Source organism: Chiloscyllium punctatum, chromosome 16, assembly GCF_047496795.1.
Source record: "Chiloscyllium punctatum isolate Juve2018m chromosome 16, sChiPun1.3, whole genome shotgun sequence".
NCBI classification, from domain to species: Eukaryota; Metazoa; Chordata; class Chondrichthyes; order Orectolobiformes; family Hemiscylliidae; genus Chiloscyllium; species Chiloscyllium punctatum.
This window is the reverse complement of record NC_092754.1, coordinates 94,237,582-94,309,670: the sequence shown is the minus strand read 5'-3', so window position 1 is coordinate 94,309,670 and position 72,089 is coordinate 94,237,582.

The following is a 72,089-nucleotide window of genomic DNA, read 5'->3' as shown; positions in this document are numbered from 1 at the left end:
CAGAGCCGTGGTAATGGGGGACTCCATAGTGAGAGGAACTGAACGGGGTTTTTGTGGCAGCAGACGGGCCTTAAGGGTGGTGTGTTGCGTTCCTGGTGCCAGGGTTAAAGACATCACAGACAGAGTGCAGGAAATCCTCAAGGACGAAGGTGAAGAGCCAGAGGTGGTGGTATATGTTGGCACAATTGATGTTGGGAAGAAGAGGAGGAAAATACTACAGCGGGACTTCGGAGAACTAGGAAGAAGGCTGAAAAGCAGGATGTCCAGGCTGGTTATCTCCGGTTTGCTTCCAGTTCCTCGGGCAGCTGAGGCCAGAAACAGGGAGATAATGGACCTGAACGTGTGGCTGGGGAACTGCTGCCGGAAGCAAGGATTTAAATTCTTGGATCACTGGGGTATATTTTGTGGGAAGCATAAATTCTACACGAGAGGCACGGTTTGCACCTTAATAGGTTATGGACCAGCATTCAGGCAGGCAGGTTTTCTACTGCAACACCGCTACATTTAAACTAAGTAGCGGGGGGGTGGGGACAAACTGGATGTTTAAGATGGAAATTGGAGGGAAAGTTAGAACAAGGGAAGTCAAGAAAGACAACTGTATCAATGAGGCAGAAAACTCATAAAGGGATCATGCTGTCAGGTTGAGTGAAATAAGAGTTGATGGGAAGGATGAGGGCAGTAACAAATTTAAAATACTATACATGAATGCACGAAGCATTAGAAATAAGATGGATGAGCTTGAGGCTCTTTTGGAAATTGGCAGATACGATATTGTGGGGATAACTGAGACGTGGCTTCAAGTGGACAGGGCCTGGGAAATGAATATTCAAGGCTACACGTGCTATCGTAAGGACAGACTGATGGGCAGAGCGGGTAGGGTGGCCTTGTTGGTAAGGGACGATATTCAGTCCCTTGCGCGGGGGGACCTAGATTCAGGGGATTTAGAGTCAGCGTGGACAGAGCTGCGAAATACTAAGGGTAAAAAGACCCTCTTGAGAGTTATCGACAGGCTCCCAAACAATAGTCTGGATGTCGGATGTAAGTTAAATTCGGAGCTGAAATTGGCCTGAGGCAAAGACGTTACTACAGTTGTTATGAGGGATTTCAACATGCAGGTAGACTGGGAGAATCAGGATGGTATTGGACCTCAAGAAAGAGACTTTGTGGAGTGCCTCAGAGATGGATTCTTAGAACAGCTGGTGCTGGAGCCGACCAGGAGAATGCAATTCTGGATCTGGTATTGAGCAATAAACCAGAATTGGTCAGGGACCTCAAAGTGAAGGAGCCATTGGGAAGTAGTGACCATAATACAATAAGCTTCAATCTTCAATTTGAGATGGAGAGGGTACAATCGGAAGTGACAATTTTTCAGTTGAGTAAAGGGAACTATGGAGCTATGAGGGAGGAGCTGGCCAAAGTTCAATGGTGCAATACCTTAGCAGGGATGACAGTGGAGGGACAATGGCGGATATTTCTGTATATAATGCAGAAGTTGCCGGATCATTCCAAAAAGAAGAAAGGTCCTAGGAGGAGGCATGGGTGGCCGTGGTTGACGAGGGATGTTAAGCATCATATAAAGTTAAAAGAGAAAAAGTATAACATAGCAAAGATAAGTGGGAAAACGGAGGACTGGGAAGCTTGTAAAGAACAACAGAGGATTACTAAGAAGGAAATACGCAGAGAAAAAATGAGGCAGGAAGGTAAACTGGCCAATAATATAAAGGAGGATAGTAAAAGTTTTTTTAGGTATGTGAAAGGCAAAAAAATGGTTAAGACTAACATTGGGCCCTTAAAGACAGAAACACGGGAATATATTACGGGGAACAAAGAAATGGCAGAAGAATTGAATTGGTACTTCAGATCTGTGTTCACTGGGGAAGACACAAGCAATCTCCCTGTGGTAACAGTGGCTGAAGGACCTGAACTGAAGGGAATTTATATTTGCCAGGAATTGGTGTTGGAGAGACTGTTAGGTCTGAAGGTTGATATGTCCACGGGGCCTGATGGTCTACATCCCAGGGTACAGAAGGAGGTGGCTCGAGAAATCGTGGATGCATTAGTGATTATTTTCCAGTGTTCGATAGATTCGGGATCAGTTTCTGCGGATTCGAGGGTAGCTAATGTTGTACCACATTTTAAGAAAGGTGGGAGAGAGAAAGCAGGAAAATATAGACAAGTTCGTCTGACCTCGTGGTGGGACAGATGCTGGAGTCTATTATAAAGGATGAAATTACGACACATCTGGATAGTAGAAACAGGATAGGTCAGAGTCAGCATGGATTTATGAAGGGGAAATCATGCTTGACTAATCTTCTGGAATTTTTAGAGCATGTAACTATGAAGATAGACGATGGAGATTCAGTAGATGTAGTGTACCTGGACTTTCAGAAAGCTTTTGGTTAAGTCCCACATAGGAGGTTCGTGAGCAAAATTAGGGAGCATGGTATTGGGGGCAAAGTACTAACTTGGATTGAAAGTTGGTTGGCCAATAGGAAGCAAAGTGTAGTGATAACCGGCTCCATTTCGGAATGGCAGGCACCGACCAGTGGAGTACTGCAGGGATCAGTACTGGGACCATAGCTTTTTACAGTATATGTTAATGATATAGAAGATGGTATTAGTAATAACGTCAGCAAATTTGCTGATGACGCTAAGGTGGATGGCAGGGTGAAATATGATGAGGATGTTAGGAGATTACAGGGTGACCTGGACAAGTTAGGTGAGTGGTCAGATGCGTGGCAGATGCAGTTTAATATGGATAAATGCATGGTAATCCACTTTTGTGGCAAGAACAGGAAGGCAGATTACTACCTAAATGGAATCAATTTAGGTAAAGGGGCAGTACAGAGAGTTCTGGGTGTTATTGTACACCAGTCAATGAAGGTAAGCATGCAGCTCCAGCAGGTAGTGAAGAAGTCTAATAGCATGCTGGCCTTCACAACAAGACGGATTGAGTATAGAAGCAAAGAGGTCCTTCTGCAGCTGTACAGGGCCCTGTTCAGACCACACCTGGAGTACTGTGTGCAGTTCTGGTCACCAAATATGAAGAAAGATATTCTGGCTATTGAGGGAGTGCAGCGTAGGTTCACGAGGTCAATTCCTGGAACGGTGGGATTACCTTACACTGAAAGACTGGAGAGACTGGGCGTGTATACCCTTGAGTTTAGAAGACTGAGAGGGGATCTGATTGAGACATATAAGATTATTAAAGGATTGGACAATCTGGAGGAAGGAAACATGTTTCCGCTGTTGGGTGAGTGCCAAACCAGAGGACACAGCTTAAAAATACGGGGTAGACCATTTAGGACAGAGATGAGAAGAAACATCTTCACCCAGAGAGTGGTGGCTGTGTGGAATGCTCTACCCCAGAGGGCAGTGGAGGCCCAGTCTCTGGATTCATTTAAGAAAGAGTTGGGTAGAGCTCTCAAGGATTGTGGAATCAAGGGTTATGGAGATAGGGCAGGAACAGGATACTGATTAAGGATGATTAGCCATGATCATATTGAATGGTGGTGCAGACGTGATGGGCAGAATGGCCTACTCCCGCACCTATTGTCCATTGCCTATTGTCTATTGATGCTAACCCATTAATTTTACCGGACTTGAGCAACAGATCTGATCAAAGCTCCGCAGTCCTGCCACATTAAGTCATAAATGGTGATGGATGATTAAACAAATGACTGGAGGAAAGGGATCCACAAACATCCCCATCCTAGATAATGGAACAGACCTACATAGCAGTGTAAAAGGCAATGATGTAGTATCTGCGCCATCCTCAGCCAGAAGTGTTGAGGCGATGATACACCCCACTCTCACCATGATGCCCACAGAATCAAAGATGCCAGTCTTTAATTAATCTGATTCGCTGCCCGTGACATGAAAAAACAGCTGAACATAGTAGATACGACAAAGACAATGGGACCTGACACCATTCCTTCAATAGGACTGAAGACTTGTGCTGCACAACAAGCCGTGTCCCTGGGGAAGCTGTTTCATTGCAGCTCCTACTCTGACATCTCCCTGGCAATGTGGAAAAATACTCAGCTATGTCCGGTCCCCTAAGAGGGGAATAATTACAATCTGACCAATTACCACTACCTTAGGACAGTCACGATAGTCAAGTTGGCGGGAGTTCTTTTTGACAGAGCTGTCAAGCAGCACAGAAATAACCAGCTCGGTGTTGTCTCTGATAGGTCCCCATGTAGAAATGGTACTGTTGTGGAAATGTTATTGGATTACTAATCCAGACCAGGCTAATGGTCTGGCAGCGGGTGGAAGTTTAGAATAATTAACAAAATATTAAGATGCAAAATCTGGTGTCAGTAATATGACCTTGAAGCCAATATCGATTGTAAACACGAATTTGCTTCCCCAATGGACTTTCAGGAAGTAAATCTCCTGTGCTTTCCTGGTCTGTCTAAAACGTGACTCCAGACACACAGATATATGAGAAACGTTTCAATGGTGTCTGAGTCGGCCAAGCAAGATAATCTATTGTTTCAAACTGCTCCGAGGTCTTAAAGGATAAAACTAGACAGAACACACGGCACCAGCCTCGGTATCGGAAAAGGGAATGGCAAACACAATCCTGTCGACGCTGCAGAGACCTCCTTCCTAACATCTGAGAGTTTGTGACAACTTTCCCACAGATTACACAGAAGCACCGGTAAAGGAGGATTTTGTAAAACACATTGAGCCTCACCCATTCTAGTTCATGTTCAAACATCTCCTCAATGCATTTATCCCATCCTATGAAAATATCCATTAATGTGAGTAACCTTGGAAAGCTATAAAATAGGAAATTCAGTACTCCCTTTGGTCCATCAAGTTTACTACCCAATTCAATATAATGGTGGTTGGCCCATTATTTCCACACTGTACTCCTGTTCTCCCACCATCCCTTTACTGTCCCTAAATCCTTATTTATATGCAGTGTCTTGGCTACCAGATGTGAGCGAATTCCCAGGGTCACCAGGGTCTGAGTGCAGACATTTATTCTCATCTCAATGCAGAGTGTCCTGCCTGTATCTAATACTTTGGCCCCTTGTTTTAGACATACCAGCCTGGGGAATTATCATTCCTGCTTCCAATCTGTCTCGCCCTGTCCGAGTGTTATATATGTTACTGAGATCTCCACTCATTTTCCTAAAGCCCATGGAATACAGGCCCAGTTGCCCCGAACCCTGCTCCCCTACAACAAGCCTGTCATCCCAGATATTCAGTATGGTCAACCACTGCACTCCCGCAATGTCAAGTTTGTCCTTTATTCGGTAAGGAGTCCACAACTGCACACAATACTGCGCAATGTTCAAGATGGGGTCCCAACAAGGCCCTGTACAGCTGTAGTAAGAAACCCTTACTCCTGGACTCAAATCCCCCTGAAATAAAGGACAATGCACCAATTACCTTCCTAACTGCTTTCTGTTCCTGCAATATTGTTTTCAGTGACTGGTGTACAGGGAGATCCAGATCCTTTTCAATGCTACAGCTCCCCCCTTGGAGGGTCTATGTACACTGGTCAGCGTGACAATGCCATTCCCAGTATTGACCTCTGGGTAGAGGAACCACTGCGCTGCAGGGACCTCGGAGGGTTGCTCAGAAGGAAACAACAAAAACGAGCATACATCTCTTTGTAGATCAACATGGTTCAAACATAGGCTGCCAATCTCTTGTTCCCACCAAAGGACACATCGTCACCTCTACCCACCATGCTCTCCATCTGCCACGTATTTGCCCATTCACTCCGCTTGTCTCAGTCACCTTGGAGCTTTTTTACAACCTCCTCACCCCACTCACAATCCCACATCCTTTTGTACTATCAGCAGGATGGGATTTGATTCCTGCAACCAAATGTTTAATGCGTATTGTGAACAGCTGGGGCCCGAGCACCGATCCCTCTGATACCTCAGCAACCTTCCTCTGTTAATTTTATTTTTCTGATTTATTTATTTCGTGAATCTGGGTGTCTCTGGCTGGGCCATCATTTCTTGCCTGTCACTAGTTGCCCTTGAGCAGGTGGTGATGAACTGCCTTGTTAAATTGCAGCAGTCCACCTGTCCCACAATGCCATTAGGAAGGGAATCCCAGGATTCTGACCTGGTGACAGCGAAGGGACGGTGATATTATTCCAAATCAGGATGGTGAATGGCTTGGAGGGGTTCTTGAAGATGGTTGGGTTCCCATCCATCTGCCGCCCTTGTCCTTCTGGATAGACATGATCTTGAGTTGGGAAGATGGTGTCTGAGGATCTTTGGTGAATCATTTCAGTGCAGTTTGTAGATCGTAAAACACTGCTGCTGCTGACCATTGATGGTGGAGTATTGTGGATGAAACAACGCTCAAACTGGCTGCTTTGTCCAGGATGTTATCAAGTTTCTTGAGTGTTGTTGGGTCTGCAATCATCCAGAAAAATGGGGAGTAGTCTATCATTCTTCTGACTTATGCATTGTAGATAATGGACAGTCTTTTGGAAGTCAGGATGTGAGTTACTCGCCGCGGAATTCCTAGCTTCTCACCTGCTCTTGTAGTTACTGTGTTTATGTGGCGAGTCCAGTGAATTTCTGAGCAATGATTATCCCCCAGAATTTTGATACTGGGGGATTCAGTGATGGTAACACCATTGAATGCCAAGGAACAGCGATTAGATTGTATTTTAGTGGTGATGGTCACAGTCTGGCATTTGTGTGGCGTCACTATTACTTGACATGTGTCAGCCTGGATACTGTCCAGAAATTGTCGCCTTTGGATATGAACTGTTTCAGTATCTGAGGAGCCACAAATGCGGCTGAATATTGTACAATCATTGGCAAACAACCTCACTTCTGACATTATAATAGACGGAAGCTCATTGATGAAGCAGCCCTGAAGATATTTGGACCTAGGGATTCCTACAGACTTGTCTTGGAGCTGAATTGGCTGAACTTTATCAACCATAACAATCTTCCTAGGTGTCAGGTATAATTCTAATCAGTTGAGAGTTTGCCCTGGATACCCATTGATTCCAGTTTTGCTAAGGCCCCTTCATGCCATACTTGATCGAAGGCAGTCTTGTTTTAAAGGGCTATCACTCTCACCCCACCTCTGGAAATCAGCTCTTTTGTCCATGTTTGAACCAAGGTAATGAGGTCAGGAGCTAAGAGGTCCTGCTGGAGCCCACACTGGGCGTCATTGACCAGGTTATATCTGAGCATGTGCTGCTTGAAAGCACTGACACCTTCCATCATTTTACTGCTGATCAAGAGTGGACTGATGGGTTGGCAAATGGCCGGATTGGATTTGTTCTACTTTTTATGTACAGGAGATACTTGGGTAATTTTCCATATAATCGGGTAAATGTCATTGTCGTATTGGTAGTGGAACAGCTTTGCTGGGGCAGTGACAAGTTCAAGAGCACAAGTTTACAGTACTATTGCCAGAATGTTGTCAGCATGTGTACCCTTTGGAGTATCCAGTGTCTCCAACTGAATCTGGACATCACGGGGAGTGAATGTAATTGACTGATGACAGGTAACTGAATTGCTGAGGACCACTGGAGGAGGCTGAGATGGATCATCCACTCAGCATTTCTGACTGAAAATTGTCGCGAATGCATCAGCCTTATCTTATATACTGAAGTGCTGGGCTCTTCCATCATGGAGGAAGGGGTTATTTGTGGAATCTCTTCCTCCAGTAAATTGTTTAATTGTCCCCAGCTTTTCTCGACTAGAAGTGGAAGGACTGCAGAACTTAGATCTGATCCGTTGCTTGTGAGATCACTAAGCTCTGTCGATCACTTACTGCTTATGCTGTTTGGTGCACACGTTGTCCTGTTTGGTGGCGTCACCAGGCTGACATCTCATTGTCAAGTGTGCCAAGTGCTGCAATTGCTCTCTTGCACTCTCCATTGAACTAACGTTAACCCTCTGGATTGATGGTAATTCTTGTGAGGGGGAAATGCCACGACATGAGGGTGTGCAGGAGTACAATTCTGCTGCTATTGCTGACCAACAATATATTATGGAAACCCAGACTTGAGCTGCTAGATCTGCTTGAAGTCTGTCTTAATAAGCACATGGACAGTGACACTCAAACTGATGGAGGTTATTCTCAATGTGAAGGTGTGATTTGTCTCCACAATGTCTATGTGGTTGTCACTCTTCCCAATATTGTCATGGGCAGATACTTCTGCAATTGGGAGAATAATAAGGATGTGGTCAGGTATGTATTTTGCACTTGTTGGTTCCTTCACCGCCTGCCACAGACCCAGTCTAGCTGTTATATGCTTTAGGATACGGCCAGCTCGATCAGTAATGCAGCTGCAGAGCCACTTTTGATGGTGGCCATTGAAATCCCCCACCCAGAGTTCATTTTGCGTCCTTACCACCGTCAGTGTTTTCTCCAAGTGTTTGTCAGCATGGAGGTGTACTGATTCATCAGTTGAGAGAGGCTGGTACATGGTAATCAGCAGGACGTTTCCTTTCCCATCCGTAAACTAACGCCATGAGGCTTCATGGGATAGAGAGTCACTATTGAGGATTTCCAGAGCAATTCTCTTCCAGCTGTATCCCACTGTGCCGCCATTTCTGCTGTGTCTGTCCTGCTGGTGAGATAGGAGATATCCGGGGAAGGTGATGGGGTGTCTGGGACATCATCATACTCACAGAATCGTATCTTGCAGACAATGTCAGGTTGTTTCTTGACGAGTCTGTTTATTTCTATTCACTGTTTCCTGACAGCTGTCCATTTCTGGAAACATGTCCATATATTAGCCCTAATCCACTAAGATTTAATTTTGCAAACTAGGCTTGGCGCTTTACCATAGTTTTTTCTGAAAATCCAAATGTATTACCTCCGTTGCTTCTCTTTCATTTGTCCCCCAGTCTGTTTCTCAATCATAATTCCCATTTCATCAATCTACGTTAATATTGTCTATGACCATTATTTTCAGTCCTATTAATTTCCCCTAAACCATTTACTTGCTATGTTTTATGTTCCATGTACTATATCCTTTTTCCACACCAGACTTGCTTTTCCTAGTATTGTTAGAATGTTCTGTGAAGACAGAACTGAAGTAGTGGTTTAATAGTTCTGCCATTTCCCTGCTCTCCATTGCCCATTCTCTGGTTTCAGATTGTAAGGAAGCTGCACTTATTTTGTCATACTTCTCACACTGACAGGATTTAATAAGCTATTAAAGCTCACTCTTATAACCCTTGTGAATATACTCTTCACAAACTGATCAACTTCAGCTGCTCAATAACTGACCTTCCACACCATACACTCATAGGAGTATAGACCCTGTGCCAACAGAAATACAGCACGACCTATATTGGTCCGTGTTTCCAATACCAGGCCCATAGCCTGGAATGCTATGACACTTCAAGTGTTCGTCCAAGCACTTTTTATCGGTTGTGGGGCTACCCATGATAACTCTCCTCTCAGCAAGTGCATTCCAGACGCCAACACCCTCTTGGTGAAAAAAATTAAATCTTCTCTGTACCTCAAACTCTTCCCTTTAAAAGTGTGCTCCTTTGTTCTTGACACTCTAACTAAAATCACCTTATGAAACTCAAGATCACAGGCTGAATTTTCCCATCAGATAATCCTGTCATTGCAGGGATTAATCTGGATAATACCGTTTGCAGTTCATCTGTAGTCATTATATTCCGTTTTGGATTGGGACTCCAAACGGTACACGATACTTTAAGTTTAGTCTCACCAACACTCTATGCAACTGGTGCACGACATCTTCTACATTGCAATTACATTCACATGTATATAAACCTATTTTTAAGTGTCCCATTTGCATATATTCTTCCCAATACCTTGCGCTTTAATTTTTATTATGAGCTTACTGTGTGAGTTTTTTAAAAGGTTGCTCCTGAATATCCAACTTTTCGGTATCCATTGGTTCTTCATTGTCTATGTTGACAAGAATCATCTTCAAACCATTCCAAAAAGTGTTTGCCACTTATGGCTTTCATTTTAATCGATGTGTTATCATACTTCCCAGTTTTTCCATTATCTTCTACATATCTAGCAGCATGTTCTTTGTAACTGAGTCCAACAGACACCCGACTGTGGATGACAAGTTACCGGTCTGCAGTTCACTGCTCTCCACCTTCATCCTTTATAAAACTGTTGGATGATATTTATAACTTTCACCTTATTCAGATTGGCTAAATGCCGTTCAGTAATGTGTAGGGAAACATATTGAAAATCTGTAATGCAAGCATTATGTCTATTGCTGCTTCATCAGATATTCTTGTATGAACTACATCTGGTCTGTCAGATTTATCAATACTCAATCCAGCTGTCTTTTCAAAGATGACCTCATCACTGATAAGAATGATCTTAGACTTTGCTTACAGAAGTCCCATGGTCTCTTTGTATTTCTGGAAGAATTTCTGGATGTTCTTCCTTGAAGATGGACACAATAATAACTGTTTCTTTTCCCTGTGATTTCTCTGTTCTCTATAATAAATGATCCTGTCTGCACACTCACTGTCCCACATTGGACCTTGTTTTTGCTTGTGTTTCATACATTGATCGACGCTTTTTAGCAGGCTTTATGTTTTTGTTTGTATGCTTTACGTTTTTGATTTTCTTCTCAATTTCTTGGTCATCCTTTCCTGGGCCTTACCTTTCTCTGAATCCACTGGCTTACTACAACACTTGGCATTTTTCTAAGCTATCTTCTTTGATCTAATAAGTAGATGAAGGTGAGCTTGATGGGATAGAAGGTGGAAACATAGGAACGTTCAAAAGGGCGGTGCTGAGTTGGATGTTTGGACTGGGATAAGGTGGGGTTTGGGGAAGTGGGGAAACTGGTGAAATCCACATTGACCCCTGTGGTTTGAGGATCCCAAGGCAGAAGATGAGGCTTTCTTCCTCCATGCTACTGGTGGTGAGGGAATGGAGATGGAGCAGGCCCAGAACCCTCATGTCCTGGGCAGAGTGGGAAGAGGATTTAAAGTGTTCAGCAACAAGACGGTGGAGTTGGTCAATGTGGTTGTCCCAGCGATGTTCTTTGAAAGGATCCATAAGTTGGCGTCCTGTCTCGCCAAAGTAGAGAAGACAACATTGGGTGCAAAAGGTGCAGTAGATGAGGCATTCTGTCTCCGTTCATCACCTTTCACTTTCAGCCCCTCTTTCATCTACCTATCACATTGCCAGCTACCTCCCCCCGCCGCACCCCCTTCTCATTTATCTGTCAGCCCCTTTGGACCAAAAGCGTCATTCCTGATAAAGGGCTTATGCTCAAAACATAGATTCTCCTGCTCCTAGTATGCTCCCTGACTATGCTTTCCCAGCACCATGCTCTTTGACTCTGATCTCCCGCATCTGCAGTCCCCACTTCCACCTTACACCTTCATGGCTTGCATGACTCAGATTTATAATGGTTATTTCAGATAAAACAAAAATTGTTGTGTACCCAAACATCATAAATGAAAACAAATGCATTGTGGTCATGGGTCCCAAAAGTTCCTTGCCAGCAAAGTTTTCAATTAGTTCTTCTGATCATTCAACACCAATTCCTAAATAACCTGATCTCGAGCTCGGTGGTCGACATAATGTTAATACAAGCCATCTCACACATGCTCATGAAATCCATTTTCTCATCATTAGCATTCAGTTGGGTTCACACAGCTTAGATATAATTTAAACAGCACATCATTACTGCAGTAGCCACACACGTGCATATCTTATTTTCATGTTTTATAACATAACCAGCATTTGTATTCCAGCTTTCACTTTGATATATAACTCCCATCAATGTTTCCTCCTCCTTGCTGTTTCTGAGCTCCACATTATTAGGTTGTGTAGAATCTGAGCGATGTGGTCTCTGGGTAAATTAATTTTCGCGATCATCTCGCCACATCATTTATGTTCTTCTTGAGATCTTCTGTTATGCCGTGGAGTAGAGAAAGACAACGACCTTTCACAACGTTGTGTATTTCCCCTGAGACTGCTGAAACCTCGTTGGGAAACATACAGCAAGCTGATAAATTGTTATTTCCTGCTATACAGGGTCTTAGTGAGATCACATCTGGAGCAGTGTAAACAGATTTAATCTCTTCACTGAGGAAAGGATATTGTTACATTGGAATAGATCGTTCCCTCAACTGATTCCTGTAATGAAGGTCTTAACCGATAAGGAAAGGTTGAGTTTAGAAGAATGCAAGATGATCATATTTTTACATCGAACACCGGAAGGAATCAGCAACAGAAGCCAATTACTCAATAAATGGAGGAATCCATTCCACTTCTCCAGCTTGATACACAGGAACAGCAGAAGGATATTCACGCCTTTGACCCTTTTACAACAGGACAGGACAAGGTTATACAGCCCTGGAGCTTGATATAAGGTTACAGGAGGAGGCTAATCCGCCCCTCGATTCAAAACACTTGACCCAGAGTAGGCCATGCTGCACCATTATCCTGTTACACAGCAACAGGATCAGTCCATTCAGCCTCCTCAAGTCTGTAACACAGGAACTGGAGATTTGGAAAAGAGGAGGTCATTCAGTCCCGTCGATCCTTTGTAGGGGAATTGGACAAGGATACAAAGTATCTGTGATTTTTTTAAATGAGAAAGTTGGAGGTAATTCAGACACGTGTCTGTTACGTAAGAACAGGAGAAGACCAATCACTCCCTCAGTTCCATCTCAGGAGTGCATGAGGAGACCGTTCAGTATCTCCAGCCTCTTATGGAAGAATATGAGAAGATCCATCATCCCCTCAAAATATTACACAGCAATAGGAAGATTCCTTAACCCCCCAATGCCCTAACACATCAACAGGAGGAGGTCATTCTGGCTTTAGAGATGAGAATATCGGAAAACCAGAAAGACGTCAGCCCATCGAGTTTGTACACCAGCAGGATGATGAATGCATTCAGCCACACATACCGCTTACACAGCAATTGGAGCAGATCTCTTAAAACGTGTGCCAGTTAAACAGGAATTCAAAGAAAACATAAATGTTTTCAAAAGGGAAGAACTTATAATAACTGTATACATTAGGGAGTAAAACGTAACGATAAAACTATTGCAATTTAAGGCAAATTATTAGAATCCGTTGTTGAGGACATTTTCAAAGTTAAACCACAATCCATAACGGTTTTACAAAGGATAAACCGAGTATGAAATGTTTGCTTGAGTTACTTAAGGATGTGACAAACAAGGTGGATAGTGGGATTCCTGGAGATGGAATTTATCTGGTCTTCCTGAAGGCATCGGATATGTCGGTTCTCCAAAAAGAAAGTGGTAAGATCAGAAAACATGGGTTTAGGAATAATTTATTAGCTTGGATGGAGGATTGGTTAACCAAAAAAAATGCAGTCAGATGGAATAAATATGTCATTTTCTTTTGGCAAATGCAACTTGTGGGGTGCCATAGATTTCAGTACTCATATCTCAACTATTTGTGTTCGATATTATTACACGGTTGACAGGATGGAAAATACTATTGGTTCGAAATTACTTCGGAATGAAGATGGAAATGATATAAAAATAAATATGGATAGGTTGGTCGAAAGGGCCATTAGTTGGCAATGGAAATTAAATTGCATACATATGGGTTATTCAAGTTGGCCAGCATAGTAGAAAGGCAAATTATTATCTAAATGGAGAGAAACTTTAAAGTGCTTTGCAGAAGAGGGATACGGGTGTCCGCTTAGACATCACAGAAAACCTGCATGCGGGTACTGCAAGTAATGAGAAATGCAAGCATAATTACAGTGTTTATTTGGAAAATGACAGAGTAGAAAGATAGAATGTGTCACTGTAGCTATGCAAGACATTTGCGAGGCTGCAACTGGAGTATAATTTGGGTGCGCTGACTTGTGGAAGGATGTATTTGCATTGGAGGTAATTCAGAAGAGGTTCATTAGATTGATTCCAGAGATGAAACATTTGTCTAATGAAGACAAATTGAGCAGTCAGCCCTATATTCTCAAGGTTATAAGAATGAAAGGAGATCTCATTGATGTCTGTAAAATGTTAAGGGTAATGGAAGTGCAGAAGTGGAATGGATTTTGTTTTCATGTGGGGCAATCTACAGCAAGAGAGCAGAGTTTTAGGATGGAGAGATGGCAGGAAAGTGGAACAGAGGCCGCAATGACATAAGCCAAGCTTGTATTCAATGGCGGAGCAGAGATGACATCAGTCATGTTTGTATTCAATGGCGGAGCAGAGATGACATCAGCCATGTTTGTTTTCAATGGTGGAGCAGAGATGACATCAGCAATGTTTGTATTCAATGGCGGAGCAGAGATGACATCAGCCATGTTTGTATTCAATGGCGGAGCAGAGATGACATCAGCAATGTTTGTATTCAATGGCGTAGCAAAGATGACATCAGCCATGTTTGTTTTCAGTGGTGGAGCAGAGATGACATCAGTCATGATTGTATTCAATGGTGGAGCAGAGATGACATCAGCCATGTTTGTCTTGAATGGTGGAGCAGAGATGACATCAGGCATGTTTGTATTCAATGGTGGAGCAGAGATGACATCAGCAATGTTTGTATTCAATGGCGGAGCAGAGATGACATCAGCAATGTGTGTATTCAATGGTGTAGCAGAGATGGCATCAGCAATGATTGTATTCAGTGGTGGAGCAGAGATGACATCAGCCATGTTTGTATTCAATGGTGGAGTAGAGATGACATCAGCCATGTTTGTATTCAATGGTGGAGCAGAGATGACATCAGCCATGTTTGTATTCAATGGTGGAGCCGAGATGACATCCGCCATGATTGTATTCAATGGCAGAGAAGATATGACATCATTTATGTCTATATTCAATGCCGGAGCAGAGGTGACATCAGCCATGATTGTATTCAATGGCGGAGCAGACATGACATCAGCCATGATCGTATTCAATGATGGAGCAGAGATGTCATCAGCAATGTTTCTTTCAATCGTGGAATTGAGATGACATCAGCCATGTTTGTTTTCAATGGCGGAGCAGACATGACATCAGCCATGATCATATTCAATGCCAGAGCAGAGATGACTTCAGCCATGATTGTATTCAATGGCGGAGCAGTGATGACTTCAGCCATGTTTGTATTCAATGGCGGAGCTTAGATGACATCAGCCATAATTGTAATCAGTGGTGAAGCAGAGATGACATCAGCCATGTTGTATTCAATGGTGGAGCAGAGATGATATCAGCCATGATTGTATTCAATGGTGGAGCAAAGATGAATTCAGCCAAGTTTGTATTCAATGTTGGAGCAGTGATGACATCAGCCATGATTGTACACAATGGCGGAGAAGAGATGTCATCAGCCATGATTGTATTCAATGGGGGAGCAGAGATTACATCAGCCATTTCTGTATTCAATGGCGGAGCAGAGATGACATCAGCCTTGATTGTTCTCAATGGCGGAGCAGACATGACATCAGCCATGTTTGTATTCAATGGCGGGGCAGAGGTGTCATCAGCCATGTCTGCATTCAATGGCGGAGCAGAGATGACATCCGCCATGATTGTATTCAATGGCGGAGCAGACATGTCATCAGCCATGTTTGTATTCAATGCGTGAGTAGAGGTGACATCAGCCATGTTTGTATTCAATGGTGGAGCAGAGATGACATCAGCCATGTTTGTATTCAATGGTGGAGCAGAAGTGACATCAGCCATATTTGTATTCAATGGTGGAGCAGAGATGACATCAGCCATGATTGTTTTCAATGGCGGAGCAGATATGACATCAGCGATGTTTGTATTCAATGGCGGAGCAGACATGACATCAGCTATGTTTGTATTCAATGGCGGAGCAGAGATGACATCAGCCATGATTGAATTCAATGGCAGAGCAGACATGACATCAGCAATGTGTGTATTCAATGGTGGAGCAGAGATGACATCAGCCATGTTTGTATTCAATGGTGGAGCAGAGGTGACATCAGCCATATTTGTATTCAATAGTGGAGCAGAGATGACATCAGTTATGTTTGCATTCAATGGCGGAGCAGAGTTGCCATCAGCCATGTTTGTATCCAATGGTGAAGCCGGCTTGAGGGGCTGAATGCCGACTGATGCTCCTCGTTCTTATTCAGCCCTTCGAATGTGTTTGACAGGAATGGGAGATGATTGGTTTTCAAACAGGAAGCAGGCACTCCGGATAAATCAGTCTTAATCAGTGGACAAGTCTTAAACTCTTGAGTCATATAGCGACCACCGATGGCTCCTCAACTATTTACAATCTATATCAATGATCCATGGGATGGAACAGATGTATTGATACTGAACTTGGTGATGTCGCTGTGATAAGGAAGAGATTATATTATCAAGAGGGGGTGAGAGTCTGCAAATACAGAGTGGTAATAGCAATGGATAATTGTTTGGCAGGTGGAATATAACATGATATAACCTGTCATTCCACTTCCAGGAATAATGGAAGGCAGTATGTTCCCGAAATGGAGAGGAATTACAGGGATTAATGATACTGTGTACTGGGGGGTTCATATCCGTTCAGACATGGGAGGTTTTGTTCCATCCCCGATTGTCTGCTCTTTGATGCTACATATGACCCCACTGCTCTCAGTACACATGGAATAATTTGTTGTGGTTGGTTGGTGGTGTGATGATGTTTTCAAATGTATATCAAGGGCACGGCCTTTATGCAAGATACATTCATTCCTTTCTACAAGGAGTCCCGAAGACGATCAGAACGGCTGCCTGCTTCTGAATGAAGGAACTGTGGCTGCTGGCAGGACAGGGAAATTAACCAACATGATGTACTGTGCATGGACACACTGTAACATTAATAGAGAGAGAGCTCCTTCAGTTCCTCGACCTCTTCCCATTGGCATGACTACTCCGAAAATGACATGTACACCATCCGGAATCCTGGGAAAATAAGGATTCACCCGATAGCTCCTTGCTGTGGGAGAAACAATGTGTTTACCTAATCCACCATATACATCCTCCGTCACTGAATGGTGACATTGATATTAAGATTCTAGGAGATGATTGATATGTCACCCAGTCCTGCCTGGAAAGTTCTGGATCATAGAAGGTGAATGGAACTGTGACCCCAACAGCCTCTGGCAGCACCGTCCTCCCCCTGGTGTGAAGCTGCAGGTTGTGTTGAAGGAGGTGACACCATACTATGAGCAGCTCGTTGTTCAATCAGGATCCCCTCATACTCTGATCCTAGCTTAAATGGAGCTTATGAAGGTTTTCCTGGAAAACCTGAGGTGGGTACAGCAGATCCCTTTCCCCAGACACACTCACTGCGTAGGTTCAGACCTTCTCCTCTCTGCAGCCTGTGCTTCATTTGTTGTTCATGTTGCAGGCTCACATTCTGTAACTACAGTCCCCATGCTCCATCCAGAGTTGGGTCACGAAATCCTCGGGTCTCCCTGAATGTCTGAGGCAGCTCACAGTACAACCTTCAGCAAACCATCTCCAGCCCCTCCACTAACTTTTCAATTACAGGAGTCAGTCAGAAACCCCTCGGCTACAAGTGTTGTGGACCAGACCAGATCCCCGCAAAATATTTTAAGAAGGCTGCTTAGACCCAAACCTTTCTTTATTTTGAATATAGATGTGAAGTATGCGTTCCAGATATGTTGTGACTGGTCAAACCACTGGACATTAAGCCAAATATAATCTATTCATCTGCTTTAGTTCAAATACAATCAAAGAAAATATTATTTTTGGATAGCTTATATGTTGGAATACTTACACAAACAATAGATACCGTACCTTCTTTGTTGACAACGCTTGGCAAAAAAAAATATATTCAAATACAGATCCTTACAGCAGTATTCCAATCCAAGAGGAAACAAAATCAACAGAGATCTCAGAGAGAAAAGCAGCTGGGGATCATGTATTGAAACTTCCAATCCTTTTGGGATGCCCGGCATCTTATGAATGCTGCAGCTAAAAACAAAACGCGGAAACCTGATCTGAGAGAGCTGGCCACTGCCCTTCTGTTGTTATCACTGTTATCATGAAACCTGAAATCTTTCTCAGTTATTTACTTAAACTGTTTTCAGACAACAATTCTGCACCTCTGCCTTTAAAATCTCTTTTAAAAACCCAAGAGAAAATAACCTTTTTACAGTGATAGTATCCTCACGACTCCACCTTTAATAAAATGATTATCAATATACAAAGGCAGACCTCCTCATTTTTCTCTATTAGTAAACTGCAATGCATACATATTACATTGACTCTGAGCATGCAAATGTTCACAACTAGTTCCGATTTCAGTCATTGTACTCCTGCCACAAAATTCCTTTGACTTTCTACATCCAAGTCTCCACAACGTGTCAAAACTTAGATTTTCTCACCCTGTCATCTGCATAATATAAAATTGAATGGCAGCTATAATAAGCTCAATCGAAACAGACTCGTATTTTTCTCCCTAAACTTCTCCAAAAACTTTAAGGGGCCACAATCAGTGATAAAGATTTGCCTCATGGACGTTATTCGCAATTTAAATGCTGAAATGTTGGAACGGCAACACCAAGCTTAAGGCCTCCTTCCCCATTGTGGAATAAATCTGTTGATGTTTCCACTGGACACTCCAAGCACACCTTACAAAATGGAGCACTTCTCATCTCTCCAATAATCCTTCTGAATGACATAGCTCCTCATGTCTCAGCATAAAAAATTACATACTTCTGCACCTCTTAATGCTATAACCTCTTTAACTGCTACTCCTGGCCTATGCCAGTAAACCTTACCTTCACAGATATATGTTTTAAGAAAATCTCGCACATTCTTCTCAATCTCTCACAGAAACCAAGCTGTAATTTCTGAACCCAATCATCACCATCAGCCATTTCAGCTTCTAATCTTGCCATTGTTACTCTCTGCTCTTCCACACGAGTTCTCACGACTGCAGGAAGTGAAATGTTGAACTTCTCCAAAATAAGAATCTCTCTAAGAGTGTCATAGGTTTGCTCAGTTTTTAATACCCTTACCCACTTTTCAAAATTACTTTGTTTGATTCTTTCAAACTCAATGTGCCTTTAAACCGGGACACTTTTTTAGATCCATGAGATGCCGTCAGTCGGGTTCTGGAACAAGCTCATATGCACTTCAGATGGCGTTCTTCACTTCCTCATACTGGCCAGATACCTCCTGATAGTGATGCAAATACCGACCAGCTTTGGTTGGATCAACTAAATCCACATGGTCACTGGCCACTGCATTGTTTAGCCACTTTCTCAAATGAAATTCAAAAGGCTTCCCCATCATTCTCTTCAAATTTAGACAATGACTGGATGTATTTAAACAGAACCCCATCAGGCTTTTGGTTACTATAAGTTTGATCAACCTTACTAACCTCCTCATCCAGCTTATGGTCTACCTCCATCTCCGCCTTCTATGTCAACGTTCCTCTCTAATTGTTAACTTTTTAAGTTGAAACTCTCTGCTCTTCTTCTCTCACATTTTCTCTTTCTTCTTCACTTCCTTTCCTTTTATTTCTACTTTTCATCATAATTCAAACTGTTTCAATTCCTTCTCATGTTCAAAGTGCCTCATTTGAAATTGAATTCTAGCCATTTCCAAAGAGACTAATGGTGGTTCCACCAAATGTAATTGCCGAGCTAAAGTTGTAATTATCTCTCATTTTCTCACAGACAAACACAACCCCAACTCCAGCTTGTCTGTCAATTCCTACAGCTTTGTCTTCATTACCTTTTGTAAACCCCCCAACTTCACTTTTTCCACACCCAGAGAATTCTTCGTGACTGAAAGAATCTTTATTCACATAACACTGTTTAAACCAACTGAATTCAACATCTGCAACAAAAACTGACAACTGCCATATGCGACCTTTGAACCCAATAGTCTCCCGGTGCATACTCTCCAGTGTCTGCATGAGCTTATTCTGGATTCGCTGGTTTCCTCCCAAAATCCAAAGATGTGTATGTCAGGTGAATTGGCCATGGTAAAGTGTTTGTAGTTTTCAGGGATATGTGGGTTAGGAGCCTTTGTCCGGGTAAATATGCAATAATAGGGGAGAGAGATGGTTCTGGGTAGGTTACTCCTCGGCGGGGCGGTGTAGACATGTTGGGTCCAATGGTCTGTTTGCACACTGTAGGATGCAAACCAGGCAAGAGTCCCCAGTTTGCTATAGACCAACTAAATGCCTCAAACTATTTTAGGAGGGTAGCTTGGATGCCAACCTTTTCTTATTTTATAGGTAGATGTGAAGTGGGTGTTCCAAACGTGATGCTACCATTCAAACCCATCCACCATTAAGTAAAACACAATATATGTAAACACTCTAATAAAAATCTATACAAAATGAAGACAAATTTAGAATAATTTAACTGTTGGAAACCTTAACTGAATAATGGATACAGCACCTTCCACAAATGAACTGTTACAATACACTAACATCACATAAACACACCTTTTGGCATAAAGGAACATTCAAACATACATTCTCGCATACAGTTCTCCAATCCAGGAAGGCACGGCATCAAGTCAGATTTCAGAGAGAGGAGCAGCTATGGATCAGTTACTGGGCCGGTGTTACTACTATTTATCAAAAACCCTAAAAGCGTCGTAAGTTATTTGCTTGAGCTGTTTTCATTAGGCAGTTTGGTCTTTAAGATCTCTTATTTTTTAAAAAAACGGGGAAAATAATCTTTTTTAAAAAGTGACAGCATTGTCACATAATTTAGATGCCTGGTCCTTTACTCTCGGGGCTTTCTCGTGTTACTGATCGCAAGGTCACCTGAGAGGGACAAATACAGGGACAGACCAAGTTACAGGTTGTGTCTCATAACTTCTGAAACACGCCTGTCCATGGACCATCACATTGGACATACTAGGAAGTGAACAACAGTCTGACGCACACCATTTCACTGTTTCTCAGCTTCACAATGCCAGCACTCAATACACTAGGGAGCTAAAACCCAAGGCCAGGGAATGATACAGAGGGACAGAAAGATTCATATTAAAGACAGAAACAGACAGTTGATTAACTAAAAAGATGTTGTGGAAATATGGAGGAAATGACAGGGCATTGCTACTAACTGGAGAAGTGAGATCTTCGAGAGTAAAATTACAAGAATGACAACATTGATTAAAGACATAGTTAGATCAGCTGAAATGGTTTGTTGCATCAAATTCTGCATCTGCTTGACAGAACACCACCAATAAAATAAGATGAAGCCCAGCACTGAGAGCTGTACAGACCATGCTAGTGTATTGCTCAGTAAACTGTGAGAGTATTGCAAACTTTACTATCATATGCTAACTTGTGTGTGTGTGTGTGTGTGTGTTTTCATCATAGACAGAGGTAGAGTGTGTATGTGTGTGCGATTGGCGTGGTTGAATGCGAAACTCATTGTTTGAGAAGGAACGTGCATGAGGAAACAATTTTAATTACCAACAACTGGAAGACTTTTTGTTAATCGACAGAGAGAGAATGAGAGAAGCTTCATGGACAGATGAGACAAACTGTTTGAGAATGTTAAAACAAAGGCATTGCCAGACACAGTAGTGATATAAATCCACGTGCACATGAATGACAGATGAATGGGAGTTCGAATCAGATTTGCTTGGGCAGTTTTGAAGCCGAAAGCGTCAGCAGAAGATTATTGGCTTCATTAAGACTGTATTTCATAACTCAAGGTTCAAACAGCAGATGGAATATACCAGTGAGATGTATTCTGGAATGGTGAGTATTTCAAGTTAGAAATGGTCAGGATATGGTGTCAGGAATCAGCTCATGATCAAAGGGATCTCCCGCAGTTGTGGCTTGTCTGTTTCAGTCGCAGATATTGGCCAGGGATGGGGTGGAAGTGGAGTTTGTAACCAGAACAGTAGAGAGTGACCTCCATGCTCTTAATGTTTAAATAACATAGGCAATGATACAAAAAATTTAGTTCTCTACTGAAACTGAGTAGGTCAACATAGAGACCCATGAGTAACACTGCCAGAGCAGAGACGGAGACAGTAATAGAACACCTCCTGGATGTAGTTAGTAGTGGTCTGTAGAGTGAATATCTGGATTGAGATTTTCAACAGGAAAATAATAGTGACAAGAAGTGTAGACTATATGAAAGAACAGTCATGAAGTCATAACCGGTTTATACAAAAACAAATCTGGACAGTGACACTTACCAGGAACACCAACGATAGCCAGTCGAGGATAATAAAAATATTGAACAATGAGAAGAGCGTAATAGATCCACCACGATAATGACCACCAATAAAATGCAAAAGATACCAAACATCATCAAATAACCTCCTGTCTATTGTTGGAACGTGCCAGTGGGCGGCACGGTGGCACAGTGGTTAGCCCTGCTGCCTCACAGCGGCAGAGACCCGGGTTCAATTCCTGTCTCAGGCGACTGACGGAATGGAGTTTGCACACTGTAAGTAATCTAATCTAATGTTCCCAGATTCGGATAAATTTTTGGAACATTCGAGTTGAATGTTCTCAGATTTTGATCCATTGTTAGAACATTCCAGTCTAATGTTCTCAGATTCTGATCCATTGTTAGAACATTCCAGTCTAATGTTCTCAGAATCTGATCTCTCCTCTGAGCTCAAAACTGCATGAATTCATGTAAAACTTTGTTAACTCACTTTTCAGATTAAAATAAATCGAAACATCATGGCATAGACAGGGAACGCAGGGGGCTAACACCTTCAGAACATTGTCGCCCAACACTCATTGTTACAGCTAACCTGAGATGCAATTTTTTTTTTAAAAAACGGGTTTGTGATTTTCACATGAAAGCAGTGAAGCTATTATAGTATTCAAACAGATTATCAACAGATAATCAAAATAGTTTTCAATGCATAATTTCAGTTACATCACACTGTAAATTTTTGCTGTAAATTCTGTGCCTTCAAAGTGCATCCTCCACTATCACCTGATGAAGGAACGGCGCTCCAAAAGCTAGTGTGCTTCCAATTAAACCTGTTGGACTATAACCTGGTGTTGCGTGATTTTTTTTAACTTTGTACACTCCAGTCCAACACCGGCATCTCCAAGTCGTGACTTAACAAATAGGCTCAGTTGACCAGTTCCACACATAGTTTTTTACATCAGTATAAAAGGGTACATTTACTGTGTTTGGATGGAATGGATGAGAGTTGGTGAGGGAAGGATCATAAATCTTTAAATATTTTTAATATTTTTTAACTTGTAAATGAGAGTATTAACAGCACACTGCAGGGGTCTATATGTGTTCCACTCTGTTTATGAAAGGAGGCAGTTATAAAATAACGGATCGGCTACATAAAAAAAAGTCGAATGGGCAAGTTTCTAGATACCTTAACACAAAGTATGATACTTATTGGGCCGTGTGAGGCTCCTCCTGGTTTTAATTGCCCTGTTATCAAATCCTTTCATAACCTTGACACAGAGCATTGAGACTGCTGCACAGCAAGAAGCCAAAGCAGTTATATCCCTATGGGCCTCATATAGAGGCATAAGAGACGGCCATTCAGCCCATATTAGCCTGTTGCTAATTGAAAAGGTGGAAATCTAGTATATTGCCAACAGAATCATACAAAACAAAGAGATGTGTCGCTGCAGTTGTACGAGGTTGTTACTGAGAGGGCACCTGGAGTACATTGTGTTGTTTGTGTTTCTGTAACTGAGAAGGGATAGACCTACATCAGATGCTGTTTACTGGTTGCTTGTAATCCACGGGTTCCTGTGTCATTTAATGTCTCGGGTCTGTTACACAAGGGCAGGAGGAGGCCATTCAGCCTTTCCAGTGTATCACAGAGGGCCACGAGGAGCCCATTCAGCCTCTAGATCCTGTTACAGAGGGGCAATAAGTGTTTATTTAACTTTCAAGTCTGTTACACATAGATATTAGTTTTAAATTAGTTGTGGAATAGGAAAGACCTGATGTAAACATTAAAGTTCTAACTTTGAACAAGGCCAATTTTAAAAGTGTTAAGCGAGCCCTGTGAAAGGCTGATTGTAATACCCTATTCACAGGTAAAGGGATGGTTGGAAAATGCAAGGCGATCAAAACGTGGTTTCAGAGAGTCCAGAGCCAACGTAAGAGGGGCAAGGCTACTGGGTGTAGGGAGTGCTGGATGGCTAGATATATTGATGCCATGGTCAAGGTAAGGAAGGAGGCATTGGTCAGGTAAACAGAGCTGAGATCAAGTGAATCCTGAGAGGTGTGTAAGGGCAGTAAGTGTATAGTCACGGGGATATCGGGCCAGAAAAATGTGGACATGAGATGGCTTTATAAATAGTCTTAACGAGGCATTGAAGCAACTCTATACATCTTTTAATTGCAAAATATTAACTAGGAAGAGAATAGGACACGTTAAAGATCAGTAAGGCTACCTATGTGTGGAACCATAGTAGATGGAAGGGATACTAAACAAGTATTTCTCCTCAGTATTTAATGTAGAGGAGGTTGCAAGAGCGAGAGAATGAAGAAATATACGGTGATATCTTGAAAAGTATCTATATTATAAGGATATGTTGGACATTTTAAAACGTATAAAGGTGAACAAATCCCTGGGACCTGATCAGTTGTATCCCAGAAGTTTGTGGGAAGCTAGGAAAGAAATTGCTCAGCATTTTGCTGATATATTTGTAACATTGAGTTCCAAAGGTGATGTGTCAAAAGACTGGAGGGCTGCTAACGTGGTATCATTTTTTTAAAAAGTAAGGAAAAACCAGATAACTATAGACCGGTGAGCATGACGTCAATGGCGACTAAATTGTTGGAGGGGATTTGAGGGAAAGGATGTATATGCATTCGGAAAGACAAGGACTGAAGAGGGCTTTAAATGTTGGAGATCACCTCTCACTGACTTGGTGGAAGTTTTTGAGGAAGTGATGAATATGATTGATGAAGGCAGGATATTGGATGTTGTCTTTATGGAATTCAATAAGAAAACAAAAATGTTCTACATGGTAGACTGGTTAAGAAGGGTAGTCTGCCTGGAATCCAGGGAGAGCTTGGCATTTAGATCCAACATTTTCTTGAATACTGAAGACAGGGCGAGACAGTGGACATCTGTTCATTGGACGTGGAGACCTGTGACCAGTGGCATGCCGCAAAGATCAATAGTGGGTTCACAGCCTTTTGTCACTTATACAAATCATTTTCACTTGGGTATATGAAGTACGGTCAGTAAGTTTGGAGATAGTTCCAAATTTGGTGGCATATTCGACAGGGAAGAAGGATATCTCAGAATATAATGGATTAGGTGAGCCGAGGAGTGGCAGATGGAGTTTATTTGAGATAAATGTGAGGTGTTGCATTTTAGCAAGAAAAATCAGGGCAATACATATAGGTAGAGTCCTGTCGACAGTTGCCAATCAAGGATAACTCCGTAGAAATTATAGAATCCCTACAGTGAGGAAACAAGCTATTCGGCCCATCGAGGCCAAACCGACCCTCTAAACAATATCCCACTGGACAAACCCCTACCCAATCCCTCTGAGCTTGCATTTCTCATGGCTAATCCACCTCGACTAACCATCTCAGGATACTACGCGAAATTTAGCATGACCAAGCTACCCTTATCTGTATATCTTTATACTGTTGGAGGAAAACATAGCACCCAGAGGAAACTCACACAGACACGTGGAGAATGTGCAAACTCCACACAGCCAGTCATTCAAGGATGGAATTAAACCCAGATCGCTGCCCTGTGAGGCACCTTGTGGTGCAGGTTCTCAGTTCCTTAAAAGTGCCATCAAGGTAGACAGCATCGTGAAGAAGTCACTTGGTGATCTTCCCTTTATTGGTGCGTGCTTTGAGTCTAAGCGTTTGCATGACATGTTGCACCTGTCCAGAACATTGGTTTGGCCACTTTTGTAATATTGCCTTTAATTCTTGTCTCCCTGCTGTCAGAAAGATGTTGTCAAACTTGAAAGGGTGCAGAAGAGATTTGAAAGACTGCTGCAGGTGTTGGAGGGTTGGAGTTACAGGGAGAGATTGAATAGGCTGAGAGTATTTTCAAGTGTTGAGGCTGAGGGTGGACCTTAAAGAAGTTTATAAAATCATGAGGGGCTTAGATAAGGTAAACAGTCAATGTCTTTTCCCAGGATAGACGAGTCCAAAATTCGAAGACAAAGGTTTAAGGTGAGTAGGGGAAGATTTAAAAAGGGACATGAGGGACAACATTTTCACATAGAGACTGCTGTGTGTATGGATTGCACAGCCAAAAGAGGTGGTGGATGCAGGTACAGTTACACCATTTAAAAGGCATTTGGATGGATAAATGCATGGAAAGTGTTTAGAGGGAGATGGGCCAAGTGCTGGCAAGGGGGCCGAGATTAATCTAGGATATTTGGTCGGTATGGATGACCTGACCAAAGGATCTTTTTCTGTGCTGTACATTTCTGAGAGTCAATTGACACTTGAGTGTTTAACATAGGAACAGGAGGAGGCTATTCAGCTTCTGAATTCTTTCAGTCAGGTTGTTTGCTCAATTACTGACAGTCAAATACAAAAATAAATCATTCAGACTTTGATGGTGTTTTACAGAAACAGGCTTGTAGTCAAGAAAAGCTGTAAAGAATGTGAATAGAACATTCAGGCCCTCAACTCCATTCCACAGGAGCAGCAGGTGAGCACAGAGCTAATGGAGCCTGTTACTCAGGAGCAGGAGGAGGACATCTGTTTTCACAAAACTTGGATTAGGAGGCAGTCACCCAGCTGCTGAAGCCTGGAACACAGGAATAAGAGGCAGTCACTCAACTGCTCGAGACTGGGACACAGGGACAGGAGGCAGTCACTCAACTGCTCGAGACTGGGGCACAGGAACAGGAGGCCGTCATTCAACTGCTCGACACTGGGACAAATGAACAGGAAGCAGTCATTCAACTGCTCGATAGTGGGGCACAGGAACAGGAGGGAGTCATTCAACTCCTCGAGACCGGGACACAAGAATGGGAGGAAGTCAATCAACTGCTCGAGACTGAGACACAGGAACAGGAGGCAGTCATATAACTGTTCGAGACTGGGACACAGGAACAGAGGGCAGTCATTCAACGGCTCGAGACTGGGACACAGGAACAGGAAGATTGTCATTCAACTGCTCGAAACTGGGGCACAGGGAACTCTAGAGGCTAGTGAGGCCCGAGGATCCTGTTACACAGGAACAGGAGTAGGTGGCTCACTCCCGACCAGTATGGGACACTGGGAGACAAGAGGAGTTTGCTTGGAACAAATAGAAATATATGAATAAGTTGCATTAGTGGTCCACACAATCCTGCCCCAACATCACTAAGACAAACGGCTGATCTGATTATGATTCCCTTATTCCATTTCTACGGATTATCCCCTCTCTGCAGCCTCTGCTCCATTTGTTGGTCATGTTGCAGACCCAGACGCTGTAACAACAGTCACCATCACTTATTGAGAGAGGCGGGTCGAACCAGATAAGTCAGGATTTGAAGGATCAAATCACAAGAATGAAAACAAAAATAAAGGTATTTCCGGATGTTTAGTTCTCTCACATTCGCAATCCAACTCACATAACCACTCCATCCATTATATATTCAGGATGGAGCACTGTTTTGATCCGGCTACAATACTGCTGAATGCAACCCAGCAATATCCAGAATGGAACTCTGTTCAAGCCCACACCAATGCTTGATCTATAATCATGGGCTCAATATCCAGCTTGGGGAGCTGTGCAGACCGCACTGGTTCATTCATATATAAACACAGATTGTTGCATTGTTCGGTAACACTGCGTTAGATCGCTGCTCAGTGTAGGAAAAGTTGCAGCCAATGTTCGAAGTGACAGGATATGCAGCTCCCATCCATTTACAGCTCCATAACTCCACTGTGCCTTGACAGGTGTGCCATGGATGTGAAAATCACTGCGATGGAGAGATGTAAATGGAAACAGTTTAAATACCAATAGTACTGATTAAGGCGAGTATCACACCAGTATTTAAAGTTGAAATAACTGAGATAATATCCAATGAGGTTTTGTGAATGGTGCAAAGTAGTTATAGAGGGATGGTAATGTTATAGTGGTTGCAATATAAGCATCCAAATCATCAATGGGAATTAGAGGAAGAAATATACAGGGAGACTGGGGAGACTTGCGGGAACAATAGGGTTGTTATAATCGGTGATTTTAATTTTCCGAACAAAGACTGGGACTTCCAGATGTTTAAGAACCTAGATGGAATTTAAGTTGTTAAGTGTGTTCAGGAAAGTTTCTACAATCAATATATAGAATAACCTACTCGGGAAGGGACAAACTTGACCTACTGTTGGGAAATAGAGCAGGACAGGTGAAGGATAAAAAGTGGGGGAGCATTTTGGGAAAAGTGACTAGAGTTGTTTTATGTTTAAAATAGTTATGGGAGGCACAAAATTGTTCCACAGATTCAAGTTCTAAATTGGGGCAAGGCATATGTTGTTGGAGTTAGACAGGGGATTGCAGGGGATGATTGGACTAGTTTGGTTTGAGGTAAAAGGATCCCGGGCAAGTGGGCGGTCTGTAAAAGTGAGATAGCTCGAATTCAAGGTTTCCATTTTCCTGGGAGGGTAAAGGGAAGTGAGACTGTAAGAGAGAACTCTGGATGTCAAGAGATATTGAGGCTTTGACCAGAAAAAAGGAGGCGTGGCTCAGGTTCAGGCAGCTCATATCAAGGGAATCCCTGGAGGTATACAGGGGATGGAGGAGTTTACTGAAGAAGGATATCAGCAAGGCGAAAAGGCAGTATGGGATAGTCTTGGCTGAAAAATTTAGAGTGAATCCAAATTCAGTATATAAAGATAAAGAACAACTAGAGCGAGAATAAGATGCTTTACATTCCAAAATAGGCATGCATGTGTAAAACCTCAAGAGATGGGTGAAGTCCTCACCCCTCTGTGTTTACCATGAAGAAAGACATGAAGACCTGTGACCTTTGGGAGGTTAGTTGTCATATCTTGGTACTCCATATCACAGTAGAGTTGCTGTTGGACATATTAGAATGCACAAAGTCAGACAAATCTATTGGTCCTGACCAGATATATCCAAGAGCACGGCAAGAGTCGAGAGAAAAAGCTTAGGGACCAAGATTCCGGAAGACTGGGCGGTGTCCTTATTCAAGAATGGCTGCATAGAAAAGCCTGGAAAATATAGACCAGTAAGCTTCACACCTGTTTTCGGTAAACCACTTGAGAAGCTTCTGAGAGATAAAACATGCATGCATTTGGAAAGAGAGACTTTCACTTGGAGCAGTCAGCATGGCTTTGTGCGTGGCGGATCATGCCTTAGAATTTTGTTATAGATTTTGAGGAAGTGACCAGGAACGTTGATGAGGGCAGGGTAGTAGACATATTCTATATGGATTTCATTAAGGCCTTTGATAAGGTTCCACACGGTAGGTCGCTCTGGAAGGTTAGATCGCATGGACTCCAAGGTGAACTGGTAAATTGGCGGCAGAATTGGCTTGATGTTATGAAGCAAATGACTATGGTGGAGGGATACTTGTCGGACTGAAGCCTGTGACAATTGGAATACCTCAGGGGTTGGTGCTGGGCCAATTGCTCTTTGTTATCCATAGCAATGATTTGGACCAGAGTGCACAGCGCAAGGTTAATAAGTTTGCAGATGACACTAAAATTAGAGGCATCATTTCCAGCGAGAAACGTTATCAGAAATTGCAGCAGTACCTTGACCAGCTGACAAAGTGACCTGAGAATTGGCAATTGGAGTTTAATATAGATAAGTGCGACGTCTTGCATTTTGGAAAGTCAAATCCAGGTAGGAGTTTAATGATGAAAGAGACGGCCTTAAGGAGTGTAGTGGAACAAAAGGACGTTGGGGATCAGGTGCACGGTTGTCTGAAATTTGAGTCACAGATACACAGGACAGTGAAAAAGGCTGTTGGCACATTGGCCTTCATCAGGGCATTGAGTATAGAAATTGGGACGTTATGTTGCAGTTGCACAGGATGTTGGTAAGGCTAATGTTGGAGTATTGTGTTCAATTTTGTTCACCTTGCTCTAGAAAGGATATTATTGAACTAGAAAAAATGTAGAAGAAATTTAGAAAGATGTCTCCTGGGTTAAAGGGTTGAGTTATAGGGAGAAGCTGGACAGGTTAGAACTTATTTCTTTACAGCGTAGGAAACTGAGGGGGTTCTTATGGAAGTATAGATCTTATCAAATCATGAGAGGTGTGCATGGGGTGAATACTTCAAGTTTTTTTTTTGCAAGGTTGGGGAATCTAAGACGAGAGGACATCCGTTAATGTTTGGAGAGGGAAAAAATAAAAAGGAAACTGAGGGTCAACTTTATTACACAGAGTGTGTGGTACGCATATGGACTGAGCTGCCAGGAGAAGTGGTTGAAGTGGGTACAATAACAACATTGAAAAGGCATTTGGACAAATGCACAGATAAGAAAGGATGAGAGGGATACAGAGCAAAGGCAGAGAAACGACAGATTGGCAGATAAGGGGCAATTACACCATGGTTTGTTGACGGGGCAAGGTGGGCGTATTGGATGGGCTCGGACAGAGGGAGAACATTTTCTTCCCAGAGGGAACCGCACCACTAGACCCACCGAGCATGGTCTGAGTTCCCAGATCAGCTCAGAGCAGTATCTGAGGTCTGAAGAAATATCCAGCAATAGAGGACAAGGATCAATAACCTTCCCCGCTCTGTCAGGATAAGTATCACCGTATTCTCTATGTTCCCTTTCACTCACTGTATATCTGTGATCGCACCTACCCACGAACAAGGCTCATGGTCCCTCACTCTCACTACTGCATGCAAAGCTTACTCTCTCTCTCTTGCCATTGCAAAACATCCTACACAATTATAGAGTATTCTGGAGAATGCCGATTATGGAATATTCCAGATAATGTTTCAAATAATTCCCAGTTTCAGAAAAAATGGCAGTGTCCCAGTGTGTAACACATAAGAGGAAGGAGTAGAGAAGTACGTTTTTCAAATCACACAAAATTCAAACCATACTGAGGCCATTCAGTCCTTCAAACGTGCTCTAGCATTTAATAAGGTCCCCGCTGAACTGATGGTCTTCTCAGCTCCATGTTACGGGAACTTTCAGTCATTCAACCCCCTGGATCCTGTCCATGGCCAGACAGCACTCAGGCACTTTTATCCCGGTTTTTTTCAAGCGCCTGCTTGAGGGCTTTTCCCATGGGGACAGACACTCCAAACAATATATTCCATCATCTTTATACGTTCACGCAACGGTCAGCATGCTTTACACAGACCAAACAAAAATATACACTTATTTTATGGTTCTAGACATCCAATGACACTTAGTAATTCTGGTAATTTCACTTGACTCCCCTTAATGATATTGAACCAAAGACAGCTTCTAAACCCATCTTGTTATAAAATACAATTGCAAACAGAGAATGTTTTTACCCCCAGCCGTTATCTTGACAATTATCTGAATTGTACAACTTTCCTTGTTATGAAAGTTTCTATTGCCCTTTTTCTGTGACTGTTTATGTCTGTAACAGTTACACTGCCTCCCAGTCAGTTGGCTGGACGGCTGGTTTGTGATGCAGAGGGAGCCCAATAGCGCAGGTTCAGTTCCTCACACTGACAGAGGTTACCATGAAGGGGACGCTCTCTCAACCTCACCCCATCACCTGAGATGTGGTGACCCTCAATATAAACCACCATGACTGGTCTCTCTAATGAGCTTCCTTTGGGACACGATTCTATCAATGTTAGCATTCCAATTAAAAAATAGTTTTATTGATGAAGAGATTTTTAATATCATAATAAACCAATAACAACACAACTAAAATAACTGAAAAAATTACATCCAATTGCATGTACATACAAAATAAGTTAAAACACTATACAGACAGAAGAAAAACAAAGCTTAACAATAAATAATGAATAAATAATACAGCTCAGCATAACATAACGATAGCTCTTGTTCATCAAGAGCATTAACTGATACCTACTTTTATATTCATAGTTCTTAATCTCTGGATATTAGATTCATTAGACAATATCATCATGGCTATATAAAAGGTCTTCTTGGAGTGGCAGGTAAGCCTGTATCGCAGTAACCCAAAAATGACTGCCATGTCTTTTATTAGTCTCTGTTTTTTGGCGCGCCATACTGGTGAGAATTTCCAAAGGAATATTCTCCATGAAGAGCTTATGATGACCCAACAGACCCCCCCCCCCGCCCTAAAATGCCAAATGATCAAATGATGTCTTCCTTTCTTCCTCAAATAAAACGTGGCGGTTCAGTAGATAGCACTGCGGCCTCACAGCACCAGGATACAAATATGTGTAGGTTAGATGAATTGGCTATTCATAAATCACCCATAGTGTTCAGGGATGCATAGGTTGGGGCATTAGTCAGGGTAAATATAGGATACTCGGGGAATGGGTCTGGGTGGGCTACTCTTCAAAGGATCGAAGTGGACTTGCTGGGTCCAAGAGCTTGTGTCCACACTGTAGGGATTCTACTAATTCTAAATCACTCAAGCAAGGCACACCCCTGGCTGCCCACAGTTTAAACATGAAACCCTTTATCTCCGGATGACAACTCGGTATACCAATCATAGAGCTAAGAAACATAATTTTGGCTGTATTGTCCTCGAACTGACACATTGTCATTCATGCTTTAACTTTATTGATAATTATTGGGTTATGACAATACTCCATAAATGTTGTCATTTTGTCAAAGAACAACAGACAATAAGGATTCACTTTGTCTGAGAGGGTTCAATATCTAACCGTATTGACGCCGGTTCCTCAGCGGCCCAGACAATAACGTAGGGTAATAAAAGGATTAATTGATAGCTTTTAATCTGGGAGATCTACTCCCCACAATCTGTGGGGCAGTTGCAATTTGGTTAGCTGGATAAAGAGTCGCTTACGATGCCAAATAAAAGAGCTAAACCAGCCATTGAGTGTCCTAAATAACTGTCTGGTAAACATCAAAGGAAGCATTCACATGGGGTATAACAAATAAGGAAGGACATTAATTTTAAGAACAGTTATCCGACCTAGCCAGGATATTAGAAGTGCCTCCCATCTTTGAAGTGCTTGTATAATTTTGTCAAACAAATGGACATCGTTCAGGTTAAATAAATGATTAAAAAACGGATGTAATCAATATGCCGAAATAGAGAAAACCCCCAATCCCATGACCATTTAAAAGGAAACGAGGATTTACCTTCAATATCAGGTATTTCCCTAAGACCTCCCATAGGCACGACCACATTGGGTGGGGGGCGTGGGGGGGGGGGGGGGGGAGGTGGTGCTGGGTGCATGAAACATTCAAAATACAGTATTATTTCCCGTAGTTCAAGACTTTGGGGATTATGATCCTTCCGTGAGTGTCTAACACAACCTAATAATTTAAATGGAAGATTCGTCTTCACTAGTATGGCTTCTCCCCTACTCCTAGTATTAAAAGACGAGAAATAAACCCGATCAAACCCACCCTGCTGTAATATCAAATGTTCCTTGTCATCATGGTGCATCTCCTGAAATAGGACAACATCCACCCTCTCTGTTCTAAGATGAGAAAGTACATTTTTCCTCTTGACTGGCAACTGACTCCCCTTAATGTTCCAGGCACACCATTTAAGCAAATCATTATACATAACACATTGTAGCAACATTTCAACTCGAGAGTTTCACATCGAATTACACATCGCTGGTCAGTAATGAAAAAAACTCCTAGAGCCTAAAACTGTACAAACTAAAACTACTAAAAATAACAAGCTCTCAAAACATTGCAAAACTAAACACATTAAAAACCAAAGAACGAAATAAAATCCAAAGTTCAAATGACACTCGAAAGGGGAATTTACCTCCCCCGCCAACTGCGGACGCTTACATATCTTAAAACTTTATCTTCTGTCCACTACCAATATGGAATCCAAGGCTATTAACAAAAAAAAAGTCGGGCTTGAACTGACCTTCAGTCAGCAATTAGTCATCACAACTACCTTTGTAACCCGCTCTGGCTTGAGCTGAACCCCAGATACAAGCAAAGAAAGAGATAAAGAGTAGTAATACTAATGAAGAAGTTAAAAATGAGTACTTGCATGGAGCCTTTCCTACACCTTTTGCGGAGGAGGTTGCCGGGGCTGGTTCTGTGCGGAGCGGGCACGGGGTTGGTCCTCTCGGCCTATGCCGACTACGTGCTCCTCACTTTCACCGACCCGGCTGACCTGGGAGGATGCACGAGTGCCAGGCAGTGTACTCGGCAGCGTCTTCCGCCAGGATCAACTGGGCCAAATGTTCTGGTCTACAGGTCGGTCCGTGGCGGGTGGACTCTCTACTGAAGGATTTACGGGGGTTCAGCTGGAGTACCACCCATCTCCTCTACCTGGGTCTACCTCAGCCCGGCTGAGGAATCCTGGCCGGCCAACTGGCAGGAGCTGGAGGCCAAAGTCTCGGCTCGCCTAGGCCGCTGGACAGGACCTCCTCCGAGTGCTATCTTACAGGAGTCGAGTGTTGGTCATAAACCAGCTGGTGGCCGCCATGATGTGGTACCGGTTGGTCACTTTGGTCCCCCCTCCTGGCTTTGTCGCTAACATCCAGAGAACGTTGGTCGACTTCTTCTGGGACAAAAAGATGCACTGGGTCGCCGCGCAGGTTCTGAGTCTCCCCATTGAGGAGGGCAGTCAGTCGCTGGTATGCGTCCGCACCCAGGTTGCAACGTTCCGCCTTCAGACCTTGCGGCGATACCTTTACATTGAGCCTCCTCCTAGGTGGTGTGCCCTGGTGACGTATTTTTTCCGCCAGGTGCGTAACCTCAACTACGACATGCAGCTCTTCTTCATCAACCATGACGATTTGGAGGTCGCCCTCAAGACGCTGCCTGTCTTTTACCAGGACCTGATCACTGTTTGGAACATGGTCGAATCGTATCGCGCCTACCCTCTGGCTGGAGTAGCGGCTGTCGTCAGTGAGCCGTTGCTCAGGAATCCGCACCTCCATACTTGCCGGTTCAAGTGGCTGTCGGAGGGGAGGGCCATGGCGGCGAGAGCGACCAGGTTCGGGGACGTGCTGGTTGCCGGGGGGCCTGGGCTGTACGCTGCTGCAGGAAATAGCTAGAAGGGCAGCAGTAGACGTCCGGTATGTGGCCACCGCCATCCGACGCCTTAAAACGGCGGTGCTCGGACCCGACGTAGTGCACCAGTTGGAGGACGCTCAGGTGTGCGGTGGGATCCCGTCCGCGCTCACCCCAGCCAGGACGGAATTTCACATTGGCCCCAAGGTCCCGTACTTCCCGCGGGAGCCTGTGCCCCACAACCTGAGCCGCATCCGGAATTTTAATTTTGTCTCCTTAAAGGATATAAAAAGGAAGGCCCTGTATAGACTGCTGCTGCACACCGTCCACCTCTTCTCCCTGATCCACCGTCCGGACACGCCATAACATTTGCCACTGGGCGGTGGAGATCCCCATTGAGGTCTCTCTATGTGGGAGTCCTCCCCCTTTCTCTCGGGGATCTGGGGTGGAGGGTGCTGCACGCAGCAGTCCCCTGCAACCGCAGATTGCGGTGGTTCACGGACTCCCAGCCCAACTGCCTGTTCTGTGGCGCTGTGTAGTCCGTGGACCATGTATATATTGGGTGTGGGCGTTTGCACTCCCTTTTTGATTTTCTTAAAAATCTTCTCCTCTGCTTTTGAATGCACTTCAGTCCCACGCTCCTGATCTTCGGGCACCCGGTACGGAGGGGGTAGGTCAGGTCCAAAGACCTCCTCGTGGGTCTGCTCCTGGGCCTGGCCAAACTTGCCATCAACAAGTCCAGGCAGCGGGCCGTGGAGGGGGTCGTTAGGGCCGACTGCCTGCCCCTCTTCCGCGGTTACGTTAGAGCCCGGGTGTCCTTGGAGAAGGAGCACGCGGTGTCCACCAACACCCTGGAGTTGTTCAGGGAGAGGTGGGCGCCACAGTGAATGGAGTGCATCATTTTTCCCTCCAACTCTATTTTGATTTAGTCACTACCCTCCCCTTCACTGTTTTGATCACAGCATTGCCCTTTGGTTTGAAGGGCAGTGCTTGTCACTGGCCACTCGGGTGTTTTCCTATTTTCCTGGTGGTGGCAACTGAATAAAGATTCGTGCACTTTGTGTCTTTCACTGTGTTTCACACCTACATGCACACACACACACCATGGGTGCTGGGGAAAAATAAGCACTACTGCAGTTAGGTGGTAGTGTGGGGGAAAAGAAAGAAAAACTTTTAAAAAAATTACCAGAGGAGTGCTTCTCACTGGCCACTCAGGTGTTAAAAAAAGAAATAAAATGAGTACTCTACCCATCCCCGACTATAATCTAACACTGGTTAAGACCAGGAAGATCCAACAAAATTTCTTTAAGGAGAAACATAATTATTTAAATATCCAGCTTACTTTAAAATGTCCACAAAGTTTTTGCTTTCTCTGGAGAGTCAGACGAGTTCGTGGATCCATTGAAAGTAATACAGAGCGCCGCTGGGTACCGTAAGGACTACTGGATCCAGAGTTCCCTTACTCTTCTCTTAATCTCATGAAAAGGTTTGCTTTCCTGAATCACCGCCGCTGAAAAGTCCTGAAAGAACATAATCCTGGAGCTCTCGTGAATTAAACCAATCGGATCTTTCCCCTGGGTTCTGAAAGCTTCCATCAGTCTTTGTTTGTCCCCATAACTATGTCATCGCGTAAGGACGGGATGAAGGCGTTCGTCTGAGTCTAACTTCCGCGCAGTAATCCGATGAACTGTCTCAGCCTTCACCCGTCTCACCTCAGTTTAGAAGTGAAGGGATCGCTGCAGCCAGTTCTTGAAAAAACTCACAGGCTGACCACTTTCTGTCCACTCCAGCAAACCGACGATGTGAATATTCTTCATCCTACCCTGTCAATTTGCTGTTCATGTTTTTGGAGCACGGCTGAGAGCGGCTCTAGCCACGGCTGAACTGTTCTACAATCAAGGCTTCAATCATTTCACGTAGCTTGATGAACCTAGTGACCAAGGCCTGGTGAGTAACTGGGTCTATTGAAGAGCAGAGGAGGTTGCAGCTACAGCCTCAGGCATGCTCGATGCTTCTGACGGGTGCACCACTTGTTGGGACTTACTCGATCCTTTCACCATGTTTTGTCATTGCCCTTTGACAAATCGGGATTTGTAAAGATTCTGTCGCTCTTTTAGTGTTGAATTTTAAGTAAATGGCTCGGATGAGGTGGATTAGAGAACAAATTTGACTGTGTGTTGATGCAAAGCCCAGCAAAGTAACCTTCTGAATCGCCACCATCTTGTATTCCCCCTTAACATTTTATCGATATTATCATTTCATTTTGCATTATATTCCAGGAGATTCTGAAGCCGTGTTATTTGATACCACTGTCAACATTTCCCCCCACACTGCACATTGCTGCCCGTTCCTCGATAACCCTTGACTCTGTTGTTATTTATGAATCTTCCATCTGTGCTTCAAAAATATGCAATATCTCTGCCACCAATGTTCTGTGGGGAAGAGTGTTCCAAAGACTCACAGCACTTTGAGAAAACAATTATAAACATTATGATCCGAGTGTGAGATTAGTCTTTTGTGTCTCCTTATCTGAGAAAGGATATAATTACATTGGAAGCAGTTCAGAGATATTTCATTACACGTATTCCTGGGGTGAAGGGCTTATATTATGAAGGCCTTAACAGGTTACCGTTGGAATGAGAATGAAATATACAAGACCTTGATAAGAGTGGATTAGGTATATACCCAATGGGTGTTTGTATAGTCCAAAATTATTGTCATTGTCAGAGAACCACTACAGTGTGGAGGCAGGACATTCCATCCATTAAGTCCACACTGACCCACCAAACATCTTCCCACCTGGACGTGCCCCCTATCTTATCCATGTAACCCTGCATTTCCTATAACTAACCCATCTCACCTACACATCCCTGGGCACTATGGGCAATCCACTTTAAACTGCACATATTTGGACTGTGGCAGGAAACCCACACAGGCGTGGGGAGAATGTTCCAACTCCACATCGAGGGTCGCCCGAGGTTGGAATTGAACCCAGCTCCTTGGTGATGTGAGGAAGCAGTGCTACCACAGATCCAACATACCCCTCCGTTAGTTCTGTTCGTAACTTGTGGCTGATTAAAGAAATCTGCCTGACTTGTTCTTATCACTTAACCTGACCCAGTCTGAGACCTTTATCATCGGCCATATCACCAACCTGGTTACATTTAAAATTTGTTGTGAGCAGTGCAAGAGTGGGACTAGAAAAGGAAAGAGTGACACCCACGGGAGTTTGTTCAAGGGAGATCATGACTCACAATTTTGTTGCAGTTCTTTGATAAAGTGACCAGAAACGTTGAGGAGGTCGAGGTGGTATATGTAGTCTAGATGGATTCCAGTAAGGCCTTCAATAAGGTTCCACATCATATGACGCTTTGGAAGGTGAGATTGCGTTGAATTGAGGTGGAGTTAGCAAATTAGGTACAGCATTGCTTGATGGTAGGAAGCAGAGATTAATACTGGAAACATGCTTGTCAGACTGGAGGCCTGTGGCTAGTGGAATGCCTCAGGGGTTGATGCTGGTACAACTAATATCACATATATCCATGATTTACATGAGAATGTAAAGGCATGATTTGTAAGTTTGAAGACAGCATTAAAACAGTTGGCATCATGGAGAGTGTGGAAGGGTATCAGTAATTTCATAAATTATAGAAGTACTTTGATCAGCTGGGAAAGTGGGCTGAGAAATGGCAAATGGATTTTAATATGGATCAGTGTAAGTTATTGCATTTTAGAAAGTAAAATCAAGGCTGGAGTTTCATGGTAAATGGTTGGTCCTAAGGAGTGTAGTGGAACAGAGGGACCTTGAAATTCAGGTGCATGGTTCTCTGGAAGTTGATTCAGAGAAAGACAGTGAAGAAAGCTTTTGGCACAATGGCCATAATCGGTTTGTATCACTGAGTATCGAAATTAGGGAGTAATGCTGCAGTTATCCAGACTGCTGGTGAGGCCATATTGGTAGCGTTATGTTCAGTTTTGTTCACTTTGCTATAGGAAGGATGTGATTATACTGGAAAGAGTGTGGAAAAAAAATTAAAAGGATGTTGCCAAGGTCTCAATGGTCTGAGTTATAGAAAGAGGTTGGACAAGCTAGGACTTTTTACTTTTGTGTGCATGAGGCTGAGGGAGGATCATATTGAAGTTTATAAAATCATGTCAGGCATGGATAGAGTGAATGTACCCAGTCCTTTTTTCCCAGGGTTGGGCAATCACAGACTAGAGGACATCAGTGTAAGGTCAGGGGAAAAAATAAAAGGGAACATGAGGAACAATTTCTTTTAACACAGGGGCTCGTATGCATATGGAATGAGAAGTGGTTGAGGCGGATACATTAACAGCAATTAAAAGGCATTTGAACAAATACATGGATAGTAAAGGATTAGAAAGATACTGGCAACGGCAGGGAAATGGGTTTCGCATGGATGGGCATTTTGGTCGGAATGGACCAGTTTGGGCTGAAGGGCCTGTCTCCTTGCTGTCGGACTCTGCGACTCTAACAACCATTGCTTGTCTCCCGCTGAATGTTATATTGTACTTTGTAAATTCACTGAAGATATCTTGTCACTCTAGCCTCCAGTCTTCCATGATGTTTGACTAGAATATTCAAGCATTCTATATTGTATGCAGACACTTTGTAAAATACACCTTATAAATGCCATCATTCCTTAAAAGCTGCTTCAGACCAAGGTTAATAATTCGTCCTTCTGACCACACAAAATCAAATCCGAAATAACCTCCTCTCTAGTTTGCTTCACAACATACTCTTCAACCCACCTCTTATACATTTACGGAACTTATTTTTCATATCTCCAGCTGTCACTTAGTTAACGTAGTTTAGGTACAAGTTGAGACAATCCAATAAGAATGTGGTATCCACAATACTTGCCTGTCTAATTTCCAGAACATATGATGCTCAGATTTTCTGCTACCGTTTTGGTTTCGATATATAACACACCAATATTTGCTTCTCCTTGCTATCTGTAATTTTAACTAAACTGATTCTGTGGAATCTGAGGGACAGGTCTGTGTCATTATTATTGATAAATCTGGACAAAACGTTCAGGAAGGCTCACCTCAACGCTGAGATGATCTGAAGAAATGTCCCACAATACTGGACAAGCAACGATATCTTCCTCGCTCTGTTAGAATAAGAGTTACCGTATACTCTCTGATCCCTCACACTTACTGTGTATCTGTTATGGCACCTAACCCTGAACAAGGTTCACGCTCTGTCTCCAAATACGGCTCAGGCACTACTACTCTCACTATTGAATTCAGCAACTAATAATACTATATGGATTCGAAACTGTCGACTGACTCATCCCAGACACCTCACAACTCCTTCCACCTACACCAGCACAAACAGCAGGGTCACCCATACACACTCTCTATCCATCCCTTTCTCCCATTCCAGGACAAACAGCCTGGAATAGGATATAATGGGCCAAGCCGGGCAGTGGAGTGCCCGATATCCGTTCCCTCAATCCCCTCCCCCCGCCATTTGGGGAGAACTCTTGAAGAGCTGGAGAGTACCAGGACACCTCGTGTGCAGTATCTGAAACATCCACGTCCTTTTGACCAGCTAAAGAGCAATGTTCAGTGAAAGACAATTCTCAGTTTAAACCCACTGGCAGTTCCAACAACAGTCCTTTCACTTCCAAAAAAAAACACAGATACCCTCACTACACAGAGATGCAGACACAGAAATACACAGACGAACACACTCAATACTTACAAGGAGGTAGGTATGCATACACGTATAAACACACAAATACATATACAGTCACATACAAATCGACATAAATACAGATAGAAACACAGGCTGAAACACAGACAGATGTAGAAACACAAACACACAGATAACATGCACATGAACACACACACAAGCAAACAAACACATACAGACACACACTAGACACATGCACAAACACTTGCTCGCAGACAAATGCACAGAGACACAGACACCAATCCTTTTAAGACACAAATTGGTATGTTTTTGATTTGTAAGGAGATCAAGGATTCTAGGGAGAAGGCAGAAGAATGAGGTCGAGGTACATATAAGAGACTATTGAACGGAATTTCCGACTTGATTGGCTGACTGGCCTCAATCTGCTAATTTCCTTAATGCTCCTGCGGTATTATGCTATCAGGCATTCTCTTCCTGGGACAGCAGCAGAGGCTGGGTGTGATGCATATTTGATTGAAAAGGGTCAGTGGGAATGTGGGATAGGTTTGGAGTCCAGAATGGATTATGTTCCTAATTATTCCTAATTATTCTGTCCTTATGTCTGAAAAGAGGTGGTAATTTGATGATCAGTTAACACAATTTAAAAAAAAATAACAGTCCCACAATGAAATAAGGACTTCCCTTTCACATTAGTTTTGTGCTACCTGTGGTGTCCTCATCCTCAGGGAGCAGTGAAGACTCGGTTATTGAAGATATTCAAGGTTGAGGTCGACTGGTCTTTACTTGGCAGGAGAGTCAACGTTTATTGGGAACAGACAGGAAATAGATGGGCAGACACACTCGGATCAGCCATGAATATTCTGAACTTTTGCCCCATCCCATGTGTTACTCCCTCAATCCACCCTCGAGCCCGTAACAGAGATAAACCGCTGTCCCTACCCCAAGTGTTGTTCCCTCAATTCACCCTGGAGGCTGTTACAGGGTTGGGGACCACTCCATTCTGTCAGACCGGATCGTTACAATGACACAGGAGGAGACCATTCCGCCCCTCTAAGGAATTACACAGGAATATAGAAAGAAGTAATTCAGCTCGTTCAGTGCACTACACAGTCCAGGAGGAGGCGATTCAACTCACCTGAGCTGCTGCACAGGGATAGGGAAGCTGTCGTTTACAGGAAATAGAGACTAGAGATAAATGTTTATTTTCAGGCTGCAAAGCTGTAACTGATGGAGTGCCTCAGACATCTCTGTGGGGTCATCAATGATCAACAATCTTTATTAAAGATCTGGAGGGAGGGAGGGAATGGCTTGGAGCTCAATTAGCTCGTACACCAAGATGGTCATTCAATGTGTCTTCCAATGGAGATAGTGAGTCTGCAATGTGACCAGACAGGGAAGGTTAGTGAGCAAACCTTCAGCAGAAATAACAACGTAAGATTGCCGAAATCTGTGATACAGGAGGTTTCCATGAATCATATGAAGTCAGATGCAGCAAGTGATTTGGAAGGTATTTGGAATGATGCTGTTTTTGGCAAAAGGTATCAAGTTTAATTGCAGGAATGATTTACAGCATCTATTCAGGGCATTGCTGAGACCACTCCTGATGCACTGTGTGCAGGATTGATCCCCAAACTAAAATAAAAAGATATAATTATTTTTGAAGATTTTCAAAGAGGTTTCCCTTTACTCATTCCTGGAATGCCGGACTTTTGTTATGAGGGATTATCAGTTTTGATCTTATCTGAGAAATAGTAATAAACCATGACATTCTGAAAAGTGTATCAGCTGGATGCATATTATCTCCTGTCAGGGAGACTAAAGCTCGAGTATAAACTTTAAGAAATAGATGCATTGATATTAACACACATACTATGAAGACACTTACCAATATTTACAAATTACACAAACATATGTCAGCATGTCTTCAAATTATAAAGTGGGGACCTTTTTTGCGATTGGAAGGAATTGTGCACAACAAGAGAAATGACGCACCTGCATATAATCCATAATCAGGTTTTCCAGAGAATGTTCCAGGAGATCGCACATGGCCCAGTTTGGTATTCTGTTGACAAAATTGTATGTTCCAACACAGAGAGGGAGAAAACTGTTCCCTGTCTGAGAAGCAGCAGCCGATTGATCCCTCTCTCTTTATTTTGTTCCACCACATAGCAAAGTGTGAGACAATAAAATCCTTGCATCATCTTTACTACTTGTGAAGGATTCCTGGTGAGGATTCATTGAAATCTCTCCACTGCCTGAAATGAAGGGAATTCAGCCAACCCCACCGTTCCAGAAAGAAATCCCACTACCAGTAGCTTGTGTGAGCAGAATAATTTCAAAGGCAGAATAACATTTTGGGGAACTCTATCATTTTACCATTTGTTATGAGTTCAACTTTCTGTGTCTCACATTTTTCTAGAAAATGGCAGAGTTTGAGACCTAAATCATTGGCCACCTTACTAAACTGACTGCATTTAAGATGGGTGTAACCAGTGGAAGATTGGGACTGGGAAAGGACACAGTGACCCTCCATCATTTGTTGGAAAACAAATGAGAAATTCTCAAAGGGCTGTTCAAGTGGAAATTCCATTCCCCAGAGGAGTGTGGTGCCTGGATGTTTGCATTTACTCAACCTTGTTTTTTGTATGTAGTAAAATGGTATACAGACAGAAACCTGCTGCTTTGAGCAAAAGCACATGAAGCCCATTCCTGCTGCTCAGTCCTGTGTTGCTATGTTCTATTCAACCCCTCACATCTCCTGCAAGGAGCAGATGGAGGCCACTTGCCCCAAATACCCGGTCAACAGTCATACAGGATCTAATGCAGTCCCTCAAGACTGTCTCACATGGTTTTTGTCGGTTGGAAAATGTTATTTGTTTGAACAGAAGCCTCTGGTCTCTTTACAGAGTGTTTCCTCTCTGCAACTTGTCGTTTATTTGTTGGTGATATCATAGACCCAGATTCACCGTGAGTCCAGTCCCCATACCTCAACCAGAGATGACTCACAAAATACTTTACTCTCTGATTGCAACGTTCCATAAAAGAACATTCAGATAAAATTACAGTCATTAACTTTGCAATCACTGAATATGAGGACAAAAGGAACAGGATCAGGTAATTCAGATTATCAAGGCATTGCCTGAACCGCTGTCTTTCTCTCTCTCTCTCTCTCTCTCTCTCTCTCTCTCTCTCTCTCTCTACCCCCTCCCCCTCTCTTTATCTCTCTGTCTCACTTGAAATAGGGAGTGGGGATGGATGGGTCGAACGTTCTCAGATGCTCTTAAACTATCGAGAATCATGTAATCTGAGTGGAAAAAAAGCCACTGAATTTTTCAGTGTATCATTGTCTGTTTAGAACATCATGAGTGATCGTCCATCCCCCTTAAGGTTCAATGCAATCACCTCTTATTCTCTCACTGAGCTTCACTCACTGCTCATGGAGCCATCATCACAGGGATTAGTCTGGTGAAACTTGAGATAAAGTCTATCCACTTACCCGAAATGCTGCCTCAACAACACTCTCAGGGATTGTCAAAAAACACTTTCCTCTCACTTAGACATCGCCATTTCTTTCCTGTGTCACAAAAAGCCATTCCTTCTCTCTGTACTACGACTGATATGGAATTTATAACTCCCTTACATTCGTATATCAGCATCAATAAAACCAACACCAGAGATACCTATGTAGATGTATATCACTCTCGGGGAGAATTTCAATGAGATTGAATACACCTAAAATAGGGGATGATCACGTACCTGATTGGAAATAAGATGCAGCAATACAGAAAACGGGCAGAGAAATGGAGCTATCTTTACCTTTATTCTTCTCTCACAGGATGTATGAAGCCCTAATCGGGTAGTTCGACCAAATGTTACATTATATCTATTTTTCAGAACTCTTGGTGCTGTCAGGTAGTTATTGTTGGTTTTTAATTCTCTCAAAGGTACAGTACACCCAAGTGTTTATCACAGAAGTCACACGGAAACCTGACGATGGAGGCATGACACATTGACTTCCCTCAAGGACTTGAGGCAAGCAGATTGGTTTTTATAACAAATGAAAATGGTTGCTTTTCAACTCCCCAATTTCCTTCATGTGATATCAACAGACCATTATTCTGTGGCTCAAGGTTATTAGTTAATGTTTTGACCACCATAAACTGTCTTCCCTTATGTGCAGAGAACAAGTTGAACATTCTCAAGAGCAATTATTTAGTAACAGACATGTGGTCACAAGGAACGTGAAACTGTTGCATCCGGATTGAACAAAGGCACAAATGGTTTATTCAGATATTGCACTGAGACTGAGGACGAGACTGGGATATAATGATGGTGGTATTGAACAGGATTGGTGAGTGGGGAGGATATGGAGATATAAATCTGTGAAGGACAAAATGGATTATGGAGTTGAGAAGATTCTGGTTCCTTCTCGCATATCAGTGAGTAATTTATAAATCGTAGCTTGATGGTTATAATATATAAGGAAATGAATTTTTGTTTGGAACTGAAGATATTAACTTGCCCTCTCCAAAATACACATATCATGAGCAGAAATCCAGTTCAACCCGGGTTAGAAGACAAATATAATGACTTACCAGGAACACCAACTATCGCAAGGATGGGATAGTAACCGCCTTGAATGATCCAAAGGATATCCTGGATCCGATATGCTAATGATATCCAAGGCTGAGAAAGATAGTAAAGACCCAAGGATAAAATCCTGTCCATTGTTGGAACATTCCAATGTAATGTTCTCAGATTCGGATCCATTGTTGGAACATTCCAATCCAAGGTCCTCAGATTATGAACAATTATTGTAACATTCCTGAATAATGTTCTCAGATTCTGATCTCTCCTCCCCCTCTCTCTCGAACTGCTGGTCCCTGTGAGTGCTGTAAGTGATGTTCCTACTCAAACTATGGGATAGCACATTGAACAGAGCCCATTTATCTTTCAACGATGGAAAATCTCCACTGGGGTAATTAGGATCCACGGAGATTGACATTAATCACAGTCACTGAATAAATAGCTCCATTTAACCCCTTTGAGTTCAATATTGATTTTACTAAAATTCAAAAGAACGTTAAAATTTAATCATTTAGCTTGGGCTATGTGTGGGTCGCTGAGGAAATGAATATTGGTGATGGTAGATTGATTGCGTGTAATCATTCAATCTATCCTCGATATGGGAGTAATGTCAAAGGATTGTCAGGATAAACAAGTTTCTCCATTTATAAATGGAAACATTAAGTCTGTAACTACTGATCAGTGATTATAATGTCAGTGAAATATGGAGAGAACTTTTCTCGTCCATAATCTGACAGGAAAATGTACCTACGACAACATGAGTTATAACAGACAAATTGCATGAATATGTTAACAGAGAATATGATGTGACACACAATTCAGATGGTTATTCGAGGATTAAAGAGGGCAGGTGAGGTTCATGCTGTTAATGTTGTCGATGTCAATCAACTGTGATCAAGTACCATGCACTGGTTTTCAATTTGAGCGTGATTATGATATTGGGGACATGGCTGCAGAGACTGGAGAGAGGGAACATGATATTTACCAGTCATCAGTACTGGGATGTTACTCTTTATAAATCATAAGAAAATCAAATTCCAGGATACATCTCCAATGAGGAATGAGGAGAGCCAATATTAACCATATGACCAGAAGCCATTGGAGCAGAAATGTGGCTATTCAGCCCATTGAGCCTGCACCGCCATTCAATGATGGCTGTTAAGCTTCTCAATCTCATTCTTCCGCTTTTTATCTGTAACCCTTCAACCCCTTTCCAAGCAAGAACCTATCTGTCTTGCTCTTAACTATACTCAATTACCTGGCCTCGACAGCCCTCTGTCGTAGTGAATTCACTAGATTCACCACTCTCTGGCTGAAGAGGTTCGTCTTTATCTGTGTTTGAACAGGTTTTCTCTTTACTCTGTGCCCTTGGGTCCGAGCCTCGCCTCTATTGGAAACATCTTCCCAAAATCCACTCTGTTCAGGTCATTCAGTGTTTTGTAAGTTTCAATTAGACCTCCTAACATCCTTCCGAACTCTGTCAAATATAGACCCAGACCCCTCAGATGTTCTTCATATGTTAAGCTTTTCATTCCTGGGACCACTTTCATGAATCTCTTCTGAAAATGCTCCAGGGACAGTACATACTTCCTAAGATATGGGATCCAAAACTGTGCAGAATAATCCAAAGTAGCCAGACCAAAATCTCATAGAGCCTCAGAAGTACATCTCTGCATTTATAATCAAGCCCTCTTGAAATAAATGGAATCATTTTATTTGCCTTCCCAACTGCTGACAACCTGCAGGTTTAGCTTTCAAGATCCTTGGACTAGAACCCCACCCCACAACACACACACCCACCCCCCCTCCCCCCAACCCCCTCTTCTGAACTTGCTCGCTATTTAGAAAAAACTCTATGCCTTTATTTTACCTGGCAAACTGCATGACCTCCCACTTGCCCACGTTATATTCCACCTGCCACCTATTTGCTCACTCCATTAACCTGAGCAACTCCTTCAGCAGGAGAAAGTGAGGACCGCAGATGCTGGAGATCAGAGTCAAAAAGAGTGGTGCTAGAAAAGTAGAACCAGTCAGGCAGACTCTGAGGAACAGGATAGTCGATGATTCAGTCATAAAGCCTTTATCAGGAATGAAGTGGGTGGGCGGAAAAAGGGTTAAGAGAGACTGGGAGGGGCTGGGAGGAAGGTAGCTTGGAAGTCGATGGCTAAATGAAGGTGAGAGTGGAAGATGGAGTGGCTATTTGGGAAGGAAGATAGATAGGAAGGACAGTTCAACAGGCGGTACTCAGTTGGAGGGTTAGATCTGGGATAAGGTGGAGGGAGGGGAGATGAGGACACTGGTGACATTGCGCTGGGTACCGTGTGTTTGAAGGGTCCCAATTTGGAAGACAATGCGCTCTTCCTCAGACGTCTGGTGGCTACAATGTGGCAGTGGAGGAGGCCAACAACTTGCGTGTCCTTGGAGGAGTGATAGGGGGAGGAGAAGTATTCAACCACAGGGAATTGGGGTTGTTGTGTGTGTGACGGAGAGTGTTCCCTGAACCATTCTGCAAGTTGACGTCCTGTCTCCCAAGAGGAGACCAAGAGCAGTGGACAGAGTAGATGATGTGTTTGGATGCACAGGATATTCTCTGCCTCATGTGGAATGATCCTTTGGACCCTTGGATGGAGGTGAGAAGGAAGTTGTTGGCACAGGTTTCATATCTCTTGCAATGGCAAGGAAAGGTGCCGGGAGTGGAAGGTGGCTTGTTGGGGAGTGGGAGGGGGGACGTGTGAACCTAACGAGGCATTCGTGCAGGGAATGGTCTCTGCAGAATACTGATTGGGGTGGGGAGCGAAGTATATCTCTGGTGGTGTGGTCTGACTCTTGGTGGCAGAAATGGCGGAGGATGATGTGTTGTATCCTGGGGTTTGTGGTCCTGAAGGCGAGCATCAGAGGCGTGATAGAGGGTGCTACTGCATCCTTCTGCAGCCGAACCACCTCTTCAATACGACCTATCCCTCTATTCCATCTAGCACTGTTTGAAAACTTAGCCAGAATGCCCTCCGTTCCTTCATGTAGACCATTAATACACAAAACCAAATTTATGGTCCCAATACTGAGTCTTGAGGAATACCACTTGTCACTTGATGCCATACTGAGAAGGACACTTTTATCCCCACTCTCTGCTTTCCGTCATATAACAATGCATCTATCCAGGCTAGCTTCTTGCCTGTAACACCAGGGGCCCTAAACTTTCTCAATAGCCTCCTGCGTGGCACCTTATCATAGGAATTTAAAGAAGCAGGTGGATAAAATCTACTGGTTCTCCTTGGTCAAATCTGCTTGTTACTGCCTGAAAGTATTCCAGCAGATTTGTCAGGCATAACCTCCCATTGATGAAACAATGCTGACTTTGCACTATTTTACTAAATACTTGCAAGTATTCAGAAATCTCATCCTTCACGATGGATTCCAGGATGTTACCCACAACCAAGGTTAGGCTAATGATTAGTCTGTAATTTTAGGTTAGTCTGTAATTTTCCATCTTCTGCCTAACTCCCTTATTAAATGGAGTGTCACGTTAGCAATTTTCCAGCCTTTACTGATTTTCGTCATTCCTGAAAGATTGCCACTTTCACTTTCACTACCTCTTCAGCTATCTCCCTTAAAATGCTGGGGTGTAGTCCATATGGTTCAGGTGATTTATCCAAATTCAGGCCATTCAGTTTTCTAGCATGTTCTTCTTGGTGATGTCCACCATACTCAGCTCTGCCCTATCACTCTCTTCATTTGTTGGGAAATTACTCGTGTCTTCCACCATTAACATTGATGCAAAGTTCCTCATTCTTTTCTTTGGTTTGCGCTACCGTTTCTCCAGCATCATGTTCCAGTGGTCCATATTCATTTTTGCATCTCTTTTGCACTTTATATATCTAAAGAACCTCTTACAGTCTCCTTTCAATTACTCGTTAGCTTACTCCCATATCTAATATTCTCTGTCTCTTGTATTTGCCCTCTGTTAGTCTTTATACGTTTTCCAATTCTCTAGTTTCCCACTGCCCCTCACCACATTATATGCTTGCTCCTTTGCTTGTATAAAATCCCTGACTTCCCTCGTCAGCCCTGGCAGTCTCATCCTCCCTGTACCATGCCTCTATTCCTCGGCAAGACTCTCTGCTGTGTCTCCTGAATTAATCTTGGAATCTGCTGCCATTGCTGTTCCCCTGTCTTTCATGCTTGACTTCTCTCCCAGTCAATTCTACCCAACGTCTCTCTTATGCCCCTGCAGTTGCCTTTATTCTGCTGAAATACTGTTACCTCTGATTGTATTTTCTCTCTCTCAAATTGCAGAATAAATTAAACCATGTTCTGATCATTGCTTCCGAAGTTTACCTTCACCCTAATCTCCCTTACGAATCCTACGTCATTAAATCCAGTATCATTTGTTACCGGGTGGACTCCACGAGAAGTTGCTCCAAAAAGCTATCTCATAAACATTCCTAAATTTTATTTTCTTGTGAACCACTACCAATCTGATGTTCCCAGTTCCCCGCATACTGGAATCACCAATGATTACTGTACTTTGCCTTTCCGACACTTCTTTTCTATCTCCTGGTGTATCTTGTGCCCCAGCTCCTGACTACTCTTTGGAGCCCTGTACAAGAATTCAACTGTGGTTATCTTACCTTTGTGGTTCCTCAATTCTACGCACGGAGATTCTACACCATCTGACCTTACTTCCTTTCTTACTATTGATTTAATTTCATTTCTTACTAATAATGCAAATCCACTCGCTCCGCCCACCTCCCAATCTTTTCGATAGGATAAATATCAATCAATATTCAGATCCCCTTGCAGCCACATCTCTGTGATGCCCATCGCATCATAAAGGCCGATTTAATTCTGTACCACAAGCTCATTTACCTTATTCCTTATACAGCATGCATTCAGTTGTAACCCCTTCAGTCCTGCATTAACCGTCCCTCTTCTCATTGACATTCATTTGTGCAGTGTACTTGAAGTTTGATATGTTAAACATTTCCAGATGCTCTATCCTATTTGTGTCTGTGCTGGAGATTTTAATGACCTCTCCTGAGTTCTGTGCTCTTACCTACTCTTTTAATTCGGCTTTTCTAATTAAACCCTATAACTGCACCCCCACCCTGCACACAGGCACACTCCTAATCAGTTTAAAGCTCTGTCTACAGCCCTGGTTAGGATTCACTCGGATTCTGGTCCCAGCACGGTTCAGATGACGACTGTCCAATCGGAGCAGGTCCTCTCTTCCTCAGTAATAAAATGTGTTTATTCAACACAAAATACAAGGATAAAAAAGCATTTCTGTGCATACCAAAATATGAAAACTACAAAAAGATATTATTGTTAATATACACTTACTGTGTGTCGCTATATACATTGTAATGTGAATTACAAAACCATGGAAGTGGTGTGCAAACTTTATCAATCATTATTTGACCCACAGCTGAGATCCTGATTCCCCCTCTGTCAGTGATTCCCTTCACTGAGATTCCACCCTGCCTCTCACGCAGTGTCTAGAGGGGCTACAAGTTCCTGTTCGCCGAGAATATTTAAATTAATCCACCTTCTCCCTGGAACCAATCTATTGGTCTATTGGATTATTTTTAGCTGTTAGCAACTCAGCTCTGGGATGTTATTGGCGATAAATGATCTGGGATGACAGCTAGTATCAGCATGATGCTCACAGGGTATGGCACCAGACAAAGGGTTTACAATCTGTGAGAGTTTCTGAGAAAGGTTTCTGTGTATTTCCTTCATGTTGTCTCCTGATCTAACTTCACATTCGTTTGACACCCCTTGCTCTCACTCACTCTGTCGCTGTTTTTTTTCACTCTCTTTATCTCACTTCACTGTCTTTCCCTCTGTTTATTTCTCTCCCTCTCAGTCTAGCTCCGATCATTCCCTTTATTTTCAAGTTGTCAATTTGGAGAGCTCATGGACACATGGTGGGCTATATGGCCTCCTTCTGTGTTGTATTAATTCTGACGTTCTCTGACCCACAGTAACAAATTTTTATGCTTGGAGAGAAAAGCTGGTCCAGTGAAGGACACAGTGGACAATTAACCATGATCTCTACCTATTTTCTGACATGCAGCAACATCGATATATCTGTTCAAACAAACAGATTCCTCATATTAAAATCAGCACACTTCAGACTGCTAGGCCACCGTGTTCAGTACCTTTTGTTTTTTTGTTGGTCCTAGCTGTACTGGGATTAATCTCCAACTCCTCCTCAGTCACTGTACCTGTGGACCTACTGCTGTGGCTCCACATACCCCGCCCCTACCGCCGTCACACACGAGTTTAAACCCTCGTAAAGAACAATAGCAAACCTGCCTGCCAGGTGATTGCTGCCAGTTCAAGTCCATCCCGTCCATGTTGTGTACATCCTACCAACCCGGGAATCCCAATGATGCACATATCGGAAGTGCTGCCTCCCCTACCAGCACTTTTTTAACTGTGATACCTTACGATTCCTAATCTCACTCGACCTGACATATTCTAATGTCTACAAAATTCAAATATCAAATAGCAAGGCCTTTTTTTAAACTGGATAGACTTGATCATAAAAACTTAAGTGTGACGTCAGGAAATTGAGACCACTGAATCAATCCAATGACCACCGGGTCTGATACCTATCCGCACTACTAAACCCGTTTGACAAGGCATACATATGGGCAATATATTTGCGGATGGACGAGGATAAACAGAAGATTAGAAAATGTCAGAGCAGGTTGATGTAATTCAGCCTGTTTGCTCAGCTTTGCTATTCAACTGGATTTTAGTTTTTCTGTTCCTTTCAATGGCAGGACCTTTACCCAGCATCCCGAACGGGTCAGAAAGTTCCCCGTGTCGTTGTGTGCACAGTCCTGAGAAGGGAATATCCAGTGACAGGCAATGGGGTGTGGGAGTCCCAGGGATGGAACAAGGAAAATCTGCATGTAGTGACGATGGACTGATAGAACTGAGAGAGATGGAATGGGTAACCAGGGGAACTGCACTCAGCCAAGTGGCCGGGCAAGACTCCTAAACACCCAGGGAACCCGAGAACCACAGCTGCTTTTATCAAAACCTGTCACATTTGCTACATTTCTCCATCGAACAAAAGTAAAAATACTGTAGATGGCAGAAATCTGAAGCAAACACAGAGACGTACTGTGGAGAGAGAAAAGAGTTAATGCTCCCAATGCAGACACGGGAAAAATGTACAAAGTCCACACAGAAGGGTCCAGAGCTTGGAAATGAACCCACGTCCCTAGCACTGTGAGGCAGCATTGCTGTGTCAACAGGCTGGCCAATGCTGGATAATTAGGGATAGTATAGTTAAATGCATAGATACTGTTCTCCGTGATCGGGATTAAGAGTCCTGAAGGTTGTGTTGCCTACCCGGTGCTCGGGTTTGGGATATATCATCTGGATTGCAGAACTTGAAGCGGGAGGGGAATGATCCAGTGGTCAGGGTCTGTGTCGGTACCAAAGGCTGGACAAACAAATGACAATGAGAAGAGAGATGGATAATACAGGATGAACTATTATATCGGAATGCATGCAGTATAAGGAATAAGGTAAATGAGCTTGTGACTCATCCATAAATTGGCAGGTACGACATAATGGGCATTACAGTGACATCGCTGCAAGTGGATCAGGATTGGGAGCTGAATATTCAAGATATTTCATCCTATCGGAAAGATAGGAAGGTGGGCAGAGAGAGGGAGTTGTCTCAGTATTAAGAATGGAATTGAATCAATAATCAATAAAAGAAATGAATTAAGGTCAGATGGTATAGAATCTGTGTCGGTAGAATTGAGGAATCAAAAAAGGTGAAAAAATGCGACTGGAGTTATATACAGTGAGCTGGCGTGTAAAATACACCAGGCGCTATAAAGATCGGGAGGAAAGGCAAAGTTACAGTTATCATGTGGAATTGTATTATGCAGATGGACTGGGAATTCAGATTGATAGTGGTTGGCAGGAAAAGTAATTTTTGGAATGACTACGAGATGGGTATTTGGAGCAGCTTGTTCAGGCAGAGTAGATGAGGGGAGTTTAAGGTGAAGGAAATCATAGGAGGCAATGATCATAATATGATTGAATTTATCCTGCAATTTCAGATGGAGAAGATGGAATCAGAAGCAACGGTATTACACCTGAATAAAGTCAATTACAGAGACATGATCGAGGAGCTGGTTAGAATTGACTGGGAGACCGGCCCAGCAGGAAAGATATTGCAACAGCAAAGGCAGGAGATTTTTGGAGTAATTCAGGGCACAGCAGAGATTTATCCTGAGGAAAATGAGGCTTGTATAGGGAGGCTGGGACAACCATAGCCGACTAGGGAACTCAGCTACAGCATAAAAGCAAAAGAGAAATGATATAATGTGACAAAGTGCAGTGTGAAACCTGTGGATTGGAAAGCTTACAAAGACAAAACAGAGGGCAAACAAAATAAAATAAGGAGGGAGATTATTAAATATGGGGGCAAGCTCGCCTGTAACATAAAGGAAGATTGCAACAGTTTCTTTCGATATATAAAGTACAAAAGAGCGGCAAAAGTGAACATTAGACTGCTGGGAAATGATACTGGAGAGATAGCAGTGGCAAACGAGAAAATGGCCAAAGAACTGATTAATTACTTTGCATCAGTCTTGACTGTGGAAGACACGAGTAATACATAAAACATTCAAGATTTTGAGGGGCGAGAGATGAGTATGATGGCCCCCACCATGGAGGACATGCTAGAAAAAAATGTAATGGCCCGAAGGTGGTTAAATACCCTTGGCCAGATGGACTACATCCCAGTATTACAAGGGAGATAGCTGAAGAGGGAGTGGAGGCAATCGTGGCTATCTCTCAGGAATCACTAGAGTAAGGAACGATCCCGAGATCAGAAAACCCACTAGCGTGACACCCCATTTTAACAAGAGAATAAAGAAAAAGACAACAGAACCCACCATGAATAGTTTAACCTCGGTCGTGAGTAAGATCCCAAAATTCATTGTGAAGGATAAGATTTATGAATACTTGAAAGTGTTTTGTAAAATAGGGCAAAGTCGGCATGATTTCATCAAGAGAAGTTCATGCATGACAAATCTATTGGAATGCTTTGAAGACGAATGAGAAGGCTCGACTAAGCACAGCCAATGGATGTTATCCACCTGGACTTGAAGAAGACCTTTGACAAGGTGTTACACAGGAGATTACTGGTTTTGATAATGGTCCGTGGTGTTAGAGCGAGGTAGTGGCATGACTAGAAGCTTGTCTGTCTTGCAGAAAGCAGAGAGCGGGGATAAAAGAGTACTTCTCAGGATGGCAGCTGGTGACAAGTGGTGATCCAGAATGCTCAGTGTTGGAATCATATCACTTATTTGTTACATTAACAATCTAGATGAGGGACCTGAGTGCACTCTGGCTAGGTCTGCAGACGATACAAAGATAAGCAGATGGCCAGGTCGTATTGAGTAGGCAGAGAGGCTGAACAAGAATTTCGACAGGTAAAGATATCGGCAGATGCATTCCAACATTGGAAAGTGTGAGGTCATGCACTTTGGCACGAAGAATAGAGGCATGGTCTATTTTCTAAATGGCGAGAAAATTCAGAAATCTGAATGCAAAGTGACTGGGGAGTTCTAGTGCAGTATTCTCGCAAGGTAAGCTTGCAGGTTGAGGCAGTAGTTAGGAGGGCAATGGTAATTATGATTGGGAGCATTTACTGCGAGAAGAATTGAATATAAGAATAGGCTGTATATGGCTCTGATCAGACCACATTTGGAGTATTGTGCTCAATTTTCAGCTCCATATGTCAGGAAGGATGTACTGGTCGTGGAGAGTGTTCAGACGATTTTCATGAGAATGGTCATAGGAATGAAAAGCTTAATGTATTGAGAAATGTTTGAGGACTCTGGGTCTATAGTCGATAAAGTTTAAAAGGATGAGAGGGAATGTAATTGAAATACACAGAATACTGAATGTTTTAGAACAGTGATATGGAGAAAGTTATTTAACCATAAAATGGTGAATATTTCAAATGTGTTGCCACAGAAGGCCGTGGGATCAGTTCATTGAGTATATTTGAGACGGAGATAGATAGTCGGGTTGGTGGATAATATGACATTCAGTGTAGGATCACACACCAACTGCATTGTATTAATGTGCTGAGAGTGTGTTCAAAACCTGGACCTCTCTGTCTCTCTCAATGGGGAGTAGGGGTTGGGGTGGTTGGGCGTAACATCCTCCCATGCATTTCAACTATCCTTAATCATGATTCCTGAGTGAAACAGCAGTCATGGAATTTATCACCTTCCCATTGTCTGTTTCGAATATAAGGAGTGATTGTCCATCCATCTCAGGGTTCAATGCAATCACATCTTATTCTGTCACAGCGCTACAAATCAACCTTCACTCACTACTCATGGTGCCATCATCCCAGGGATTAGTCTGGTGGAACTCCTCTTCACTCTCTCTGTGGTGTGGAGACCACTCCATTTCAAGGAAAGAAAATCTGACCACAATACCCCAAATACTGCCTCAACAAGACTCTCAGGTTTGATCACATTAATTCCTTTCCCTCATTTTGTTGGCTCAATTTCTTTCTGTTGACACAGGAAACCATTCATTTACGAAGCACTGCCACTGATGGGGAATTTAAAACATCCTTACATCTGGAGGTCAGCATCAATACAGCCAGCACCAGAGGTGCCCATGGAGATGGACATCACTCCTTGGAGAGACTCAATCACAAAGAATACATCTAAAACAGTGAATGGCTACCTACCTGAATGGGAATGAGCCATTGGAATGTGGGATGCAGGCAGAGGAAGGGAACAACCTTTCCTTTTATTCTGCCCTCACGGGATATGTGCAGCCCTGGTCAGGCCAGCATGTTATGCCGATCTTGAACTGAGTGGCTGTTTCAGCTGTTTCACAGGACAATAAATAGTAAAACGAATTGCCGTAGGTTTGCAGTTGAACAGAGACTTGACCAGAGAAGGATAATCCACTGCCTTCTCTAATGGACATAAGGCAAGCTGATATCAACAGATTATCATTCTGTGGCTCTAGAATACGAGCCAATGACGTGATCCACCATACACTGCCCATCTTTTAGATTTCGTGGAGAGACAACTTAAGCAACTCAAGTGAAATTATTTTGCAATGGGCACGTGGTAAGAAGGGCGTTGAAACAGATGTATCTGGAATTAACAAAGGCACAAACGATGGCTTATTCAGGAATTGAACTGAGGTTGAGGAGGAGACTGGGACGCCTTAATGGTAGTATTGGACAGGATTGGTATGTGGGGAGGATAGGAGGTGTACAGTTTTCAGGAGAAAATGAATCAAAGAAGTTGAGAACAGTGTGTTTTATCATCGCATATCGGTGAGTAATTTTTAATTAATAATTTGCCAGTCATAATTTCTAAGGAATGGTATATTTGATTGGAACTGAAAACGTTGGTTACACCTTTTCCAAAATCTACATATCATGACCATCGATTCTGTTCAGACCATTTCACTAGACAGACAGAGTGACTTATCAGGAACACCAAATATAGCAAGGATAGGATAGTAACTAGCGTGGATAACCATCAGTACATCTTCAACCCGCGACACTAATAAAATCCAAGGCTGGGAAAGCCAGTAAAGACCATAGGATAAACCCCTGTCCATTGTTGGAACATTCAGGTATAATGTTCTCAGATTCTGATCTATTGTTGGAACATTCCAGTCTAGTGTTCCCAGATTCCCATCTCTCCTGCCCTTCTCTCTGATGCTGCAAATCCCTGTTACTGCTGTTGGACATGCTCCCGGTCATACTATGGGATACAACACTGAAAGCATTCCCTTATTAGTAGAAGAGAGAACCTCTCTAGGGGCGCATAGGATCCATGGAGACTGACATATTTACAATCGCTGAACAAATAGCTCCAGTTAACTCTTTTGAATTCAATGCTAATTTATTACAATTCAAAATACCTTAAAACATTTATGCGTTCTGTGTGTGATATGTGAGTGTGACTTAAGGAAGGAATGTTGAAAATGGCAGATTGATTGTGTGTAATCATTAGTCTGCCTTGGATATTGAAGAAATTCCAGAGGTTTAACAGGACATAAACATGCTTCTCTGTTCTTGTATACAGAAATAAATCCCGTAAATACTGATCAGTCATTGCAAAATCAGTAAAACATTGAGAGAACATCTATCATCCATGATCTGACAGCAAAATATGCCAAAGAAAAAGAGGGTTACAACAAACAAGTGGCGTCGATATGTCAACGGAGAATTGCACATGACAAACACAGTGCAGATTGCTATTCCAGGATCAGAGAGGGCAGCTGCTGGGTCATGCTGTTGATGTTATCGATGTTAAGGAACTGTCATGGAGTGTAATTTAATGGACTTCAGTTACATTGTGATTATGATATTGGGGAAAAGGCAGAAGATGGAGAGGTCTGGGGGACTTGGCGGAGGGTGGAGGGACAGTGGTGTTCCACACTTACTGGAATTGGAACATTACTCTTTATAACTCATATGAAGAACAGATTCAAGAATACATCTACAATGAGGAATTAGCAGAGACAATATTAATGCAATGCGTTTATACAATATAAAATATAGGAAGAAAATGATTTTCTGCAAACACCAATATATGCGAAGTACAAAGAGATAAGGTTGTTAAAATACACTCCTGATATTGTACTATATAAATTGAAATGTGAATTACATAACTCGGAACGTGGCATGCAAACTTTATCAATCATTATTTGACCCACAGCTAAGATCGTGATTTCCTCTCTGTCAGTGAGTCTCCTCATTGAGATTCTCTGGACTAGTATCGGGGGAGGGGGGAGGTCGTGGAAGCGGGGTGTTGGTTATCATTTGCTGCTGCTCTTGGCACAGTCTACTTCCAAATTCTGCTTTCTCCATGGAACCAATCTATTGGCCTAATGGGTTCTGTTTGGCTGTCAGTAACCCGGCTCTGTGATATAATTGGAAATAAGTAATCTGGGATGACAGCCAGTACCAGCACAGTGCTCACAGTGTATGGAGCCCAGACAAAGGCTTGCCGGCCAGCGGAAATTCTAAATAAAGTTTCTAACTTCTGTCTGTTCATATTTACCTACCATAATGCAGTCTTCTGATCTATCTAACTTCACCCTCATCTAACACCTCTTCCTCTTGCACTCAGACAGTCGCTCCCCTTTCTAGCCTCTCTCAGTTTATCTCCCTTCACTTGCTTCCTCTCAGTTTATTTCTCTCTCACACAATCTATCTTCACATGCTCTCTCAATCTCTAATTGTGCAGTTGGAGAGGTTGCGACTCCACGATGGGCTGAATGATCTCCATCCATACCAAAATAATTCTGAGGTTCTCTGACCCACAATAAATACCTGGTGGGCAGACCTGCTGATCCGGTGACAGGTACAGTGTCCAATCTCCCATTATCTTTTCTTGCTTTTCTCTGATGTACAGCTGCCTTGAAATGTCTGTTTAAACAAAGCAGACTGAATGAAATTCGAGCAATCGAGAAGGCTGTATATTTCAGTCAGGATGTAATGAAGGATGAGATTCCAGAATAACATAAGCAATGATTGAAAAACAGGGCAAGACAAGAAATGACAGCTGAGTTCAACATGTGGTTCCAAGTGGGTCGCATGGTATTACCAACAGATTACAAATCCAGAAAATCAGCTCCTGTTCTGTGGACCCAGGTTGAATCCCGCCACTGCAGATGGTGGAAATCCAATTCAATAATGTAAAAATATCCCTGCAATTAAGAATCGATTGATGAGAATGAAATCATTGCCGATTGTCAGAAAAATCCACCTGGTTCACTAATATCCTGCAATGAAGGAATCTTCCATCCGCACCTGGTCTGGCTGACATGTAACTCCAGATCCAAAGCAATATGATTGACTCCTCTGAAATGGTCTAGTAAGTTATTCAGTTGTACAAATCTCTACAAAGTTTCAAACAAATGAAACCGGCTGGACCACTTGGCATCGAAATGGGCATCAGAAAAGTCAACATTAGAAACATCACTATAGAAACTGCAAAATCTTCCTTACTAACATCTGAGGTCTGGTACCAACATTGGAGCAACTGCCTTACAGACCAGTTAAGCAACAGCCTTACATAGCCATACTCACGGAACCATACGTTATAGAAATAACAGAAATTAAACATGGACAAAGGAGTCTCTTACGATTACCACGTAACATCGCTCCTCAGCTGAATCAGTCCCCCTCCATGTTAAACAACACTTGGAGAAAGCATTGACTGTTACAAGGACACAAAGTGTATTCTGGCTGGGAGATTTCAAAGTCGACTGTCAAGAGTGGTTTGGCAGCAGTACTACTGATCATTCTGGTCGTCTCCTAAGGACATATTTTGTTTGGATCTGCAGAAGGTGGTGACGGAATGAACGAGAGGGTAAAAACATACATGACCTCATCCTTACCAATCTATCAATTGCAGATGCATATGTCCATGACAGTATTGGTAAATGTGAACACTACACTGTCCTTGTGGAGACGAAGTCTATTGTCTCCATAAACTCTATTGTGTTGTGTGGCACTATCACCATGCTAAATGGCAGAGACTTTTAGCAGATCCACCAACTCAAGACTGAGTGTCCATAAGACACTGCGGACCATCAATAGCAGCAGAACAATAGTCCAGCACAATCAGTAACGTCATGTCCCAGCATGCCCCCCCACTCAAACATTAGCATCAAACCAGAGAATTAACCGTGTTTCAATGGCGAGTGCAGGAGGGCATGCCAGGAGTAGAACCAGGAATATATAACGACAAAATGTCAATCTGCTGAAGTTTCCAAACAGAAATATTTGCGTGCCAGATATCATAAACAGCAAAGGACAGACGGAGCTTAGCGATCCCAGAACCAATGGATCAGATTTAAGCTCTGCAGTCCTGCTAATCCGATCGGGAATTGTGGTGGACCATTAAGCAACTCACTGGAGTAAGAGTCTCTACAAATATCCCCATCCTCAATGATGGAAGAGCCCAGAACATCAGTGCAAAAGATAGAAGTTTTGAGAGAATGATCCATTTCGGACACCTCCCGTGGTCCCCATCATTACAGGTAGCAGCCTTCAGCAAATTAGCTTAACTAATATCCAGAAATGGTTGAAGGTACTGGATATTGCAAAGGTTATGTGCCCATATAACATGCCAGCAATAGTCCCGAAGGCTTGTGTTCCAGAATTTCCCTCTCCCCTAGCCAAGCTGTTCCAGTATGTTTACAAACCTACAATGGGGGAAAACCGCTTAGATATGTTCTGTACATAGAGCGCAGGACAAGTTCGATCCGTCCAAATACCGCCTTATCAGTCTACTTTCCATCATCTGTAAAATGATGGAAGGTGTCATCAACAGTGCTATCAAGCCACACCTGCTCAAAACTAACCTGCTCAGTGACGCCCAGTTTCAGTTTTGCCAGGGTCACTCACCTCCTGAACTCGCCACAGTCTTGGTTCAAACATAGAAAAGGGAAGTGAATTCCAGCCCCTGACATCAAGGCTGAATTCTGCAAAATGTGACGTCAAGTAGCCCAAGCAAAGATGGTATCCCGGGCCAACACTCCATTATTGGAGTCATACCTGACAGATAACAAGATGGTCATTGTTGTTGGAGGTCAGTAATCTCAGCTCCAGAACATCTCTGGAGTAGTCCCTTCAGATAATGTCCTAGGTCCAAACATCTTCAGCTGCTTCAACAATGACCTTCCATCCATCATAAGGTCAGAAGTGGGGATGTTCGATGATGACTGCACAATGTTTAGCACCATTCGCAAATGCTCAGATGCTGAAGCAGTCCATGCCCAAAGCAACATGATCTGGACAATATCCAGGCTTGGGCTGGCAAGTGGCAAGTAACATTTGCGCCACAAAAATTCAGACAATGACTGTCATCAATAAGAAACAATATAACGACTTTGTATTCAGTAGCATTATCATCATTAACCCAACCCATTCCCCTCCCCCCCCCCCCCACTATCAATATCCTGGGGGGGTTTCATTGACCAGAAACTCAACTGGACTCGCCACATGAATAGAAGTGCAGATCAGAGGCTTGGAATACTGCACGAGTAACTCACCTCCTGACTACCCAAAACCTGTCCATCATCTACAAGGCACCAGTCAGGAATGAGATGGAATATTCTCACTTACCTGAATGAGTGCAGCCCCAACAACATTAAAGAAGCTTGACCCCATCCAGGACATAACAGCCCTTTTGAATTGCACCATATCCACAAGCATTCAGTCCCTTTACCATGGTCGCTCAGAAGCAGCAATGTGTACTATCTACAAGACACAATGGAGAAATTCCTCAAAGATCCTCAGACAGCTCCTTCCAATCTCACGAACACTTCCATCTGGAATGACAATGGTAGTAGACTTTTGGGGACAAGACCACCTTCAAATTCCCCTACAAACCAGATAACATCCTGATTTGGAAATAGATCGCCATTCCTTCATTGTTGCTGGGTCAAAACCCTAGTTTTCCCTCCTTAATCATGAGTGGGTCGACACACAGCAGGTGGATTGCAGCAGTTCGAGAAGGCAGTTCGGCACCACCTTCGCAAGGGGGCAACAAGGGACGGGCAAGATATGCTGGGCCCATCCATCGATGCCCACATCCAATAAAGATTTTTTACAAATAGTTCCAAGTTGATCATCTCGATGGGACAGGTTATCTGGTTTGAACACGAACAGGAAATCAGTGTTTCTAATATTGAACATTTTAGACCTTTCTGTTATTAGAAGGGTGTTCGATGACATATTGTTGCTAAGATTTGTGATAAATTACACCGTTTTGTTAAATTTAACAATACTGGCGTAGCAGGATTGTGGGCGGCATGGTGGCACAGTGGTTAGCACTGTTGTCTCACAGCGCCAGACACCTGGGTTCAATTCCTGCCTCAGGTGACTGACTGTGTGGAGTTTGCACATTCTCCCCGTGTCTGCGTGAGGTTTCTTCCGGGTGCTCCGGTTTCCTCCCACAATCCAAAAATGTGCATCCCATGTGAATTGGCCATGCTAAATTGCCCGTAGTGTTAGGCATAGGGGAATGGGTCTGGGTGGGTTGCGCTTCGGCGGGTCGTTGTGGACTTGTTGGGATAAAGGGCCTGTTTCCATACTGTAAGTAATCTAATCTAAAGGATCGATTCTTCGAAAATGACAATCATCATAGAGACAATGTGGTCCTGACAGATAGGAGCTCATAGTCAAAATATTAAAGGACTACTGGCCGACACTGAATCCTCCCACCGTCCGTATCACAGGTGTTAACATTGACCAGAAGGTGAAGGCAAAACAACATACAAACACCATGATTTCAAGAGCAGGTCAGAGACTTACAATTCGGCACTGAATAGTAGGCCATATGATCATGAGGGCATGAGATATAGCAATAGATTTAGGTCATTCAGCCTATCCCTTCACTCTGAAACTGTTCTATTTTGTCATAGTGTCTATGACTAGTGGCAATGTCTTCTAAATGTTGACTGTATCAATCTTTGCAGTAATCGATCAGTTTCTATCAGATGCCTCGCCTCCCATTCTTTTAAATTCCATCGAGTATGGATCAAAGAGCCCTCAAATGCTGCTCATCTGACAAGCTGTCATCCCCAGGATGGATCACCTCCAACACAGTCCATTGCATTCTCAGCAGTATGTCTCTTCAAACTCTCTTGAAATGACTGCTAATATTGCAGTTGCTTTCCAAACTGCCAACGGAACGGGCGCATTAACCATAAGACAGGACGAATGCTTCAAAATCGTTTTGTGCTTCAGATTTAGTGGATCCTATTAGAACATAGTGTCTGCCTCTATTCCGCCTACGTAAGTGCATTATCTCACACGTTCCCATATTACGTTTTATCAGCCATGAGTTTTCTCACGGTCCTAAACTGTCCAAGTCTTCCTGCAGCCTCCCCCCTTCCTCTATATCACTTGCCCATTCAACCATTATTGTATCGTCTACAAACTTAGCAAAAATTCCCTCAATCCTTGAGCCAGGTGGTTCTTGTATAAGATGTTTCCTGAATTCCCGAAGGACTGTCCACCATCTACAAAGGACAACACTCTTGGTGTTGACTCCACTCAGGTAAACATAGTGGATTGATTGGAATTATATCTGTAAAATCTTCACTCTCTGCGCCACTGACACTCAGTCGGAGCACATGGTTCGCCCCTTTTGTTGTGAATTTACCCCATTATGGTGACACAGGACTTGATGGTGCACAATCCCAGTCTGTTGATGTCACTCTATCTCGACACTAACTGTTTGGCGCTCACACTGACCAATGTCACTGTGTCTTGATGACGACAGAGAGAGGTGGGGGAGAGGTTGGCTATGCTGAATGACTCTGTGACTGTTAGGATGCAATCTGACCCAAAAGCCTGGGATGTACCTGTTCCCTTTGTCACCGCTTCAGGCATGATAAGTCTTCCTGTGAGTCAAATCAAGGAAAGTGATAGGCTTGGTTGATGTTCCGGCCTGAGCACAGATCCTGTGTGGACCAACTGGCAGACGTAATTACATACATCTACAGCTTCTCCTCCCTGAAGCCGACGTCCCAACTTGCTTCAAGAAGGTGAAGAAAGTAAGTGAGAAAGCTCATGCAACTTACTTTAATAATTACCGCCCAGTGGCTCCAAGCTCAATAAGTATGAAGTGATTCAAGAGACTGGTTATGATCCACACCACCTCCAGTTTCCCAGCCTGCCCAAATCCCAAATACTTTGCTGACTGATGTAATGGGTCCACAATGGATATCATATCCCGAACCCTGCACTCATCCCTGGAACATCTGGACAACAAAGGCACCTACATCATACTGCTGCTCATTGAGTACAGCTTCATCTTCAACATCAATATCCCCTCCAGACTGATCACAAAACCCCATGAACATAGTCTCATCTCCGCCCTCTGCCACTGGATCCTCAACTTTCTGACACTCACATCACTATGGGTGAAGGTAGGTAACTGCACCTCCTCCACAATAACACTCAACACAGGAGTTCCAGAAGGATATGTCCTCAGTCCCCTACTGTATTCCCCATACACCTACGGCTGTGCCCTCATCACCCTACTGTACACACTGTACACCCATGTCGGTGTCTTCAACCCTTTACCATCCACCCTGCATACTCACAGCTGTGTCCTCAGACACCTACTGCACTCACTGTACATCCACGTTTGTGTCCTCAGCCCCAAACTGTACTTCCTGTATACACACGGCTGTGAGCTCAGCCCCTACTGTACTGCCTGCACACCCACGGTTCTGTCCTCAGCCCCTACTGTACTCACTGTACACCCATGGCTGTGCCCTCAGCCCCCTACTGTACTCACTGTAAACCCATGGTTGTGTCCTCAGCCCCCTACTGTACTCACTATACATCTATGGCCCTCAGCCCCCTACTGTACTCACTGTACACTCAAGGCTGCGTCCTCAGCTGTTTTCCATCCTCCTTGTATACCCATAGCTGTTTCCTCAGACCCCTACTGGACTCACTGTACATCCACGTTTGTGTCCTCAGCCCCCAACTGTACTTCCTGTACACGCACGGCTGTGTTGCCAAATTTCAAACAAACGCCATCTACACGTTCGCTGCTGACACCACCATAGCAGGACGGATATCAAACAACGAAGACTCAGAACATAGAACGGAGGTAGAATTTTTGGTGGCGTGGTGTAATGATAATAGCCTCTGTCAGAAATTCAGCGATAGTAATGAACTGATCATTGACTTCAGAAAGAAATGAGGGGAACACACTCCCATTTACACTGATGGTTAAGAGAGTGCAGAGTGTCAGGTTCCTCTGAGTGATGATAACTGACAATCTGTCCTGGACTTCTCAAATAAGTGTGACAGTCAAGAAGGTCCAACAACGCCTCTCCATCCTCAGGTGGCTCAGGAAATTCAGCATGCGCTATTTCTACAAATGCACCTTTGAGAGCGTATTGTCTGGGGGCATAACGGCCTAATAAATCAACTGCTTTTTTCAGGAGACCAGTAGAAACTGCAGAAGGTTGTGTGCAAAGCCCACGCCATCACGGATTCTAACCTCCCAACTATTGACTCAATTTACACGGCTCGTTGCCGCAGAACGACTGCTAACATCTGTCCCAGATTACTGAGGGAAGTGAGGGAAGAAATAGCTGGGGCTTTATCAGATATCTTTGTAGCATCCTTGAATACAATGAGGTCCCGGAGGACTGGAGAATTGCTAATCCCCTTGTTTAAGAAGGGTATCAGGGATATTCCAGTTAATTATCGTCCGGAGAACGTGACGTAAGGTGTAGGAAACTGCTGGAGAAGATACTGAAGGGTCGGACCTATTCTCATTCGGAAGAAAATCGGCTTATCAGTGATAGGCAACATGGTCTTGTGCGGGGAAGGTAATGTCTTACCAACTTCATAGAATTCTTTGAGAAAGTGACAAAGTTGACTGATGAGGGAAGGGCTGTAGATATCAAAAGAATAAATGCTGGAAGATCTCAGCTGGTCTAACAGCATCTGTAAGGAGAGTAAAGAGCTAATGTTTCGAATCAAATTGACCCTTTATAGATGTCATACGCATTTACTTCTACAGGATAAGGTTTGATAAGGTTTCCAATGTTAGGGTTATGGAGAAAGTGAGGTCATATGGGTTCCAGGGTGTGCTCGCTATGTGTATAAAAAAGTGGCTGGGCACAAGGAGACAGAGAGAAGGAAGGGAAGGGGGGTTTTAAAATGGAGAACTGTGACCAGTGGTGTTCCAGAGGGATCTGTGCTGGGACCACTGTTGTTTATGATACATGTAAATGATTTGGAGGAAAGTATTGGTGGTCTGATTAGCAAATTTGCAGATGACACTAAGATTAGTGGAGGAATAGATAGTAAAGAGGACTGTAAGAGAATACAGCTGAATATAGATAGATTGGAGAGTTGGGCAGAGAAATTGCAGGTAGAGTTCAATCCGTTCAAATGGGAGGTGATGCATATTGAAATATCAAATTCAAGCGTAACTATACAGTATGCGGAAACACCCTAGGGAAAATTGATGTGCAGAGAGGTCCGAATGTTCAGGTCCATTGTTCTCTGAAGGTGGCAATGAAGGTCAGTGGAGTGGTCAAGAAGGCATATGGTATGCTTCACTTCATTGGATGGGGTATTGAGAACAAGAGTTAGCAGAACATGTCACAGTTTTATAAGGCTTTGTTTCAGCCACAATTGGAATATTGCGTCGAGTTCTGGTCACCACATAAGCAAAAGGATGTGGATGCTTTGGAAAAGGGTGCAGAGGACATTCAGCAGGATATTGTCTGGTATGAAGGACGCTAGCTGTGAAAAGATCTTGAGTAGACTATGATTATTTTCATTAGAAAGACGACAGTTGACAGAGGACCTGATTGATGTCTACAAAATTATGAGAGGTGTAGACAGGTTGGATATTAAGAAGCTTTTCTCCAGAGTGGGGGATTCAATTACCAGGGCTCACGAGTTCAAATTGAGAGGGGAAAAGTTTATTGGTGATTTGTATGGCAAGTTCTTTACACAGAGGGTGGTGGGTGTCTGGAATGCGTTGCCAGCAGAGGTGGTAGAGGGGGGTACGATAGGGCCATTTAAGATATTTTTCTGGACAGATACGTGAATGGGCAGGGAGCAAAGGGTACAGACCCTCAGAAAATTGGCGACAGGTTTAGACAGAGGATCTGGATCAGCACAGGCTTGGAGGGCCAAAGGGCCTGCTCCTGTTCTGTAATTTTCTTTGTTCTTTGTTCTAACATTATCAAAGGCTCATCACACCTCGGTAATGATCTCCTACAACCTCTTCCATCAGGCTCGACGATACAGAAGCTTGAACAAACGCAGCAGCAGGTTCAGGAACAGCTTCTTCCCAGCTGTTGTCAGACTGATGAAGGGACTCTCTAGTCTCAGATAATGCTGATCTTGTTCATGTTGATCTCGCCTCGCGCACGCTCTGTGCAACATAACCTAATGCCTCTCAGACACGTTTTACAGCCATTGTTCTGTACATCCTTGCTTACTATCATCTGCCCGGACATCTTGGTACAGGTGACAATAAATCCTCACCTTCCACTCTCCAGCTCTCTCCGATCCTCACTCCAAGCTCCCTCCGGTCCTCACTTCCAGCTTCTACCGATCCCCAACCCTAGCTCCCCATATCGTTTGTCCCTCACTGTTTCTCTCACTGCGTTTCCCTGTGTTTTCCCTGTCCATGTGACTGTTTGTTTCTTTGCTTTGTTTCCTTTCTCTCTTTGACTGACTGTCCTCCTGTTTCTTTTGAAAACCATTTTGGAACTGCCTGTCTCCCAGAGCTCTGTATACTGGCAACGGGAAGCATTCTATTCGAGTGCATATTCGTCTGACATGGTAACTGTCCTGCCCAGGAGCATGAGAACCTACAGAAAGTTGTGTGCACAGCCCACACCATCACAGAGACAACATCCCATCAATGGACACCATTTATACTTCTCCTTGTCGCAAAAGTCTGGCAACCTCAAAGATCTCTCCCAAACAGATAATTATCTCCTGCAAACTCCTGCATTATACTGATGAATTAACCTCTCTAACTTCAAATAATATTAAACGTGCTAACGTCGATCTTGCTCTGCACGCCACCTGTGTGATGTATCCTTCTATGCCTCATTCTCTCTAAGTACCCGGTGATCTCTGTTTTCTTGGAGAAAGTGAAGACTGCAGATGCTGGATCAGAGCTTAAAAATGTGTTGCTGGAAAGGCACAGCAGTTCAGGCAGCATCCAACGAGCAGAAGAATTGACATTTCGGGCATAAGTGCTTATTCAGGAATGAGGAGGGTGTGCCAGGCAGGCTAAGAAAATATGTAGGGAGGAAGGACTTGTGGGAGGGGCATTAGGAATACGACAGGTAGAAGGAGGTTAAGGTGAGGGTGATAGACCGGGGAGGGGGTGGGGGTGGAGAGGTCGGGAAGAAGATTGCAGGTCAAGAAGGTGGTGCTGAGTCGGAGGTTTGGGACTAAGAAAAGATGGGAGGAGGGTGAATGAGGAAGTTAGAGAAATCTGCATTCATCCCTTGTGGAAGATGAGGCGCTCTTCCTCCAGGCATTGTGTTGCCATGGTCTGGTGAAGGAGGACGCCAAGGACCTGTATGTCCTTGGTGGAGTGGTAGGGGAAGTTAAAGTGTTCAGCTACGGGGTGGTTGGGTTGGTTGGTGCGGGGGTCCCAGAGGTGTTTAACCCTCAGACTCAGCACCACCTTCTTCACCTGCAATGTTCTTCCTGACCTCTCTGCCCCCACCCCCTCTCCGGCCTATCACCCTCACCTTGACCTCCTTCCACCCATCGCATTCCCAACGCCCCTCCCCCAAGTCCCTCCTCCCTACCTTTTACCTTAGCCTGCTTGGCACACCTTCCTCTTTCCTGAAAAAGGTCTTATGCCAGAAACGTCGATTCTCCTGCTCCTTGGATGCTGCCTGACCTGCTGCGCTTTTCCAGAAACACATTTTTAATCTCTGTTTTCTTGTTTATTACCACGTGCCTCCACTACTCACAAAACAAAACCTACTTCTGTAAATGGGATTAGGAAGTGTGTGGACTTTTCTGAATGTTCCTCTCACTGCTGTAATCAGGCAACTTTGGAACTTCCATACTGAATTTGCTTCAGTAATTTATTTATATAAATTGACAAACGTTTCAATGCAGTTTTATTTGTTAAGAAGCTGTAATGTTTACACTTTTCGGCCTCAGTCCAAAACCAAAAGTGATAATTACAATGAACTTATTCATTAAGACCTATGAATTAATGAGTCCAGTTGAAGTGAATATGACATTGGCTGGAAGATGGGATGAAATGGGTGCAGTGGCTTTCCTTTCTCTCTATTTGACTGACTGTCCTCCTGTTTCTCTTGCGAACTATTTTGGAACTGCCTGTCTCCCAGTGCTCTGTATACTGGCAACTGAAAGCCATGGGGAGACTGCATGGGGAGTACAATGATATTCCCAATCATGATCACTCTTTATGACAGATAGAATTAACAGTAATGCACAAGGAAACAGCCAACGTTTGGGAGATGCAATGCTGAATGGCAATGTAAACTGAACAGGATATTTTTGAAAATGTGATAAAATGAACTATATTTTTATACACATCATTTAATTAATGGGAATACAGCTTGAGGAAGGTCTCTGGAACTGAAACATTAATTTCGATTTCGCTTCACAAATACTCCTAAACTGCTTCGCTTTCCCTCCAATTCCTGTTTTTTTTGTTGAGATTGATATTATTGCTTACATCTGGACAGGATACTTGTATTAAAAACAGACACTGATAACAAAACGTGAAGGGCAATGGGGGCAATACAGTGGAACAGCAGTTGAGGTACAGCGCATTCCAAGCTGGAAGACACGATGGACTGAGTTTCCATCACCTTTGCTGTAACAATTAGGTGATATATATTGAAAAGTTTTGGAGAGTGGGGAGATAAGCTTGTTCAAGGAAGGACGCAGAGTTTTCCATCATCAATAATCTATTCCGATTAGTTCATGAAGTTCAGCTGCCTCCAAAATGTCTTTTCAAACAAAGTGGCTTTCCTGAGATTTGCAGGATATTCTTAAAAAGTCTTTTTTTCATTTGAAACTTCAAAAAGAAACAGACTTCAGCTGTAATACAAGTGTCACCGACTCACAAAATATAATAGGAATAGGAAAGGACCAATATGTCCAAATATAACCAAGGTCAACATGTAGACCTGTCATGAAACATGAAATATAATGATATGGAAATATGAAATAAAAACTGAAAATGGTGGAGAAATGCAACAGATGAGGAAGTATCTGCAGATAGAAACAGAGTTGACATATCGAATATGATGAGACACTGGTCTGAGAAGTTATATTTGAATCAAAGGTTAAGTCTGTGCATCCCTGCTCAGCTGTTATCAGAGTTGCGAAGTTTTGCTTCAGTTCTTTCGATTTCTTTTTCTTTCTGAACTGTGACAAATTGTCTGATCTGAATGATAACCGCAAAACCGTTATCTCAGTTGATTCTCAAATAATTTGTTATGGGCATTAAATGAGAAATTACAAAGTTCCTATGTTTGACAGAGCTCTAAATATCGTTGATGTATAGCATTGTGAGAACGTTCCATGAAAATATTGAAACAAAAGTAGGAGTTGCTGCAAACGCTCAGCAGGTCTGGCAGCTTCTGTACAGAGCAATCAGAGTTAACATTTCGGATCCAGTGACACTTCCTCAGAACTGAAGGAAAATGTTGTTGATATGCAGAAGAGGCTGGATAGGTGTTAATGGACACGACTAGTAGCTAACAATAGAGGATGAGTAATGGAAGGTTATGTGATAACTAGGACTGTTGTATGGGTAGTGGGCAAGGAGTTCTTGCCCTAAAATTATTGAACTTGATTTTCAGTCTGAAGGGCTGCAGGGTCCGCGCATGGAAAATGATGTGTTGTTCTTCCAGCTTGCGTGGAGCTTTCCTGGGACATTGCAGCAAGCCTGACACAGAGAAAATGGCCAGTAAACAGGATAGGGTATTAAATAGGCAGGCAACTGGAAGCTCAGGGTCTTTTGCAGATGTTCAACATAGATGTTCTGCGAAGTAGCCAACTAGCCTACTCTTCTCTTCCGCAATGTAGAAGGCGACCACATTTTGAGCAGCGAATGTAGTGGGCTAGATTGTGGAAAAGGTTGTTAAGGTGCTGCTTCACCTGGGAGGTAAGGTTGGACCCTTGGATAATGAGGAGTGGGCAGTAACTGGAGAAATGTTGCATCTTCGGCAGGGGAACGTGAAGTGGACATGCGGTGGGGGGTGCGGGGAGGTGTTGGGAGTGAATAAAGAGCGGACAGATGTGTCCTGGAGCGATTGGTCCCTGCAGAAAAAGGACAAGGGAGGGGAGAGGGGAGGCGAATATGTGTCTGATTGTGGCATCTCACTTGAGTGGTGGGGGGGGGGGGTGCGAGGTATGCGGCTGATGGTCCTCTGCATGTGAATGCTTGTGGGAAGGTAGGTGAGGACAAGGGGAAGTCTGCAGCAGCAGGGAAGTGGAGGGGCAAGCTGGACGTGCAGGAAATGAGTCAGACCCGGACCTCTTGACAACTGTGCTTGGGAATCTTTATTTGAGGAACATTGTGGGCATTTAAAAGGCGTCCATGTTGAATTTGGTATCATCAGAAGAAATGCGGTGGAGATGGATGAACTGAGAGAATGAATTGGGGTCTTTTCAGGAAATAGGGTGTGAGGATGTCTACTCCAGATAGCTTTAGGAGTTGGTGGGTTAAAATTGAATATCAGTGGTTGGTCTATCCTCAGAATTGGAAGCAGAGACATCGAGGAAAGGAAGGAAGGAGTCACCCGTGGATCAGGTGAAAGTGATGGAGGGGTGAAAATTCAAAGTGAAATGAATGAACGTTTCTAATTCTGGACAAAAGAGAGAAGCAGCAGCGATGATAACATCTTTGTATCGGAGAAAGAGCTGTGGAAGGGGTCTGGAATAGAACTGGAGCAAGGAATGGCCTATGTGCGCCATGAAGAAACAGGTAGAACACCGCCAGGTGTGTATCCATGCACCCCCTCTGTGTGGCAGGAGCAGGCTGAAGCAATGGGTCTGCTCAGGCAGTACTGTTTCTGGATTTTCAGGAAGAGATGGAAGCGAGCTCTGCTATCAGACAGCCAATAGCTTGATACAATTAAGGGAGGAGGGGTCAAGTGGGGCGGTAATCTCCAGATTGAATGTGGTCAATTTTCATAGTTGAGACAATGGCCTGATGTGCCATGTTTGGATCATGGTCCAGGGGAAGATAAAAGGAGATATCTGAGAGCGCGTGCTCAGTCTCTGCAATGTAGATGTTAGTC